The sequence below is a fragment of the Parasteatoda tepidariorum genome, chromosome X1, assembly GCF_043381705.1.
Source record: "Parasteatoda tepidariorum isolate YZ-2023 chromosome X1, CAS_Ptep_4.0, whole genome shotgun sequence".
Taxonomy (NCBI): domain Eukaryota; kingdom Metazoa; phylum Arthropoda; class Arachnida; order Araneae; family Theridiidae; genus Parasteatoda; species Parasteatoda tepidariorum.
In genome coordinates, this window is record NC_092214.1 from 7,971,904 (window position 1) to 8,043,992 (window position 72,089).

A 72,089-nucleotide genomic window follows, 5' to 3' on the forward strand; every position below is an offset into this window, starting at 1 on the left:
TATTTCTAAGTAATTTTTTTTTCTTTTAAAAAGTACTTTTAATAATGAGGAATTTGATACGAATTGGTTTTCATTCACGAATTACAACTCGTTTCATTCTTGATTCTCCGTGTTTTTTAAATAATAAATATTTAAAGTATATTTAAACTTATTATTTATCTTATTAATTTTTATTTCAAAAAATTTCTATTAAGTGTATATCTTTTTTTTATGTATTCTTTTTTTTTTTGTTTCAAATTATGCTTTAAGAAGGTTCAAAACCTGGGCTATTTACATTGTTTAAAAGAAATAATAACATATACAAAAAAAAATAAGATACGTCTTTTTTTTATCTTAATCTTCTAATCTTTTTTGGTCTTAAATAAATTGGGAAAAAAGCTTAATTAGAAAAACAACTGATAATGCTAGTTTCAAGAGAAAAAGAAATCGATCTGAGATTGATTTTGAAAAAAAAAATCCGCAATGATGTGCTCAATTAAGCAGCGTTTTCACAGTGTTACGAAAACAAATTAACCCTTTGCTTACGGCTTTTACAGTAAGTGGACCAGAGTGGCTTCATCATGCTATTTGACGCAAGCAAAAGATTAAAATGTTATTGCAAATAAAACTTAACGTAAATCATAATACATATAATTGTTTAGTTATAGATAACATGATGTAATCGATTTAGATTTGATGGATATCACAGTTTTCCATCAAAAAATGAAGCATAGTTTTTCAAAAACCAATTTCTATAACTAAACTGCCGTAAGTTACCTTTAACGTCAGGAATAAACTGAAATTTAACAACAATTTTTAAAAAAAAAACTAAATAATTTGATTTTTTTTTCTTTATGGCGTTCTAAAATTTTTTAACGAAGCTCCGATTTCAGACATTTTAGGATTTGTTTGTATCAAATCGTTTTAGGACTTTAAATTGTTTTTTCCCCCAAAATGTAATTAGTCGATACTTTTTAAAAAAGGCTTATTTTTAGAGTTGTACTCATTCAAGTTATTCAGATATCGTAGTTAGAGTATATTATGCTCAGTAAGCATAATAAAGGGCCGGGATAGCCTGGCTAGTAGGATGTTAAGCTCGTGTACCCGAGAGCGTGAGCTTGAATCCCATAGACGAAGAGTCCCTGTGTATTAAATGGGGAATGGTGCAAGTTAAATCAGTCTATGTCACAAAGTCCTCCAAGTTCCCATAACAAATCAATACTTCTGAAGGTACTTGATCGGAGATTGATTGCTCTCTGGTGCAGATCCAAATTACGATCTGTGGATAAATGAATAGAGCATGAATGGACATAAATGAATAGAGCATGAATTCCTCTCTGTAAAACGGGTTTCGACGCATGTGTGGCTGAAGTCGTATTCTTGGCTATAGATGGCTCCACGGAAAAACAAGAAACCCATCCTCTGTCTTAAAAATTCGCTTGGGTTCCCATTGCAGGATTGCTGATATTAGCAATTGGCATATAACAACAACAAACGCATAATAAGAAATAGAACACCTTTAAAACATTTGATGTAATGATTAGGATTTCAGAAGTGTGAAATCTTCGTAGTTCATCGGTCCGACTTTAAGTATACTACTTCATTTGAACAGATGATATTTAAAATTACGAAATCAGGCTTACTTTCTTTGAATAAGCATACCTTTTAAAAGATGGTTTTGAATTCTTTATCCTTTAAATATTAGGTTGTTTTCAATCTTGAAATTGTCGTCCCTATAGCTTACTTTGGGGAGAGGTCAAAACTTTAAGCAATTTAATGTTGATTTAACCTTTTAAGTATTTTGCCATACTTTGTAAACTACTTAGTGAAGAAAAAAAATTTTCAAAATTCCACTATTAATTGCTTAAGCGAATCAAAAAATTTTAGTTTACAAATATAAAACACATTGTTCCAAAAAAAATAATTTTTTGGAACAATGAATGTAAAAAATAATTTTTTATAATTATTTTTTTTTATTATTTAATTTAATAATGGTCGAAAATGCTTCAGATTTTTAGGCATAAAAATTAAATCATTTTAAAAATATGCAGTTTTGAATGATAAAATACGAAATTTGTACAAAATCGGTCGAATAATTCTGGAAAAATGAAAATTTAGAAATGAGCCTTATTTAAAATTCTCGATAACCATTTGATCAATTTTATTTACATTTTGGATTTCGCCATTTAAAATTACGCAGTTTAGTATGATACAAAAAAGTTTACAACTTAATCAAAAAAAATTTTTGACTATCTATAGTAGATTTTCGATAATTGAAAAAATAATAATAATTATTTATAAAAATTATCTTTTATGTGAAATTATCTTTGTCAAAAAGATTATAATATTATAAATTACATGAGCAATTATAAATTGCGAGTAGATTTTTTGTGTTCACTTATGCAGATCTAGAATCCTGACAAAATACATAAAAAGTAATATTAACTTTCAGGAGTTTAATTTTCGACTACACACCAGATTAACCGATATATCGGGACAATATTTTCATATTACGTTTACTCCTTACATTTTAAAAATTAAGAATCTAAAGAAAACATATTTTCGTATCTGATTTGTAACTTACGTGTCTGATTCGTCGGTACAAATTATTTAGCCTGTTGAACAAATTATCGCATTTTATTACATGAAACTTCTACCACTAGAATAAAAGTTATTATGGAAATTTCAGTCGATTTTCATCATAGTTTAAAGGGTTGACCTTAAATATGCTAATTAATTAGTATAAAAGAATATACATTTACATATTAACAAAATAAGACAAAAAGACAGAATTTTTAAAAATAATTAAAGTTTTAGAAATCAGATTTTTTGGAACGCAAAATTGAAGTGTTTAAAAATAAGAATGCTTCAAAAGTTTCTTTTTTTACATATCTTTGATCAACTATCGAAAATTATAGCATTTTTTGAGAAAAATTAGATCATTTTATAAAAATAAAAGTCAGCTAATTAAAAAATTACAAACGCGCTTCAGGCGTTGCCTAAAAAAATTGTCGTTTTCCTCTAGTTCCTTTTACGTTAAATATTACGTTAATATTACATTTTAAAAATCTGTATTGTCTGCTATAATTTTTTATAAAATTTAAAATAATTTTATTATTTGCACTGATATATTAAATATGAGTTGATTTTTTTTCAATTGTCACAGCTTGAGAAATGGAAAGTAATTTTTTTAACTACTTTGTAAGTTCAATAGCATGAAGCAGGTTTAACATTATGCAGGGTTTAAAATGTTTCTTATGGTAATTTGGATTTTATGGATACTTTCTCTAAAACAGTTAGGGCTGTCAGAGAAAAGTTTCTTAGCACCCTGAAATTTTATGTAAAATAGATTTTTTTTTTAAAGTTAAGTGGCCAGAAATTCGCAGTACCAAGAAATATGAGTTCTTGCATGGAACTAAAACCACGCGAAACTTTAATAAAGTGTTTGGCTTCAGTGTTACTACGTAGAATATAGTATCAAATTGATTCATCAAATGACGCAAATGACGCATATAATATATATATATATATATATATATATAGTTAAATATGTGCGATTTTTGTACAGTTCTTCAAAAAATTTTAATTTAAACCGTGGTTTCAATATTATAATAAAAAACTACGGATTTATTTTTATTTTCTTTCATTTTATAATTTCGAAACGTAAGAAACCAAAGATTTTTTAACTAAATTTTTTTTTGAAAATAACAAACTTCATGATAAATGCGAATTTACTAAAAATACATCCTATTTTCCAACCACTTTTTACCAATTTCCAAACTCTTTACCCTACGATCCGTGATATATCTATAAGCATAAATAAGAAGCTAATACTTGATTTTATGTGGTCATCTCTCCTAAAGTTGGAGATGAGATGGCCAGCGAATTTATAACGTCATTCCACCACTTATTACTTTGCTTTTCACTCAGAAACAACGATTGGATATATACTCCTTAAAAGTCTAGCTAATTGGAAAAAAACATAACCTACGGATTTAACGACAACAAAATACCTAATTTACAAAATATATTTGATCCCTAAATAAAATTAAAATTTGATATAATTTTTGCTGTAACGAAAAGTAAAGATTTGCCCAAATTGATAAACAAGTTAAGCTGCTTCCTGTAAAACTGCATCTTCCGCAATATGGCCATCTCTTTCCTATGACCATCTAACCTAGAATTACCCTATATAAAACTATAATATATGCTTATTATAATACGTTATTATTTATATGTTTACATAGGGTAATTATATATAAATATATAATTACCCTATGTAAACAGTATAAATCGGAAATGGATCATTGTATAGGATATTACACCAGATTTATTACGTCTTAACTTTTTATTAAAAAATATGATTGTAAAGTACAATTTAAAATAGAATAATATTTTTTGAAAGCCAGAATTTTACAACTTCAAAAATATTAAATGTGCAAGATGTGTAGTACAGAGTTTCCCCACAAATTGAATCTTAGTAATACGTAATCAAATTTAAGAAGGATTAGTTGAGATCATAATGTTTCGCAACCTGGCACCATATTAAAGTTACAACAAATTTGAAAGATATTATGATTTATCTAGATCCGAAATTTCTGATAATGTAGAAACTTCCTATTATAAAAGGAAAAATTCGAAGAAAAAAAAACATACATTGAATTTATATACTCTTCCTTGGAAAAAAAAAACGTATTATTAACTATTTTGTTCCTAAAAATTACTTTAATATACAGAAACTGGTTTATATTCATTACGTACTGGGGAGTATTTTAAGTCATAAAACCTTATTTAATGATGGCTAAATAATTGATTATCATCATAATCATAATCATCATAATTGATTGTATCAATGCGACTATTAATATCCAGGGCTAAAGAGAANAGCTCTAAGAGCGGAGTGAACTAGCCCTTCTATTCTCTTTAGCCCTGATTAATATCAGTCAGTGCATGAGAGACATGAGATAAATTTTTAAACTACAACTTTTAAAAAATATTATAATTTTTGTCTATGATTAGACAAAACAAAAGAAATATAGTATTTTTGATTTTGGTTTAAATAAAACAAATCACTGATCATAATGAAAGCATAGATTTTGGTACTATGTTAACTCGATTGACACAGCTATTTAAAATAAAATTATTTCAGTACACAATATTATCATATTTTTATAATATTTCTATAACATTTGTCTATAACATTTTTATTTCTATAATATTTTTCTATATTATTTTTCCATAATATTTTTATAATAATGTTTCTATAATCATAATATTTTTTAAAGGTTATAATTTAAAAATTATTATAATTTTTATCTATGATTAGACAAAACAAAAGAAATATATGGAATTTTTAGTTTTGGTCTAAATAAAACAAATCATTGATTACAGTGAAAGCATAGCTTTTGATGCTATATAAACCCGATTGACGCTGCAATTTGAAATAAAATTATTTCAGTACACAATATTATAATATTTTAAAAATATTTCTGCAACATTTCTCTATGTTACTTTTCTATGACATTTTTGTAATAATATTTCTATAATTATATTACTTTTAAAGGTTATAGTTTACAGTACTTTTAATTTTGGTCTAAATAAAACAAATCACTGAATCATAGTGAACTGGTCATAGTGAAAATATAGATTATGGTGCTATGTTAACCCAATTGACACTGCTATTTAAATTAAAATTATTTCAATACACGTGTGTAATTTAATATTGGTGTAATTAGAAAGAACAAAACAGTTAAAATGGTGGCATTGCCTTCAAATTAACAGTACTCCTATTTTTGAACTTTAAGATAAAAGCAAATATTTCATGTGAATTTAGTACAAAACTTTTTCCAACAAACTAAGATACAAAAATAAATTGACTTGCAATTTTAGAGGTTTTGTTATATTGTGAAGGAATATATATAAACACAAGTCGCTATTTTGATATTTGTAACCTGATTTTTGCATTAAAATTACTTAAAATACAAGATAAACAAAATTCGGCTCGTATTTAGTTGTATCAAATTTTCACCCACCAAAATTAAAAATACAATGAACTGAAAGTTATCATAAGTCGGCATAAAAAATAATAAGAAATTTTAAATTCTGAATTTTTTTTCTTACACCAGCTAAATTCTAACAATTAGTTACAGAAAAATTCTTTTTCTATGTGTTATTACTCACTGTAAAAAAATTCCAGATCAAATTAGGGTATAAAGTACCGGCATATTGGGTACATCATCCATAAAAAATTATACCGAAATTTTCACTGTAATATTTTTTTAATTAAAGTAATTCAGTGATTTTACGCTAACTATTACGGTATATCAAGATTTTTTATTCCGTAACATGCTCCAGTAAAAACTGATTTTACTGTAAAAAGTACCGGCACCCTGAGTGTGCCCGTACATTTTACAGTAATCAGGAATTTTTAATGGTGCCTTATAAACAGAAATTAGGAAAAATAAATAAATAATTTGATTTTAATGTGCAGAATTTATAAACAACGATTAATGATATGCAGCGTTACAAAAAAGAACATAAAATTTGCAGAGAAAACTCCTGTTGAATAAAATTTTATTGCTCTTATTACATTTTTTTATCTAATTTTATTCAAGAATAGTAGGAGAAAATAAATTGTATAGAGGTATTAAAAGCGTTGATTGATTGAATGGGCTTTCCAAAACGCAAGAACTAAACTGGGTAATATCTCGGAGTAATTAAAATTAAAAAATGCAACGAAATTTATAATATTTAGGCATTTATTTTTTAGTATGTATACGTACATTACGTACATATGCATTGAGAAAAAGAACATTTCCTTTAAAGAATTTTTGTCACTTAATATTTATAATAATGATACAAATGGGTTATAAGACTTATAAAGTACAATGAAATTGTAAATTTGGCAAAAGAATTATTTAATTGCTTATTTTTTATCCACAGATAGTACAAATTTGTTATATCCGCGGACTGTAACTCCTCTCTATTCCCAAATATTTAAGGTTATAGTTAGTGAAACAAATATTGTATAATCTCAATAAAGAAACTTTTGTTATTGAGAATATATTCAAATGCTGTATTTAGAAGCAAAAATTTATTTTATAAATCGCACTGTACTCTTAATTATAAATCCTATACACTGAGTAACTGATCACGTCGATGAACCAGAAAAAAAGGTACCAATTAATTCCGATTACGATTAATGAATGAAAGAACCGTTTTGTTTATAGCTGACGCTAGTATAATTACAGTCATTATTATTTTACTGCGTTGAATTTTCAGCTTTCGGAATTTTTATGTTATTAGAAAAAATCAACACGTGTTGTTGTGAAGCCAAAATAATTCGTATAATTAAATGACGTTATTAAACATATCAATATATTTATAGATTTAAGTATTAAAAATTTATTTAATAATTTTCAGAACCTTATGATAAAGGCATCAGTATCTTAAGTACATAAAACTGTGATTTTATCTCGTCTATGTACACAATCTTCATACATGACACTGTATGCACTTTCCTACCAGCTAGAGCAGTGCTCTTCAACTTTTTTTTATAGCCGCGGACAGTTAAACTTGGTGGTGCGGCTTTAGGTGGTCTCGAAGTTCTAGGTTAACCTCTTGTCCATGGAAAGTCGTACAAAACCGAAGAGAAATACACAGCATTAAATGAAATGGAAATAATATAACGCTCGTTGGGCAGCACGGGGGTTGGAAACCATTGAGCTAGAGAGCTCACATTTTAACTGGAGCTCTATGGTGAATGACGGTACAAATTTTTACGGTTTTTCTTCCTCTCCAACGAAACTTCATTTTATTGCCAAAAATGTGGTCAATCATCAATCAAAATTTTTACTACAATTGTTTTGAGATGCAAGCAGAATTTATCACCAAATAGAATTATTGTCAGTCGAATTACCAAAAATTTCGTCAATCATCAGTCAAAATTTTGACTACAATCATTTTATGACGCAAGCAGAGTTTATCTCCAAATAGGATTATTGTCAGTCGAAATTTCGACCACTTTTCTGACCTGCTAGATTGCTAAAATTTCAACTGGAGCTCTCTACCTGAATTACAATTGATTCTTAAATATTACAAGAAAAATTTCGTGCCATTTTATCACTAATAGAAATTTTGGCAAATTTTCAACAAAAACTAGCAAGTACAAAAATTAAAAAAAATGATGCAATTTCTTAAAATAATGCAAAAATAAAACTTTTATGGCCCTTTTTTTTCATTTTAAGCATATTTGATATTATAATCATCAACTTATGACGTAAATTAAATTTAATTTTGTATAGCTTCATTCGAAATAATAACGGCACTACTGCTATGAATTATTTACTATTTACACTTATTTACATTCATTGATAAAACTAAATGAGAATTGTACATTGAGAATATCTTCACAGAAGTGATTTCTGTTTAAATATGCTAATTTTTCGTTTACTGTAAACTTTTAACTACCACTGATAGACTTATGTCTTTCCGTCATTAACTAAGTCTATATCTGTTTGGGGAAGATATCCTTTCAATATACAGTGATGTGCAAAATTTTCCCGACAGCATATATTTTTTTTTCAACTTTTTTCTGCTTTTTGCTGTTTATGCATATAAAATTAAAAAGTTGCAGATTTTTTTTAAAAAAAATTGCATTAAAACATTGTACTGTGTTGAAAATATAAGATTGTTTTGAATGAAAAGTTATTTTAATTATATTTTTTTATTGTGATCAAAATAGTACACTGGCTAGAAATGCTTGCATGCCATTGTATGTATTGGTAAGAATTTTCGTACTCTATTTTTTTAATGTATAATTTGTACATATTACAATGTTCCCACGATCTGAAAAAACTTTTTAAATGGTAGCAAAAATGAGACAAATCTAGATGGTTTAAGCATTTAATAAGTTTTATATTTAGAGGAAATACATAAGGGTTCAAAAATAACTCGGGAATAATTTCGTAATTCCCAAATGAAAGATAAATTTAAGCATTTTTCAGAAGTCTCGTAAAATTTTATCTACCACCTATATATTTTTTTCCAGGTAGTGGGAATCCTGTATTAAACGTATGACCAATGAGTAAGATTGTTAATTAATAAAAGTTACTTTATTTCCAATCTGCTCCATGCATTAAACATCTTAATGAGTTTTTCTTTCAAAGAAGCGTTCAATAACAACAAAATGCTTCCTTTTTATTAATTTTAATTAAAGTTCAATGTTCTGAAATTGTAATAAAACGGATTTTATACAAACCAAGACAGGTAGATATTATCCTAATTTCTTCTAACCATGCCAATTCATTTAGTTTAAATTAAAATATTTTGAAAAATATTCTTTGTAATTTTAAAAAGAGAAATAAGAAAATAATCTTTGACTTACCCTGATATCCAACTGTAACATAGCCAGCGATGCTAGCCGTTCTCATCTGCTGTTCCATTACGCGAATGACCGCTGTCCACTCATCCACATGATTGGTGGTCAGTTGTTTGTATTATTTGAGTCTTCATTTCAAATATCCCCCTCATACGAGTTTATTGAACGATCGTAGCGCCATCACCTCTAATGAAAATGCTCCTCCCACACCATCAACATCCCTATAATTTCTGTCCCATTCGCATTTTTTTTTTCCATCGTGCAAGACGTAAAAACTTTTTTTCTTCTTTACGAGATTCCAAAAAGAGATTTCAAACCTCGCGCGCCACCCAGATTATGCTTTTGACGAGGAATCTAAAAAAAAAATCTATCTTCAACCAAATGTTAACAAAATATTTTAAGATGAGGAATAATTAGATGAGGAATGATAGGAATAAGCGTTTAGTATAAATCATATAGGAATTTATAATATTGACGAGGTATTTTAAATAAAAAAGCTATCTTCAACCAAATGTTGAGAAAATATTTTAAGATGAGGAATAAATAGATGAGGAATGATAGGAAAAAGCGTTTAGCGTGAATCATATAGGAATTTAAAATATTGACGAAGTATTTTAAATAAAAAAGCTATCTTCAACCAAATGTAGAGAAAATATTTTAATATGAGGAATAATTAGATGATGATTGATAGGAATAAACGTTTCGTGTGAATCATATGGGTGTGAATCTTCGTGTGAATCATCAAAAATATGATTAAAAAAACTAAAAATTTTACATTATTTAAAGTAATAATGGAAAATTTATTTAAACTATACTTTATATCTTTTACAAATCAAATTTTTATTTATTTCAACCTGTTAGCAGTGCACTTTGCGTTGCTATTATATCACAATACAAGCACTTCTAAGCACTGCATACCGCGTGATGTGGATTTCTTTAAAAATACGCAAGAGCTCAACATTTTAATTATGATTTTTATGAAACTTTGAATAATTAAAAATTGCCTTTACTCATATTCTATTAAAAACAATTTCAAAAGAGATTTTGGAAGCTGTGGTGGCTCTGGGATAAAACGTTCGCCTTCCAATGAGGTGAACCGGGTTCGAATCCCAGCGATGTCTGGTCAATACGAATTACGCACCCGGCTCACACCGACCACAGTGCTAACGTTAAATTCCATCAGGCTAACCGTGGGAAGTTTTCGTGGTTTTCCTCTCCAAGTAACGTAAATGGGGGCTAATTCTATCAAAAAGTCCTCCACGAAGGCAAATTTCAACCAATATTTGATCCAGGAGTTCCCGTGTTTTCTGAATTAGGCTCAAAATTACAAGGCTACAAGGTTGAACATTAGCAGTCGTAAACTCGAAAATTAGGTCGGCTGTTCAACGACAGTTATTAAATAAAAAGAGACTTTGAAGAGAGAAAAAACCTTAAGGTCAAATTTAATTTTAAAAAAATTTTTAAAAATTTGAAAAAATAAATTTAGCTGACACCATAATTTACAATTGTTTGTAAAACTACTTTGATGTTTTAAGTATAATTCAGTCGGCATTTGATTTCAAAGAATATGATGGTTTATTTTTTACATGTTCTTGCGTTAATGTTTTCTTTAGTTGTTTTTTTAATTGTTTAGATTTTTAGATTTTTAGATTATTAGATTTTTAATTGTTTTGTTGTGCATCAATATTTTCCAAACATTTGAGTCCTTTTATGCATTACTTTGATGTTCTGATTTAGGCACATTTGTTACTTAATTTCAAATTATATTTCAGTTTACTCTTCATAACTTATTATTTTGAATTATTTTTATTATTTTATCTCAATAGTTTAGAAGCATTTTATAATTAATCTCATTGACTGCATGCGAGGTTGAGCGCGTAGGTGAATTACTTAGATGTAAAGCTACAGCCCAATTTTAATCCAATTTCTAAGAAAATACTTTTTATCTATTTTTTTAATAATATTCATATATTGTTAGCAATTAAGTTTTATTTTTTACTTCTTTTACTTAAAAGTTTTGAGATAATATATATTGAATCATAAAATTATTTACGTATAATTTTCATGCTTTTTAACTGGTTGATAAATTACTTTGATATGGTAGTTATAGTAAAAATTGCAACCTAATTTCAAAGAATGACAGTTCACTCTATATAAGTTTTTTTTTAAAAAAAATAAGTTTTATTTTTACTACATTTTCTTAATGGTCAAAACTCTGAAATCTCCTAAAAATTAATTCGACTGATAAAAATCACATTTGATATTTAAAAAAATACGTAAAGTTTGAAATTGAATATGAATACATAAAGTTCATTTTTTTCACTTTCATAATTTATTTATGGATCTATATAAATCATAAAGCAAAAGAAGAGGAAAGCTAAAGCATATATAATTAATAGCCACTATAACCACACACACAATGTTAAATTGTACTGAAATGTTTTAAGTATGCATTAATCTATAATGTCCGTAGTGTATATACAGGGTAAAATTGCTCAACTAAAGGGAATTTCTATAATCAATCACACATTGTCAACACTGTAACCTTGAAAGTTATTTCAAGCATTATTTTCAAGCTCAACTTAATTGGAATGCATTTATTCCTATACTACTCAAAGGAATCTCTTTGCAACTTTAGTTACCGGCATTCTTTTCAGTTTTTGAGCTTATCTGTAACATAAAGGAATTAGTTTTAATCTCATCAGTTTGACTAATATATTAAGTAAATCTTAAATCTCTCGGTCTATTTAAAAAAATAAGGAATGTAAATACAATTTAAAACCTTACCTAAAAGAATTTTAAGTTGCAAGTTTATAACTTCTCCAGTTGGAATTTAAATTTTTTTTTCAACGCCCACATGGGTTGACATTCGTCAATTCAGGCGTATAAAGGCAGATTTGTTGGACACAGTAAGGACAGATAGTACAGGGAATGGAATGCCAACCGGACTGTGTAGGGGTCAGGAACTGGCCTCAGAAAGGTTCTAGGTTTGAATTTGAAATATTATTTAGGAAACTTTTCCTCGAAAATGTACTAGCATTCAATCGAGGGATAAATAGCTTTGTGAAAACCAAGTTATCGTTCAAGTTTAACTATTGTATAGTCAGCAAAAATAATAGTAAAAAAACAACAAATTTAATAAAATTTTGATAATTAGGGGTCTACAAAGACAAATGAATAGTTGGCTTAAAAAATGGAATGTCGTCTATATTTGGCATAGGTAGAAACAGATTTATATAATGCATCACTTGGGAAACATGCTTCCTTTAAAAATATTCATTACGTAGAATAATTTTTCTGTACAGTGAAGTAAATAAAAACCCAAATTTAAAATAAATAAATAAAAAGTGGTAGAAAGATTTTCAAAGTTATTCATTGCGTTACTTTTCAATCTACACTGATAAGTAAATCTGCCCCCCCCCCTTCGATTAATGAAATAAATAAAAAGTGGTAGGTATAATATAGCCGAGAAGTCTAATCAGTCAATCTCATGACAGACAAAACGGGAGTTTAACTCCCAGCGTTGACAGCATTCCCTTCAACACATGAATTCTCTTCAACACTTGAAGAATTTCCAGTATCCTGCACTCCCCAATTCGTGACCCTGGATTATTAAAATACAATACTCTCATTCATGTATAGATGCCAGCACCAAAACGCTGCCTAACGCAAAAAATTTAAATATTTCCCACCTCTTGCGATAGGTAAGACAATTACATAAACTTATTGAATCACGTTCCACGGTTAATTTGATAAAACACTACTCAACCACAACCTAACTCCAATGCCCGTTACTTAATGAAAAGCCTAGCTCCTATGTCTAGTTAAATTTCTTTTTAACTGTTTTGAAACCATGCTAGTTGTAAATGGTTAACCGAATAGTATGGTTTTTTGACCAAACTGGTTGTGCACGGTTTCAAAGCCGTAAAGATAAGAAATCTTCCATACCGTAAACTTTTCGGTTAATTCGATGGGCAGGCTGCTGCCTGTTATTTTACTGTAATTTTAGAATGAAAATTCTAACAGTTTAAAATTAAACAAACACTTTCTAACCAAACAAAAAATTTATCAGTATGAGAAAATTAACATAGCAACCAAAAAAATTATTTTATTAATCGATTTGGGTATACACTGTTTTAGAAATTTTAGAACGTTTTAAATGATAATATCGTTTAAATTCCCTGCTACCTTAATATGGTGCTAAGTTTAACCTTATTATTATTAAATTTGATACACGATGCTATGGTTCAACTTGAACGTAAACATGGTTCAATTTAACACCATTATAGGATACAGTAAATTTTCACAGTATTATGGTAGGTACGAGGTAGCAATATTATGGTTCAACGTAGAATTAATTTTTATGAGATTGTATACTTTAGACTTTACATTATTTAGCTATGTTATTTTTATACAGAAATTTTAATATATCGCATATAAACTACAAGTTCAGGTGTGTTTCCATCATAGAGCTGTAATACAAATAGAGCAAGCCCGCTAATATACTTCCCCATCGCTCTTCGTCCAAAACATCAGAATTCCCTTGGTCACATGCTCCCTCTTATTCGGCGTCTTTTTTTTTTTTTTTTTTTTTTCCCCAGATAAACCATGAATCACATTTTANTTTTTTTTTTTTTTTTTCCCCAGATAAAGTAGGGTGTCGTGTTGAATTGCGATGAGTTCTCTTTATTTGCCTGATTTATGGGGTATATTTAAAAAAAAGGATAATAATAGGATTTAAGATATAATTTAACCTTAAGTTGAAAAATTAGCCAGTCCGGAGCATAGATATCATTGTGTTCATTAAAAATTTATTTCTAACTATAACACTATTCTTCCAAAACATTAAATGATTTTTCGAAAATACACTTAAACATTTGTAGTTAAATGGATTGTTAATTTTTAAACATGAAAACAAGAATGACGTTTGTAAGAGTTCCGAAAATTAGCTTATTTGCATAAAAAGTTTTAAATATATAAATTTGCTTCAGATGTATACAAAAATTAAAATAATTAAACCATTCATTTAACATAAACAAAACAGTACTTAACTCAATGCTTAACTCAATACCAAACCCATTCATCTAACTTAAAAATTCCTTCAAAAAATTCGATCTCTAACGAGAAAAAAGCTTGTCATTTTCCTAAATATATTCTACCTATGCTAGAGCGCTGTCATCAAGATTATAATATAATTTTTTATTAGCCAAAGGTATTAATTTTTTACTAACCAAAGCTTTAAAATGCGTTCATAAAAAATTAAATGCAATTCAAAATTTAATCAAAATCACAAGAAAGGGGCAGGGATAGCCTAGTTGGTAGGGCACTATGTCCAAGAGTTCGTAGGTTTGATCCCCGCCGGCCGAAGACTCCCCGTGCTGTAAATGGTGACTGATGCACGTTAAATCTGTCGAGTCGCTAAATTCTCCATGTTCCCATAACAAATCAATGCCTCTGGGGGTACTGATCCAGGAGTTTCCTTGTCTTCTGGATTGGTTCAAAATTACAAGGCTACGGAGTTGAACAATAGTAGTTGTAAACCCAATATTGGGTCGGCTGTTCAACGACGGAAATTTTTTAAAAAATTGCAAGAAAGATATAAGTTTTCGTGTAGCAACCATTAAATATATTGTTCCGAACAACTATATTTTTTTCTTAGGTTTTGAGAAGAATTTTTTTTATCTGAAACAAACTCAAAGATAAAGAAATATGTATTCATATTATTTAATAGTGTGCCAGCTACTCTTATAAGTACTTAATTCTTTCTAATTTCAATCACAACGTTTTAATTGTAGTTCTCGAAGCTGGACATACCAGTAGTTCACAAACTGGGGTCATTTTAATGGGGGTGATGAATATTCAAAAGTAAACAGAAAAGAACAACAATAAAGGAATAGTTATGTATAATATACTAACACTGTTCGTGGAAAATTCGTCACAATTGTGGAAATTTTTTTAGTTTTACTAAAATGAAGAAACTATCAAAATTACCTCATCCTAACGCTCCAGTCTCTCTGACAGAGATTGATATGAGAATTCCTTTTACTGCTTCGCACAGCCGCACTTTTTCCCGTGACTTTTCTGCATTTGACTTTCAGGCAAGCTGGCTGAGTGTTTTCTGCTTTTGTTTTCAATTAATTTTTATAAAAAATCCGTCTTTTCGAAGAAAGTTCATCGTTTTCGAATTTCCGAGAAATGACTAGTTTTCATGCTGTATCTTACCCCAACACGGATTTGAAATTATATTCACGTGATTTAAAATCACGCGTGTTTCGTATTTTTGCGATATTATATCATATATCGCTTAAAAAAACCAATATTCGCGTTTAAGTGACTTAAAAATTATACAACTGAATTCATATTCACTCGGTTTTAAAGTCAAATATGGAAATCTGTATTAGCGGGATTTTGAAATGAAACATCGAGAGAGGTATTCATGCGATTTCAAAATCAAACATCGAGATTGGTAATCGCGTGATTTGAAAATCACACATTGATATTCATGTTCACAAATTTTAAATGAAATCTCGCACTAATATTTTTAGAAAAACTTTGATAACATTCTGTGAATAAATGCTTTCTACATACACTTTTTTCTTGCTTGATTTTCAGACATTTTTCTAATTCTTTAAAAAGTGTTTTTTGCACATAGGATTTTTGAATTTCTATTTTTAGCTTTTTTTGGTTTTTTATCTAACTCATTCCTGTGGTAGAAATGAATATAGAGTTTCAAAAAAATTAAATCATTTTTAAAAAAATTTTTAATTTTCAAACAGATTTCGCCAAATAGAGGTGGTGACGAAATGATTGAAACATGTTACGAAAGTTAATTTTTTGCTTGCAGAGAGTTTTTTAGTTGAGATTTTGCTTTCGCAGAAAGTTTTTCATTTCATCTTAGTCTGGCTAGCGAATATCGAAATTGATAATGTATGCAAAACCAATCATTCATAGTTCAGACAAAGAATCACGAGTTAAAAAAAATAAATAAGTAAATAAAAAAAATTAAAGTTTATGGACTTTCTCGTCTTATTTCTGGTTGAACAGAGATCTGTCTTCCAGATCCTCTCAAAACTAAGAAATAGGTTGAACATTTGCTTGAAAGCAACATTTAGTTGAGTACTGAAAGCTAGAGTTTTCAAATTTTAATTATCTGCGTTTTGAATTTTCACAGAATCCAATTAGGCAGTTTAAATTACTAATAAGCAGTTATGACTTATTATTTAAACTACTAATAGGTGGTTATTCTGCTAGATACATTGCTACTTATTAGCTAAATAAATGTTTAATTATGAAATGAAAATTATGAATAAACTTCCCATGTTTCTCCTGCATTTAACTTTATATTTAAACTTTATAGGGTTTTTTCTATAAATCGTATTCTTAAAACTTGGAAAAAGCCTATTTCATGAATATTATCCATTTGACATAAATATTTTATTTCCTTTAAAATCGATTTTTTTTTTCTATCTTAGGTTTGAGAAGTTTCTGAATGTTTCAAATTTGATAAAATGACATTTTTCCAAACTCGTGCCACTTTTATGAATGCAATACTTGTCATTTTTTTAATACAATTTTGAAATATTTAGTAGATAATTTGAAAGCTAATGGTTTTCAGATTTCACAAATATTTCGTGTTATTCATAAAAATTAAAATGCTAGATTCGTGGTCATTTCATCCGTTTTGCACAAGAAGTTTCAAATTTTTGACAGTTGCGGTTTATATTTACGCCAGTGCCGACCGAACTGTGTAGGTGTCAGGGAACGGGCCTTGCATCAAAAAGGTTCTGAGTTCGAATCCTGGACATGGCATGGATGTTCTTTCATGCTCTGTATAATCTGTCCTTACTATGGGAGCAGCGTTGGTCTACCTAATATGGTACCCCTGAAAGAGTGGCCAACAAATCTGCCCTAGCAGAATGTCAACTCAGGTGGGTATTGGAAAAAATATTTACGCAAATTTCACAAATTGTAATTCTTTTAATTTTCATAGGATGAACAATAAACAGCTTTAAAGTATTTTTATATAACATTTATTCTGTTTGTATAAAAAAATATTCTTTTTAAAATAAATAATCTTTACAAGCAATAAAATAAATTAACCCATTTAACGTTTCTATGCGTATGAAATTTTAGATACGCGTTTAAGTGCATTTATTAAATTCCCTTTGATAAAGATGCGTACTGCCCTGATGTCTAAGTAGAACTAATGTAATAAAGGACAAATGTAAACGTAGGAGGGTACTTTGCTACCCGTTAATCATCAAAGAGCCGAAACCGAAAAAAAAAATATATAATTTATCACCATGCTTTAATTAATGAATCAAAATCATCTACGCTCGCTCAGCAATCTTCTTTTCACACATTCTGTAACACATTTACAAAATGAATAATTTATCACCAATTAAGATTCTAATAGATTCCAAGACACTCCCTAAGACCAGAAGGTGAAAAATGTTTGAGAATAGAAGGTTACCGCTTACAAATGTAACATCATTGCTGTTAAAAAGGAACAAATAATAGCTGGCAACTCATATGACTTTACCTGCAAATAAATTGACTGCGCAAAGAAAGTATCCTCTCACACGATTGAGAACGTTACTTGAAGATCTAACTTAATTTGAAATAATATCAGAAAAGCGCTTTCATATGGCATTGTAGCCTCCCATAAATAAAAGTCAGGAAAATAATAACAGTCGTATTAAAACTTTAAGAAAAATTAAAAAATTTTTGTTTAGTGTATAGAATTTCAAAATTAAGATTCCATCACCGAGAAAAAAAAGTATGATCAAATCCACCAAATTATGGTAAAATTTACTTGTTTCTGACTCTATAGGAACATCAAAAAAAAGCTTGGTGATTTTGAAGCGTTTTGGTAACGATTTTGGTAAAATTAGTAATAAAATGTTGTTTTATAATATACGATAAAACTTGATAGGTGTGGTAAAATTCGGTAACTTTATCACGATGCTTTAAAGCATAGCGCAAAAACTAATTAATTCGGTAAAATTTGCATTTCAGTTTCGTATTTTTTTACTAAATGTTTGGTAATAAGAACTATAATTTTGAATACAAGAATTTCCTGTAAACCATTACAATGTGAGCGGAGAAAATAACCAAATAAATAGTTTAGATTTCGTATATTTTGTTGTTCTTTTTTCTTTACCATAATTACGGTTTTTTTACCAGTGAGAAAATGGAGATGGAGAAAATGAAAGCGCAAATGGAGAAAATGAAAGCATATTTTTAAAAAAAAATTTCTTGTAAGCTTTCTGATCATCACTATATAAACAGAAAAGAGCTGGATTCAAAGAAAATAAAATTGAGGTCTAAACACGTTGAACTTTCTGTTTAGTCACTCATTAGTGACTGACAATGTAAAATATGATTTTAAAAAAAATTACATTATTTAAAGTAGTTATTGAAAACTCATTTAAACTGTACTTAATTTTTATTTTTTTAGAAATAAAATGTTTACTTATCTATGCGCTTATCATTGCTATACCACAGTAGGAGTGCATTTAAACAGTGCGCTTGTCCTGACGGAGATAATCTTAAAAATACGCGTGATGCTCAACGTTGTCTGCCTTTAATTAAAAGAAATAACTAGACTAGACAGTAAATAAAAGTTGGTTGAATCAGAAGTCATGTAAAATAATGTGTTGAGCTCAAAAATATTCGATTAATTCTATTTGAATCATAATGCGAAAAATCTTTAATGTATTAATCTTTAATTATATCCCCCCCCAAAAAAGTAATTTTTGAAAGAGTGTATTCTATTATACATCTATGGGTAACTATACTCAAGATAACATTGAAAGACTCTCTAACTCCTTGATGCAGATGAGACACCGATGTACCTTTTATATGTATTTTTTTTCTGACTGTTTAATTACAAGCAAAATTATACTTTTGCATTATAAAGCTTAACAAGTAACATAACTACTGTAGTTGCTACTATTTTTCGTAATTTGTTGTGTAAAGCACTACTTTTCAGAAAAAATTAGTGTAGTGAGTAGTGCAATAGTTAGTAGCGATTAGACAAGAAAACAATAATTTGTAAAGATTTCTGGAAACTACTTTTAACGTTAGTTCAGTAAAAAAATTCAAACGCAACTAAACTTTCGAATCTGACTGCCACAAATGATAAAAATTATGGTAAAAATACTAGAATATGGCAAAATCTACTATTTCTGGCTTTATGGGAACACCGAAAAGCTCGGTAATATTTACCGATGTGCTTGGGTAATGATTTTGGTAAAATTAACAATAATTTTTAATTTCTCATAAAAATTTGATAAAAGTGGTTAAAGTTTGGTGCTTTTAACATGATACCTTAGAGCATGGTATAAAAAACATTTATTCGGTTAGATTTATTATTCAGTTTTGTATTTTTTACTAAACGTGTGGTAATAGAAACTATAATGTTAAAAGCTAGAATTTCCGGTTAACCGTTACCATATGAACGGGAAAAATTACCAAATGAGTGATTTAAATACCGTATATTTTGCTTTTATTCCCAGATTATATTGGTGTTTTTTTTTACCAGAAATGTCATAACCATACAGTATGGTAATTTTGCAAGAATTTTTTTCCCCTCACACTAACTTTAAACACTTTTATAATTGAATTCTGTGAAGATTATAAAATGTTTTCGGTAATACTAATAACTAATCCGATATTAATGTCTTTATATATTTTCTTTTCATACATAAATTTAAGTTTGAAAGTGAACCGTGCTGTATTTCATAACCATAAATTATTAAAATGCTAAATAAATTTTAATAAAATTAAAATAATATTTTTCACTTATTTTGACCGAAGTTAATACAAAATATTGGAAAAAGAGTGCAAAAATAGTTTTAATAAAAATTCTGCGTAGAAGGGCTAAACATTTCTAAGATTATTAATTAGCAAAGTATAAAGTACCATACTTTGGCAATGTGGACAAAACTAACGCACTACAAACAACGTAACACTACTGCAATTCCTATTATTTTTCGTAGTTTGTTGTGTAAAGCACTACTTTTCAAAAAAGAAATTGTATTGTGAGTAGTGCAAAACAAGAAAGCAATAATTTGTAGCGATTTGTGATAACTTCTTTTAACGTTAGATCAATGTTCCGTAAAAAAAAGTTTCAAACGCAACTAATTTTTAAGCGAGTAAGATACGCAATCAGAATATCCCCGTGGCCGAGTGTTTTAGAAAGAAAAAAAATGTCTGCTGTACTCATCATATATGATGAGTCATATGATATGATGATGATATTTCAACCGAGAGAAAAATGCTTCTCTCTGTAACTATTACTTTACTTCTTAGAGAAAACTAAGAAGTTTTAAACACTTAATGAAATCACTAATATTTTAAAATTTTATAGTATTTCCAAAATTTAATATTCGCTATAAAAAAAGGCTCAGGATGCTAAAGGCTGAAAGAAAAATTTCGTAAAAAATTATTTAGAATAATAAAATGTCTTACATAAACATGATTAGATATTTCTTAATAATTTTTCCTGTCAATTTATTATTCTAAACCATTTCTTTTTTTTTTACGTATTCTTTCTTTTAAACTTCAATTATTTTAAATTTTAAATATGAGTGTAAATTGAATTTCCCACTAAAATTTGTCTAAGTTATCAACTACATGCTATAAGTAATTTATAATCACTGCATTTTTTAAGTAATTTGTAATCACTACAATTCGAAAGTAATTTGTAATTACTACATTTCGAAAGTAATTTGTAATCACTACATTTCGATAGTAGTCTGTAATTACTACAATTTGGAAGTATTTTGTAATCACTACGTTTCGAAAGTAGTTTGTAATAACTACATTTCGAAAGTAGTTTGTAATCACAATATTTTGAAAGTAGTTTGTAATCACTACATTTTGAAAGTATTTTGTAATCACTACACTTCGAAATTAGTTTGTAATCACTACATTTCGAAAACAAATTTGTATTAACTACGTTTGTAAAGTTGCTATATATATATATATATATATATATANCTTTTGATGTCGCATGACTTATATATATATATATATATGCCTTATTTTTATTTTTTGAAAGCGTCTACTAAAATTCTAACTGATGGTTGTCCACAAAAGAAAAAATATCACAAACTACAGTAAACAAAATTTGTAAAATAACTAGTATTTATTTATTAAAATCTTATTAATTAAAATCTACTTCAATTTCCTCCCTATCGTGAATGTGATTACCTCAACTAAGAATATCTGGTTTACAGAAAAGACTTGTTACGCAACAATTACCTAAAAAAAGATTTTGAAACAAGCACTACTTACGCCATCTACTTTTCATTTTGTTAATGATATATTTATTGCCTGTGAGTAAAATAACTATTTTTCGAAAACATTATCTCAGGAAGACAGTAAAAACATTCAAAAATTTTTTGAAAATATTATGCTTTTATTGTATTTTTAAACATTTAAATTCACAAATTAATTATTTTTATGTAACTATAAATTTAATTGAATGTATAGATTTTTAAAAATTATATAGATATATAATGATTATTTATAATTAATTTATATGCACTAATAAAATTTACTTATTATTAATAATCATGAAACTAATTAAAATTCTAAAAAGTCCAAGATTTTTTAAAAAATCCAGATGTTAACAAGTTTTACGAAAGATTTACTGTGAGTCCCTCACAGTAGAAAAAGAGTTATTTTCACCTTTTGTAAAACCTTGAAGACCTTTCGTTCGAAATTGTAGTTTTCATGCAGACAATTCTGACAATTCATTTATAAATGGTCGGCAATTTTCTTAGAAAAAGAAAAAAACTGCTGGCCTACAGTTACAGGTCTTTGGATAATTGTCCCTAGCCCTCCTCAAACCTTGAGTAAGTGCTTTTAAAAAGAATAAGCATGATTTGTTTTTCACAATTTCGTTAAACAGTTTCTAAACATAGTCAACAATGTATTAAGTTTAAAAACGTTCAAATGTCTGAATATCCTCAAGCAAATTCAGAATTTTCTTTTTTGCAGTTTAAGTTTTAAAAGATAAACAACATTCCTTTCCTTCACTATAAATATCTTTTATAAAAGAAATTTCCTCTTTCAAATCATAAGGAAATGTAAGAAATATAAATAAAATAAATTGCCAATCTATATTTTAAGGTTTGCGCTCAGACGATTATGCTCTAATAGTAAATTTTTTGTAAGAGTCTCGTTTTCAATTTTTATTTCGTTTTTAAATCATGTTCACGAGGCAACAAAAAATATTAAAATAGTTTTCATTCGAAAGCGTTAAAGTAATTTATCATTTAATAAAGAATTGAGACAGAAGAGTTTTTATAGCATATATATAATATGGATTGTAGTATGCCTACCGTTACAAAAATACAATTCCAATTTACTAGTATATAAGACATGTTAACTCGATTCTATGTTGAGGTACCTTCAGATAGATGAAGGTTGACATTGTCGATAACTACTATACCCACATTGGTGACCCGGACGCGATGTGAACATGCCTACCTTCACAGAAACTCCCACTTCGAATAGAAAACACCTACTAAGATGGATGGTTCACATTGAACAATTGAGTTGCTACTTGTGACAGCGAAATTATCCACCTCCTCTCGCTGTTGCTACTCGGTCTCTATCGCACACTACATTGGCTATCACACACGTAACATGGTTGGCCTGTATACACTCGACTGCTAATGAAACACAGGAATGACCATGTTCGTGAACTTAATACAGTTCTGACGATCAGCACTCAAAAGTACGGCGATCTTAATACAGCTTTCCCGTCTTCTCATAGAACAGCAATGAATCAACTAGCGAATTCTATCACAGATAAAATTCTGGTGGGGGAGTACTGTAGTGTGTCTACCAATACAAAAATACAATTCCAATTCACTAGTATACAGGTTAACTCGATTCTATGTTGAGGTACTTTTAGATAGATGAAGGTTCACATAGTCGATATCCACACATGGATCATTGTCTTTTGATGTCGCATGACTTTAAGTAATTTTAATTACGGAAATAAAATTCCAAACAGCATATTTAAACATTATTTATTTTATGTTTTCAGTAAATGTAGATACACTGAAATTAGTATTTTAAAAATAATGCCCGTATAATACATTTTTAGCACGTCAGCTACAACTAAATTGCCATGTCCCAGTCTTCTTGGCCTTTTATTTAACTGCTAACAAACCAACTATTAATTGAAAATAATTTTAATTTATCTAGTTGTGAAAATCGTTTTGTATGTAATATATAGCACTGCTTATCTATTATACAGTTTTAAAATTACTTTTAAGTGAAAATCAAGCAGCTTAATGCTGTCCCAGGATTTTTTCCAATGTATTTTTGAAATTGTTATTATGTTTGCTGTATTCTAAGAAAAAAGAAGTTTTAACAAGGTGCTAACTTTATTTTTAACTTACTTTTAACTAACTTTACTTTTAACTTAACTTTTCAATGGAATTTGTCCAAGTAACTTGACCTGCAGTTTCGTGGTAGCTTTATTTGTTGACTTTTAATTTAGTATTGTATAACTTTGTAAGCTTATAAAAAGAAATATAATTAAGTATCAATATTTGCATGACTAAAATTCAGTAATTCGCAATGTAAGATTTCAAATTTAGCTCTACTGTCAGTCTCTGTTATCTATCACTTATTACCTATCTCTTTGATTTTTATCTTAATAGATTACAGCTCTTCAATGACAGATATAGTATAAGCACCTATATGAATGTATATAGTATAACCACCTATGTTATACTGTCAACCTTCCTCTCTATTATCTACCACTCATTGCCTATCACTTTGATTTTATCTTAATAGATTACCGCTCTTCACTGACGATATAGTATAAGCATCTACGTGTATAACGTGACGATATAGTATAACCACCTATGGCAGTGAATGTGTTCAGAAATAGCAAACGATAAATAACAACTTTTTTTTCAAAAATCTAAAACCACTAATTTATGAAGTTAGTAACTTTGGATAGATAGTTTAATACTGTAAGTCTGCTTACTTATAAATTTTTAAAATGCAGTACTTTTATCTTTCTATGAATAATTGAATATAGTTTTGGATGTCTAAAAATTATTTTAAAGTGAACTACGCAAAAGCATTTTTTAAAAAACTAAAAATAGGAAGATTTTTAACATTTATGTTATTTTAACACTATTAGTAGATTTTTAACATTTATAAGCATTGAACTAGCAAAAGAATTTTTAAAACATCTAAAAATTAGTAGATTTTTAACATTTATATACCTCTTTGAAAAAATTGGCAATGAGATAATATAATATAAATTTATGCAATGTGGTAAAATAATATAAATTTATACAATGAGATAATGTGATATAAATATATGGTAGTATAAATAATATAACAATTAATTTATAAGAAAACAATCTCAAGAACCGCATTTTGTACCACCGATTTTAATCGGGTGATGACTTTTATATTTCATATGTTTAGAAAGCAATTGCATATTAGAAGAAATAACCAGAGGCTTCTTGTGAAAATTAAATTATTATGATTTAAAACATTTTTTAACTGTTTAATTTTTTGAGCTGTTAAAAATAATTTAAAGAACTAAAGAAAAAACCCGTTTTAATCTTAATCCAGGGTTAGTAGGATTCTTTAAAAAATTGGTATCAATAGTCAAAATTGCATTGTAAAAACTACAAATTTCTTTTCATTAGCTGTCAATTTAAAACTAAAAATGCGAAATCTTTGATTTCACAACAATATATATATATAGCNTAGATATAGATATATAGATAGATATAGATATATAGATAGATATAGATATATAGATAGATATAGATATATAGATAGATATAGATATATAGATAGATATAGATATATAGATAGATATAGATATATAGATAGATATAGATATATAGATAGATACAGATAGATAGACACAGATAGATAGAGAGATAAGTAAACTGGGAAATTATTGGTTTCATGAAAATTGCTCTCATAATAATACTTTTTTTACAAGTAAAATTGCTGTGCTATTTCAATAAAATGTTTAATTTAATTTTTATATACCAAAAATTTTACTTTCACATAAATGTATTGCGTTTGTAATGTATATCTAAAATTAGTATTGTTTATCTTTGATAACAAGAACAAAGTGGAACTGCTAAATTAATTTCCACTACTTTCAAAATGAAACATTAGGTAGTTTGAATAAAAGGAAAATGCTGAGGAATATAAAAATAATAACAATCGTCAAGAATAATTAAATAAATCTCCCTCACAAATTTTGAAAGCTATAATTTCCAATGAACGGTAGATGTACTAAAATTATCTTTTGCAAAAATGTCTCTTATTTGTAAAAAATTTTAATCTCTAAAAAGATAATTGTTATCCTTTGGTGACCAGAACAAAGTGGAACAGCTGAATTAATTTCCACTGCTTGCAATATGAAAGGTAGCCTGAGTAAAAGAAAATATTGAGAAATGTAAAGATTATAGCAACCGTTGTCCATATAATAAAAAAATCTCTCTTATACCTTCTATATATAAAACTTTTGCAAAAATGCATTTAATTTATAAAAATTTTTAACAATTTATATTTCATATTGAAAAAAGAGTATTGTTCTCTTTTGGTGACAAGAACTAAGTCGAACAGCTAAATTAATTTCCACTGCTTGCAATATGAAAGATAGCCTGAGTAAAAGAAAAATATTGATAAACGTAAAGATTATAGCAACCGTTGTCCATATAATAAAAAAATCTCTCTTATACCTTCTGAAAGCTGCATATATAAAACTTTTGCAAAAATACATTTAATTTATAAAAAATTTTAACAATTTTTTTTTCATATTGAAAAAAGAGTATTGTTCTCCTTTGGTGACAAGAACTAAGTCGAATAGCTAAATTAATTTCCACTGCTTGCAATATGAAAGGTAGTCTGAGTAAAAAAAAAAAAAGAATTTGATAAATGTAAAGATAATGACAACCGTTGTCTATATAATAAAAATAATGAAAGAAATGTCCCTCACACCTTTTGAAGGCTATAATTTCTAGTGAACCGTAGATATCCCTCCACTAATCAATGCTTCTGTTTTTTGCCACTCCCTACTAAACGCGTTCATTCCAAATATTATTTCTCACATTCGAAAGAACATTCGAACCACAGAACGTAGTCATCGTTAATTTTCAATTGACGTTCAAATAAATCGATGCTTTAGATTTAGGAGGGATCGGTTAAAAATAACCCATTCACTCTTTATTTAAAGGTCAAAATTCAAAGAAAAATTTTTTTTAAAGAAATATATTAATTTAAGTACATTTGATAAATAAAAATTAATTTAAAAACTTGTAATAAATATATATTTTTCTAAAAACATATTTAAAGTAATATTTTAATGAACTTTTTTATTTCCTATTAAATTCTTAACAATGCAGTTAACTTATAATTTTGTCATATTAATTAACATATTTAGCAACAAAAGGTCAGATTTCGCAAAACACGATTTATATTTTCCGCCTCTGTTTAACTTTGTGACGTCAGCATAGTATGCTCTAAAGATGTATTAATGTAGCCAAAGCAAAAAATATTGATACAAATGTGAAGTGAATACCAAAATAAATATGCTAACAAAACTAATAATATTAAGAAAAAAAACTAATGTGATAAACAAATAATAATATAAAACGATACAGGAAAATCTGATTAATCGAATCACATTTAATGAAAACGATTTTTTAATTTTACTATAATGGGAAAGACTAATTATAAAATTAATGCAATTAAGTGCAGCGTATTTCTGACGGTCTTTTCAATCCACTTATTTTTTCTAAATTGGCCTTTTATAGTAAACAATGTGAGACTATTTTTACTGCGTCTTTTAATATTATTTTTTTATTAAAAAGTTTATTTTTCCTCAAAATTATTAGTTTTATCAAAGCCAAAAAAAATTTTTTTTAATTCCTTTCTCACTTGTATCAATAGTTTTTGCTTTGGCGATTTTAATACATCTTCAAAATGGGTATGCGTATGTAGCACTAAAGGTCAGTGAAAATTTGGCCTTGTAAATTAATTATTAAGTATATATTAGTCCAAAGAGTGAGTTCATCATTTATTTTCTAAACATTTTAAATTCTTTTGTTCTAAAATATTTTTTTATTAGATTTCTTTTCCATATCATCAGTTATTAGCTTTCAGAAAAATTTTTATTATAACAATTTTTTTCCATGTATATTATAACAATTATAAAAAATTTTTAACAAAGCTAATAATGGATGCAAAAAAAAATTTTATTATAACAATTTTTTTTGCATCCATTATTAGCTTTCAGAAATTTTTTTATTACAATTTTTTTCCATGTCATCCATTATTAGCTTTCAGAAAATTTTTTATTATTACAATTTTTTCTTTCTGTCACTAATATTTAATTTTTTCCTATCAAATATTTTTAGTTGTGTATGCAAAGAAGCCTCTGCACAACAGTTAGTAACTTGTCTTAGTTTTTAAGTTTTTAATTGCAATCATTTTCTAACATTATATATTTATATAAACTCAAAATGTAGAGAAAACATGGAAAAATTACAGAATAATGAAAAAGAGAAGAAAACTATTTAAAAAAAATTATTTAAAAAAAACCTTTAATAAAAATCGGAAAAAAGATACAATATTTTTTCTTAAAATTCAATTTTTACTCTTAAAATTAAATTTTTATTCTTAAAATTAAATATAACGAAAAAAAAGCACTTTCTTGTAATGCAAATCTTTTTTTATAATTTTTTAAAAGGTAGTAGTTTTTAATACTAAAATGTTAACAATAACAATATTCTTATTGATAGCGAAGTAGATTGAATGTTGGAAGAAAATAACTAACACAAATTAGTAGTTAAACAGAAGGAACAGAGTTTGCGTTGAATTTTTAAGAGTTATACAAGATGCCCTAAATTAGACTGAATATTTTTTAGAAATGCATAGTAGGAAAACAGTTATAGTTAATAAAACAATTCTTGCAGCAAATTCATGTCACAGGGTATAAATGTTTTTTTCCTAGAATCCCTGTTTTTTACAACACATGGTACACAACTAGTAGAAAACGTGTAAATTAAGAAGAAGTAATTGAAAATCACATCACTAGTTTAAGAAATCGTTTGATGAACGATTTTGACGAAATGCTCAATGTCAGGCACAATGACATGTCGTAATCGAAAACCGAATTTTACTTAAATCATAAAGCAACAGAGAAAAATGATAGAAAAGCATGCAGCGCCATTTATCGGTAAATTCTTGAACTAAAGCAGTAGATGAAAAAATGTATGCCCTATCCCTGTCACATTAGTTTGGTGCAAGAATTGTATTTTTAACCTTAACTGTTTTCTAGTTAGAAATTTTTGAAAACCGTCAATCAAATTTATGGCAAAACATATAACAATTTGACAACTCTCAATTTTATGATTAATTTTTTTGCGATCGAAGAGTAGCCGACAGTAAAAAATGACAAAATCCACTTCAAAAATGTTTAATTTAAGATATCAATTCAAAAAATGAAAATAGTTTAACACGTAAAACCTGTTGTAAAAGGTAATTGTAAAATACAATACGAAAAAATTTCATTAAGTAAAAAAAAAATTGTAAACATTCTAAAAATATTAATTGGATTAAACTAAATATAAGAAGTAAGCAAAAATATAAAATTTCTAAGGCCGAAAGGCAGCCGACGGCAAAAAATTTCATATTCTGCTTGGTAGTAAATCCAAACTAATATACATTTCTTTGAATAATCAATTTTCAGAAAGTATTTAATTTAAGAAAATATTTAAACAAGTAAAACTTGTTGTAAAAAGTAATTGTAAAATACATTGCAACAAAATTTAATTTAGTAAAAAAATTTGTAGACAATCTTAAAAGAATATTAATTTGATTTCGCTAAATATAAAAACTAGGCATTTCGGCTCTTTTTTTTTTTTTAATAATCTAGTTGAAATCAAAATAGTCAGTTCGTTTTCTTTGAATAATTTAGTTGAAATAAAATTAGATATTTCGTTTTCTTTGAATAATCTAGTTGAATTAAAATTAGGTTCGTGTCTTCTAGATAATCTAGTTGAAATAAATCCACGAATCATATCTGGAGAGATCACAAATATAGCACACAAAAAAAATAGATTCTATTCAAGGTACTTTTTTTACAATCCCCAACTATGGATTTTTCTTTCCCCTCCATAATAGTGGAATTCACAGAGACAAAATGATGTTTAAATGAGCGATGGATTTGTACCGCGTTTGGGCTAATCTAATTACGCAATAAATCTAAGAGTCACTCCCATTTCATGCCAATCCTAAAATAAACTCACAAAAAATAAGAAAAATAATAATCACTGTGATCCCCACTTGTGTTTTGAATCATTCGGAAATATATCTTTTTAAGACCGAATTCTTTAATTGTTATTACTTATATAAATTAAGTGTAACATCTTTATTTCATATGAGTACCAAAATTTAAATTTCTAATAAAGTCTTAAACTTGCCAATTTCAATTGATAAAATTTAAAAAATATTTATCTCAAGTAAAGTTGATAGCGGAGAAGGCCGTGGTTGAGATGAGCTGATTCGGTGTAGTCTGATTTTCTTGCGATTATTTTATTTTATTTTATAACCGTCGTTGAATAGCCGACCCAATATTTGGGTTTACGACTACTAATGTTCAACTCCGTAGCCTTGTAATTTTGAATTCAATCTAGAAGACAAGGGAACTCCTGGATCAAGTATAGGGAGAAATTTGCCTTCGTGGAGGACTTTTGGTGGAACTAACCCGCATTTGCGTTACATGGAGAGGAAGACCACGAGAACCTTCTAAGGTTAGCCTGACGGCAAGGGGACTCTGATCCATGATCCGTCTTCCACTGAAGATATTTCACGTGAGCACTGTGGTCGGTGGAAGCCGGATGCGGATTCGTGTCGATCATTCATCGCCGGGATTCGAACACGGTTCACCTCATTGGAAGGGAAACGCTCTATCCCCTGAACCATCACGGCTCTCTTGCAATTATTGAAAAGAATTGGAGATCAAAGATAAATCGGAAGTCGTTATGGAGCAATCTTTAGAGCAGTGTTTCTTAACCTTTTTGATACAATGGACCCCTTTTAAATTTTTTTAAGAAGTCACGGACTACCCCCCTGAGAAAAAAAATTGCAGAAAACATCAATTTTTAGTATTTAATTTATTTTAGCATTTAATTTTATGATTTCCAAAATATTCAAAATTAAATTTTTTAGTCTGAAGGTTGTTGCTGCTTTTCCTTAATAAATTGAATAGAGGGATGGTTTTCGACAAAGCTATACGCATAACATGTTGTGTCATTGTCACAACTGTGGAAAGTCCGGCTTCGTTAAGGTACACTGTAGCTAACGGAATTATAGCTGAAATAGCTCGCTTTACAAGCAATGGGCAGGCTTCTTTCACAGAAGACCAGAACTCTCCGAGTGTTTTTGAATCGAAATCCATTTTTAGCAAGGACTTTGTTCTAAGATCAATAAGCTCATCTTTGGCAAGGTTCATATCATCGATACAGTCAATATCACAAAGAAAAGGATGACAAATCCACAACTAATCTTTTATCTTTATCTCATCCAAATTAAAATATTTTTTCAATGTAACTTGAAGTACTTCCAGGTGTTCACAGATTCTATTTTTAAGTTATTCAGTAACAAATTATCTTGCCAAGATCCAGTTTGAGAAAGCACTTCGTCCAGCATTTAAAAGTTTGCATATATCTCATTTTGAATTCTATTTTTTTCAAAGTGGCATCTTCAATTAGAATGCTTGTAATTTCTCAGTTGCATCCATAATGGTGATATCGGGTCATTGAATTAAAAGACTTATATTGTTCATGTGGTTAAAATTATCTGCCAGGTAAGCCAATTTATAGGTAAAATCTTTTTTGTTTAAATATTCGAAGAATGAGTTATCTTTCTCTTCTAGAGCAAGTGATAATTCGATCTTCAACATGAAAAATTGTTTCAAAACCTGCCCTCGTGACAGCCAGCGCAATTCCGTGTATTACAGAAGTACCTCATGTTCTGCGTCCATTTCTTGACACATCGTTTTAAAGAGACGATGATTAAGAGCTCTACGTCTAATAAAATTTACAGTTTTAATAACTTTTGATAATGCTTCTTTTAAGCTGGTTGGAAGAGTTTTTGTAGCCAGCGCATGTTTATGTAAAAACCAATGAGTAACAAGAACATTAGGAGACTTTTTTTTACAAACAGGGCAAAACCAGATTTATTGCCAAGCATCACATGTGCTCCATCTGTACGAAGTGAATGAAGTTTTTCTTTCCAGCCGAAGTCTTGTTTGGTAAAGAAAACATTTAACATTGCTAAAACATCAACTGCCTTTGTAGTTTGCAAAAGAGACTCACAAAATAAGAATTCTTCTTTGATAGTATCAAGAGACACGTAACGAACAAAAACAAGAAGTTGACTATAATTCGAGATATCTGTAGTTTCATCCAGTTGCATACTAAAGGGAAATGGCGATACTTTCAATTCATCGATGATCTTTTTCAAGATATTGCAAGAAATTTCAACTATTCTTGAATGTGTCACATCATTTGAAAATGGAATTGCCTCAAGTTTTTTTTCTCTGTTCCAATCTACAAACTAATTCAACCATCTCCAGCGCACATGGCTTAATTAACGTCTCTCCAATAGTATGCGGTTTCTTGCTTTTAGCAATATGATATGCAACTTTGAGAGATGCCTCAACCAGAGGTTTTTGTGGAATACCAAATCCAAGTTTGTCTAATGTTCCAGATTTCAAAAACTGGGCTTTCTTCTTAGTAAAAAATTCTAGATCTAGTAACCTGAACAAGGTGTCAAATGTACGTAGCTTGATAGGGGATAATAAAAATAGTACAGCGGACGTCATCAGGGGGTTGCCCCTGATGGTGCAAACTGAAAGCCGGTTAGTGGAGGATGTTAAAAATATGACAGGGATATTAGAGGGCTGTGTGCAGTCCGTACTGAATTTGGGGTATCTCGATCACCTAGTTTCAAATATGTATGTATTTTCACCTTTTAGAAAGAAAAAAAGATCAATGTTATTTAAATATTATTGATCCAAACGTTTTAAAAATTAGGAGTAGTCGGTGGACCCCTAAAATATGACCCATGGACCCCTAAGGGGTCCATGAACCACAGGTTAAGAAACCCTGCTTTAGAGGAAGGCATTGGCCCACATTGGGCTGTCTGGCCAATTATGAGGATGATAGTTGAATTAACTAGTAAAAGCAAAATTATTTTTAAAAAAACAACACTAGGTCTTATTCGAGTTACTCTTTAAAAGGGAACTTTAAATACTGCATTTGAAATAATATTAAGTAGAGAGATGTCAAACATAAGTATCCTTCTTCCTGCAAAAAGAAAAATTTAAAAGGTATTTCAGCATAATTCCTAAAAATTCACTGAAAAAACTTCAATCCGGAGACTGCTAACTTTTATGACATACTATTCGAGTTACTCTTTAAAAGAGAACCATAAATATTTCATTTGAAGCATTTTTTTATGGAGAGGAGAGGTAAAATATATCAAACAAATCAAGTGATTTATAATTCTACTATATATATATATATATATTGGGACCTCTATTTAACGAAATCGCTAAAACCCGAAAATAAGTTCGTTGTATGGAAACTTTGTTAAATAGAAAATCACATTTTGAAATACTTTAACTGCACAAAACAGATTTTAAAATCATAAATACTGCGCATAATTAAAATAGCAATTAATACCCTTTTACCTTGTTAGCTAGTATCCACTTTTTATTTCATAAATCTTAACCATAAAAGAAATCTGCATGGAAAGCAAGAATAGAGCAAAACATTATCCAGTGTTACACTATCATGCTACATACATTTTCAACTAAAGCTAAATTTATGTATAAAATTTAGCATTTATTATAAAAGTAATTCCAAGCATACATTTCCACATGCGTTCTTAAGTTTAATTGCTACTGACAAAATCCCTTAATTTTGTCAAAGTTTTTCGTTTGAAATGCAAATAAAGAGGGAAAGGGATTTCTCTGATTTCATTAAAAGTTAAGTGGGTTCGAAAATCAATTCAATGTCATTTCCCCCATAAAAGGCGTTAACAAGTTTGAAATGTTTAAAATATTTTGGGAAATAGGGAAAGTGGATCTCAAAGATCTTCACTTCGTTATTTGGAAGTTATTTTAAGAAGAAATTTCCAAAATGTTCTTGATTCCGCAAAAAAAATCGTAAAATAGAGAAATTCGCAAAATAGAAGTCCGACTGTATATATATAAACTTTATCTAGAAAATAAGTAGGACTAACACTGAGGTGAAACAATAAAATTAAATAAATCACTGAAAAAATAAAATGTTCAAGAGTTACAAGAGAAAAAAGAAAGATAGTTGTAAAACCTAACCTTATTCAAAATTTTTTTTACAACTAGATGAAAAGAACCCCATTTAATATTTTAATAAATATAATTTCTGTTTACACTTATCTAAAAAAAATCAAAACAAACGGAAAAATAAAGCAGTTTTTATAATATTATAAAATATTCTCAATAAGTCCATATATATTAAAATCATCCTAAAATAAATAGTATTGACTGAAAAATAGTGCCTAAAAACGAGAATTTAACATTCATTTTTCCTGTTTCATTAAATCCACAGTAATGAATTAGTTCCATTACAACTTTGAAAATTCTCATAAAAAATCAATACCTATGGGGATACTTGATCGGAGATTGATCGTGCTCTGGTTCAGGTCAAAAGTGCGATCTGCGGATGAATGTCGTGTGGATATGTCCTCTCCGTAGAACGGGGGATGTGACACATGTATGTTGTATCCAGATCATCCTCAGGGATGTAACCCAGGCCGACACCAATAACCCATTGTGCAGATCTAGTGCTACGTAAATAAAAGTACCAAGTACAACTTAGAAAAATAAAATGCTTTTAAGTTTTTAATCCAAGCTAAGTCCCCATCCCAATTAAGAAAAAAAAAGTGTTCTTCAGTTAATAGTTTTCCTAAAAAGAATCGTCTGCTTTTATTCATCCATTTAACTTCAACTTTTTACAAGACACAAATAACAAACGCAATCCCTCCCAATTTCTAATCGAACCAAATGGAAATAATTTTGGAAATGTAGTCAAATGTTGCATCAATTAATTTCCTTATCATGTGCAGTAACTGCACAAAATTTCGTAAACCTTGCTTAAATATTCTTGGAGGTGTGGACACGTTTATAGAAAAAAAATTCGAAATTTTTTGCCTTACGTTTTCTTACTTAACTGTAGAAATATTTAAAAAATAAAACAAAATTTTTGAAGTAATTTTTATCGACAAAATCATTTAAAAAAAAAAAAAGAAATCATTAAAATTCGGAGAGCCCAGTCATCGACTGTTGAAATTGCTTCGAAACAAAAAAACTTTTTTTTCTTTTTGTTGTTGTTAATTTACGTCGCACTAGAGCTGCACAATGGGCTATTGGCGACGGTCTGGGAAACATCCCGGAGGATGATCCGAAGACACGCCATCACAATTTTGATCCTCTGCGGAGGGGATGGCACCCCTGCTTCGGTAGCCCGACGACCTGCGCGCGATTTTTTCTTTTTGAAAAATAAAAAAATTTTGAAAATGTTGAATTGCATTTTTCTTTTTAACGCACTTTATTTATACTGATTTCATCCTAAATCAAAGTTATTTTTCAACCATTTTATTTTTTCGGTAGTTATTGCTGTGCATTCCCACTTGATTTTAAAAATTCTGATATTTTTATTACGACATGCGAATTTTAAATCGCGCATTTAAATAACTACTTATTGATATGCTGATTTCCTCGTAAATTTAAATTATTTTTTTATCTTCTTTTTTTTTTCTTTTATTTTTTATATGCTTTTCCACATGATATTGATGACGCCGTTATTTTAACTATGATGTTAGTACGACAAGCGAGTTTCTAGTCGCGAATTAAAATAATCACTTTTTGATACAATTTATATTGGCACATTTTTCTTGTATATCTCAGTAATTTTTCCAGTTTTTTTTTTTTCTTTTTTGCAGTTAGCGACATGCACTTCCATAAGTTATTTAAAATCACGATATTTTAATACAATGTTATTGAAACATGAGAAATTTGTAAATTGGAGAAAAATAATACGAATTTTCAAAATGCTCACTGTTCGTAATTTTGTTTTCAATTTTTTGTTGCTTAAAATATTGTTTTAGGAAAAAATAGAAAACATGTACTATTTAACATTCATAAAACCTCTATTAATTCAATAATTTAAATTTATATTACTCATCAAAATATGTATTTATTTTTTTTATACTTGCATTCTGTGAGCATCGCAATTTTTTTGTTAGATTTTATTTTGAAATGAACTTTTGTATTCTGTAATATGATTTTAGAAAGAAAAAAAAAATTTCTTTTTTCCTCGTTTATTTATTTTTTGATAAATATTTTTGATGAAAAGGGAATTTTTTTTCAAAAAAAAAGGTATCAGCCTTTTTATTTATGAATAAATTCTAATTGTTAAAAGTATTTAATTTTCTACAAATATATTAAGTTTACTGATCTAAAATTTAGCTAGCACTAATGTTTGTATAAAAATTACCATATGTTGTACAAAAATATATCTAAATGAGCGTGTGACACTTCGTTATTCAACCTGCTGTGCAAGTGGCCTTTCACTCAAAAAGATTGTGCTTTCGTAATTTAAAGTAATCCTTTTATTCAACATATGCATTGGGTTAGAACCCCATGCCGCCAGGATAACCATGGGAGAACTTCGTGGTTTTCCTCTCCATATAACGGAAATGCGGGTTAGTCCTACATGAAGGCAAATTTCTCCCAATACTTGATCCTGGAATTTCCTTGTCTTCTGGATCGGGAAAAAGTCCTATTTAAATATCTTGAAAATTTAAAAAGGTTCTAACAAGTAATTTTTGTAAATTTTGAAAGAAAGCTTTGAATTTTCACAAATTTATTTTGTACTATTAAACAAGATTTATTAAAAATGACACTAAAGAGGAACATTGTAGAAACCATACTATTTCAAGTATGTTTCATTTCACTGATACCAACATATTTTGTCTACAGGCAATTATCGGAAGGTATACTATCATTGTGAGAATCATTTATTAAATTTTGTTTTATGATACAAAATTAAGTTTGTGGGAAACTCTTTATCATTTAGAGCAGTGGTTCCAAATCTTTTTCGGCCTATCGCTTGACTATAGATGCTGACTGCCATCTAATGCCATTCACATTTTTTTCTTTCTTAAAAGACTGAGTTGTCACAAATCAGCATCGATAATAATGAATTTTTCAGTTTATTTTTTCAAAAAGACCAGATATTTGAAAGAAAATAATTAAAACAGGAGTACAGATTTATCTTTTTTAATTGGAATCTGTTATTGTTGTCGTCGGCCATTAAGGCAGAGGGGGTGCGATTGTTCTTGTTTTACCAGTGACGCCATGTTGGGCAAGAATTCTAGTTTTGCCACACCCGTTTTATAGGGTGAACCCAGTCATTCGTCTACAAATCTTAATTCTGACTTGATCCAAAGAACGATCAATCTGCAATTCAGTACCCCCAGAGGTATTGATTTGTTATGGGAACATGGAGGACTTTGCGATTAGACAGATTTAGCATGCATCAGTCACCATTAACAACACGGGGAGTCTTCGGCAGGCTGGATTCGAACTCCCATTCTCACAAACGTGAGTCCAGCGCCCTACCATAAGGCTATCCCTACCATAACTTTTCTTAATCTCGAAAAATAAATAGCTTTTACATGCTTTAAAATTGTTTCCATGTTTCAATCATATAATCCAAGCTTGGATCCTTATAGATCAGCAAGTGCAATTCCTGAGACCAGAACAATGGATTCCAAACAGTCCTGATGCTGCACCATGCGACTATTTCCTATGGGGACATCTGAAAACCAAACTGAATAAGCGTTCTACATTGAGAGGCCTTCAAAGAGTTATTAGAGAGGAGGTGAAGAAAATCTCCCAGGAAATCATTTTGTGGACTTTAAAATCATGGCCGAAGCGTTGTAGACAAATCTATTATGCCGGAGGTCGACATATTGAGAAGCATCGCTGAATTTGTGTAATAAATTTTGGAAATAAAAACATTAAAAAATTATCCCTATATTTTTTTATTACCCTGTATAATACATTTATAACTAGTATTTTTAAAAGCGAATATTTTTGCACACATCATCATATGGAAAATGTACTATATCTACTTTTTCATCAACTATTCTTATTAGGTTTCTCAAATGCTTATCAGTCAATCTATTACAATATTTTATCCATTGTGCATGCATTCGGGTATGTATGATCTTAAAAATATTTCAGCCATCTTTGCAGTTAATGTCTTGATAATGATTCAACCGTTTACTTTGCTTCTGAAAAGTTGAATTACAGTTATGCATGAGAATAGTTTTCTTAACTGTGTGTCATGTTCAATTAAGTCCTATTTCGAGTAAAAACAGGCCATACTAATATCTAAGCACATTAAATCATTCCACTTTTTATTTTCATTAGGCTTTATTTTTTTTTTTTTTATTTATAGCAATAAATATTTTTATGAAAATTTTCATGGAATAAAAATACAATTATGTTTGAGAAGATTTATAATTTTCAAAGCAATATGTTTTTTATTAGTTCCTGGTGAAACATATTAACAAAAGGGTCTAAAACGATTTTACAAAGTTATCAACACATTCCTATGGCCAGAAAATACTGATAAGTTATTTATTACAAGTTATATTAACAAATACTGATAAGTTATTTATTGTTTAATCATTTATAGATATTTACTAGTAATATTTGTTTAACATCCTCTATCATTCTTAATATTATTCTCTAGCATTTTTATGATTTGATATTTTATTTTTATTACAACCGAACCGAAACGTAAAACCGAAAGTGGTATTTCTTATTACAAAATAATCCAGTAATATCACCTTATCAAGTAACGTTTTGTAAAAAAAATATTGGAAAATTTTGTGAAAAACATATTGAAAACAGTTTGTAAGTTAACTATTTTAAAATTATTACTGTAAAGCAAATTTGTTATATTTACTTTTATGAACTTTACACAAAATTATTTCCAGCCAAACCTGTTATTAGGAATTAACTTTACATAATCTTACCAAACAATCTGGCAAAAAACATTAATTTTAAAACAACCAAAACTTAAATATAATTAAAAAAAAAACAGTATAGTAAATTAAGTTGCAATGTTAACTGAATAAAATGATTATTAAAATCTAAGGATCTTTTAATTGAGTAGATTTAAATTTTTACGTAGCAATCTGCTTATCCTTAAGAAAGAAAAATAATAGCGTAACAATCTAAAACTTTAAAAAAAAAACTTACATTGCAACAAAACAAATGATAAATAGTTACCAAATATTTAACTTTCTTGTTAGAAGCAGGTCATGCATTCTTATTTAATACTCAGGAAAAAAAAAATTAAAGAATTTCAGAAAATTGCTGAATTAGATAAAACGCAATTTTATATATTTTTATTTACAATTATTTAACATTCATAAATTATGATTTTCTGAATCAAAATTTTTGACAGTAATTGTAAAATCATGGGGGGGGGGGAAAAGGTTTAACGTCAAAAGGATTAAAGAACACACTAGATTGATCACTCGAAATTTTATATGTACTTTTATTTATAATTACTTCATGTTTATAAGTTATGTAAGCTAATAATTATTTTCGAAGCTAAAAGTTGGGGTTTTGACAATTATTAAAGGCCATATCAAAAAGAGTGACTTGACAGTTATAAATTTCAGATATCAAACTTTCCAGCCCTGAGTAGAACCCACTTCTAATAAATCAGATGGGTTTTATCCAAAATTCTGACAAAAATATAAGAAAAGGAAGGTTTAAAAAAATTTAAGTTATAAGAATCTCTAGAAACCTTTAACAAAATATAGAAACAAGAAATTTTTAAACAAAATTATTTTTGAGGATGAGAATAATTAAACCAAAATTGGTGAGCTGCAATGGCAGAAGTTAAGGAAGATTTTCCTTGGTGTCAGTCTAAATGGGGCAAATTTTAAATCTACAAAATTGAATCAATGTTTCTATTTTGTAGAAAAAGAGCTATTTAACACTTGTCTAAAGGGGGAAAGGAAAAATCAAATATATGTGTGTGTGTGTGTATAAAATGAAGGTATTTTGGCTTGAATAATTGGATTTTTGCTTAACTATTAACATTTTACGTATAATTCCAAGTGAATACAAAGGTTAAATAAAGTGAGAGTAAATAAAGAGACCTATAAAAACAATTAGCACATTTTAATTTTCTTTTAATATCTGAGTACAATGATTTACGAGTAATCTTTAAAAAATGATATATGGAAAGCAAATAAATATTATGCACTGATTACTGACCAAAAGACAAAGGAAACGCCATGCTATTTCAAACCAAAACATATTTCTTATAAAAAAAAATTAAGTATTTTACAAGAATGCATTTATAAATGAAAAAAATATATATACTGATGATTGTAACATAAAATTAAAAAATTTCAAAATTTTTATGTCTATTAAAAACTTTCAAATTAATAGAAAATGTAAAAGCAAACTACTTTAAATACAATTATTTTTCTTAGCAAATTTCATCATATAGCAATCCTGTAAACTATTTATATAAAAAATTATGGCAAACAAAATATAAAATCAAAAAGAAAAATAATTATTTCAGAATCATTTCATATTGACCTACTAATGTACTATAAAATTTGCATGGTTTTATATACTTTTATGTACATGAATTTTTACACACAACACATTTTTAAAACCATAAAAACAATGTCATAAATTAATATTTAATAAGAGACAAAATATACAAATGCAAATAACCTTGCTAAAGGATGAAATTACTTAAATTTACATCTTTTGTTTATGCCGTACATCATGTTCATATTTTTCATGCAGAATAAGTTTATATGTTGTTTGGTCTTTCCACATTTGTGCAGCTTGCGAGTTTAAGGGACTGTCAACATTAGGTTCTGAAATACATAAAACATTTAGATACACAACATAAGTTTTTAAGTATGTAAAATATAACACATAATAAGCAATAGCATTATACAACTTCAAGAGTGAAATGTACAATTAATAAAAAGCTTAAGTATAGTTTTATGACATAAGAGTAGTTAATGATGAGAGTAAGAAAGGAAAGTGGGGAAGGAAAAAGTACCCATTTAAAAAAAAAATCCTCATCACCAACATTTTTACGACAAAAAATAAACAAATAAAAATAAATAAAATGTTGTGAAAAGGTTAGTGTTTTAATTATTTATGTTAAATATCACATCTTTAGGGGAGATTCTGCAACAGAAATTTAAAATTATTAAATTGTACAGATATGTAAGATATAAAAATAGTACTGATATTTTTAAAAAATGCAATGATTTCTTTAAAAGGATAAAATGGATTTCATTGATATCTCCATCAGGATTTAATGAAGTGTCAGCTCAAAGCAGCGAGAAAGGATTTAAAACTTCTTTTTAAGAAAAAAATTTGCAGATCCTTTTGTCCACGGATTGGCAAAAACTTTGTTTTATTCTGGATTGCAGGACAGTCAGCGAGAAGATTACTACTGCATCCTTGTTAGCTACAGCTGTTTATGCAATCTTATTCTTTCATCAGTTTGGCATAATTTCTTGCTGTTTTTGCAACAATTTGAAAAATTTTTGTTTATGTACTAAAATGTTTGCTTTTTTAGAAAAAAAATTGTCGCAAAAATATTTTTGATAGCTAATTTTTTCTAAAGCATAATTTATTAAAATTATTTTGCAAGAGAAAAAAAAAATTTTAAACTTGTATTCATAATCGAAGGAATTCTGCCAGCAGAATTTGTTTTTTTTTTCGAAATTGATTTCTGTCTTCAGAATGGAAGACTGGTACCCATGGTCCTGTTTTCTATTTTAAGTGAAATACTAATCATGTTAATACTTTACAGCTTATTGTTCAAAAGTTTATAAGTAAATTTATGCCATAAAATTTTAATTAAATATTTATGAAAATCAAGGCATCTTGTGATTTATTAGCATAAACATCGTAAAGAGCAATATAAAACAGCATAAAAGTTTTCAAAACTTAATTTTTTTTCTAAATAAAATGGTTAATTTGAGCATCATGACGCAAACTAATAAATATAATTCTTAATATTAATTTTAGGAAAAAAGAGGCAAAGAAAGTTTTTATAATGCTTTAGATTTATATTTGAGCTTATTTAGTTCAAAATACAAAGTCTTCATAAAGCAAATGAAATTTTATTCAGATTATTTATTCAGTTCATACTTTTGTTAACAGTATTATCTTATTCAGATTCCAATTTATAGTATCTGTGAAACATTTTTAAATAAATTATTAATAATTATGTATATTTAATTTGTTTTTAATACTCAGGCTTTGAAATGGATCAAAGAAAATATCAGAACAATTTAAGAAAAATCAAGTCATTTTTGAGAACAGTGTATGTATACAGAGTTAGAAATTAAGAAAATTTTGTGGATTAGTTATTTCATTTAGTCAGTAAATTAAAAATTTTAATCACTTAAAGGTAAAAAGATCTTATTAGCAAAATCTAGAAATTAAATTATTTACCATGCATGTTTAATATAATTTTTCACCAGTGAAGAATACAATTAAACCTTTAAAGCAAAAATTAAGATATTGGATTTTAAAATTGCGCGAATATGATTCGTGACATTTGATTTCAAAAACATGAATACAGAAATTGTGGTATTGGATTTTCAAATAGCATGAATACGAATTAATGGTCACAGACCAACACACTTATTATGTATGAATATGAAATGCGATATTGGATTTCAGAAACAGGAATACACAAATTGTGTATTGGATTATCAAATCACATGAATACAAATAAGTGGTGACAAACCAACAGACTAGTTCTAGTGGTTATAAACCAACAGACTATCATAAATTTTGAATTCCAATATACTGAGAAACTTTTAAAAAAGGCAAAAGTATGATTTGCTATACTTAGGTGTATTAAAAGCAACTTTTACCATACAAATGATAAATATAGTATTAATTTCTGAATCAATTTTGCTTATTATAAAAAGTTTTAACAGTTTTCAGAATAATTTTATAAATCAGGGATGAGATTAGCCAAAAAGCTGAATTTGCATGATAGTAAATTTTACGCAAGCGCAACCCTTTAATAACAAATTCCAGACAGTTTAAGGTAATAAATAACGTGTTGACATACAAATGTGTACTAATCTATTATTATATAAATGATTACATTGATACTTAGCATTTAGTGAAAATAAAAATTACCAATTGAAAAAATAAAGCTGGAAATTATATTTTTCCTCAGTTCACATAAGAGACAATTATTACTTGAAAAACTACCTGGTTTAGCAAATTAAAACTACTGAGAATATACATTAATATTTCATTTCTTTTAATAAATACTGTTATGTAATTAATAGCAAATATATCAGTAATATTACTTTTTAAATTATATTGGGAAAAAAAAACTTTAACAATGGACCGAATCATTATGTTCATATTATAGTCTAATCTAACTAGAGCCCTCTGAAACAAATCAATAATAGTGAAGTAGAAATATGTAGTAACTCCTTAATATAAAAAAATTGCTATTTCAGTTTGAAAAATTGCATGACAATCAGCAACTGTTTAGTTAATTGTTTCTTATTTGATAAGAATTTTGCATTTTATAGCATAAATAAAATTTTGATGATGAGTTAATTAACTCTTTTTCCAAAAAAAAATTTATTAAATCCCCTTTTAAGTGATTGCTTTTGTTTGCTATATCTTTTATGTTTGCTATATTTAGTCGTTAGTCCACCTTCAAACATCTTGAGACAAATCATATTTTTTTCTTCTTTGCAAGCACAGAATGTAAGTTTTGAATATATTCCCTNTTAAAAAAAAAAATTTATTAAATCCCCTTTTAAGTGATTGCTTTTGTTTGCTATATCTTTTATATTTGCTATATTTAGTCGTTAGTCCACCTTCAAACATCTTGTGACAAATCATATTTTTTTCTTCTTTGCAAGCACAGAATGTAAGTTTTGAATATATTCCCTTCCAGTTTCTCTGATGTTGTAACACTTACATATACTAATAGTCGTTGTTAGAAAAACAGTCACCTTTATAGTAACTAATTTTTAAAAAAATTTCTTACAAGAATCGCGATAGTTGATCTTAAAATTTTGTGAATATGAATAACAATTATGGATTTTGAAATCGAATGAATATGAAACTAGATATACAATTTTGAAAATGAGGAAATACAAACTGGGATATAGAATTTTCAAAACGTGTAAATACAAATCATGATTCATAATTTTTTAGATCGCGTAAATACGAATCATGATGCGTAATTTTTAGATTGCATAAATAATTTTGCATAATTTTGCAAATACAATGCATAATTTTTAGAATGCGTGAATGCGAATCTCAATGCCTTATTTTAAAATCGCATATAAATACGAAAATCAATGTTTGATATTATAAACCGCATGAGCAAATCAAGACATTGAATTTTAAACTTGCGTGAATACGAATCGCTACATAGGCTTTTGAAAAGGTGTAAATATGAATCACAATATCTGATTTTCAAATCTCGTAAATAAGAATCACAACGTACAATATTCAAATCGCGCGAGTAAGAATCGCAACACGCAAGTATGAAAAGTTATGTTTGATATTTAAATCGCGTGAATATGAATCGAGATATTAGGAGATTCCAGGCTTGGGGCCTCTAAAAGGATTGTCAGAAGCAGCGTCGTTTGAGCTACGAAAATCGGATCTATTTGGAGGGCGGGTAAAAAATTCAGAAAATCTTATCTGCTGCGTGTAACAGAGGAGGAAATAGCTCAAATAAGTAAAAATGAGAAAGGATTGGTAGCTATGTAGTTTGGATTTTCTGTTTCTCTTTGAAAATTGGTGAATTTTCTGAAAAAGTGGAATACTTATAAAAAAAGGTGAAATTTTTAGAAAATCTGAAGTTTTGATAAAAATGCGGAAATCCGCTAAAAAGCGGAAAAATCTCATCCCTGATAAATACTAAACACAGAATAGTTTCAAATCAATACATGAAAACTTTTTATATTACTGTTGCGTAAAATAAATAACCAGTATCAATTAGTAATTACACCTTATACTATTGTATTTAATTATAATTTTAGCAAATTTTATTTGTAATTTAAATTTGTAAAGGAGTCCTAGATTCCCTTAATACAATAATTGTAAATAATCTTGAAATGAAAACACAGTAAATATGAACACTTTTGTACAAAAGTATTTTTAATGATTGTCTGGTTGGTTGAAATTATCAACTTTAAACTCACATGAAAGAGAAATTAAAAATCCTCCATTTAGTGAATCATTGTTATAAAACAAAAATTACATTAAATGTTATTATAACCACTAATTAAAACAATGAAGAATAAATTATCAATTAAAAAATAAGAACAAAAACAAGTCCTTCTATAGGTCATTGAAAATTTATTATTTTAAATTATTTACTAATTTATTTGCAAAACTGAAATAGTAATGAAATAGCATAAATTTAGGATGAACTACTATGTAGATGAAAAAAAGTTCAACATTTAATAACTAACTCATAATTTGAACAATAACTATTTATGATACACATAAACACATTGTAGTGAAATGTACACATAACAAGTAACAGCAAAATAGAAAGTAAGTAGCAATAAAAGGTAAGTAACAATTAAATGTAAATGCAATAAATGTTATATTACTGACCAATTCATATAATTTTGATGCCTACCCAAAGTATTTCCTTGTTTATCAAAAAACATTTTAGAAATAGAAGAAAAATCAATCCCAATAAAAATGAAAAAATTAAAGATATCAATTTTAGTTAACATTCAAATAACAGTGTTCCATTGTCCATCAAAAAACAATTTTAGAAGTAAAAAAAGAAACTAACAGAAGAAATTCTGAATCAACCTTAGTTAACTTAGTTTTATGAAAAAGGTGGCTCAAGATTGACACTCTACTGCAGAGGTCGCCAAAGTGGTCTGTATAGACCCCCAGGGGTCTATTCAGCAAAAGCGGGGGTCGATTCGAATCGGAAGTGTCGATTGGGGGTTGGGGAAAAAACAACTCTTAATATGCAAATCACACATACGTAATTTGTGTGATTTGCGTATTAAGAACTGTTGTATGTAAAATTTGTGAATTTTTTTGTAATTGACTTAATATCAGTTTCTTTATAAAACAAAAATTACTAAACATATATTTATTCGAGTGAAGCAAGCTGGTTTATAAGTCATATGCCTATGTGCGCTTGTCCAAATGTCACATGTGACTAGTATTGATGTTAAAAACGCAAATATCATATGCAGTTTCAGCTATCTTTGTAAACTGTGAACAGTGTTGAATATTTGCAGTGTCATTATTGAAACTTTTACAGTTTTTGATAATTAGTCATTGTTTTGATAAAACCATTCGTTTAGTTTAGATATCAATTTTAATTATCAATACATGTAAAAAAGAAGGTAAGCATTAATAATATGGATTAGTACAGCCCGAGACAAAACTGCAAGATGAGCTTGCTGAATTATTACCGGATCTTCAAGCAAAGACGCTTTTTAAAAATTTAACAATAAGCAAATTTTGGACAAATATAAATACAGTAGAGAACCATTTATCCGGTATCCAGGGAAACCAGAAAACCGGGGAAAATTTTGCTCGAATTTCCTGCCATTTTAAACTAGAATGAAAAAAGCGGAAATTGGACTCATCCTTGAAGTTGAGTAGAGGAAAATGTAAGGAAGGGGAAGATTTTTTTCCCCGTTTACACAGAGAAACGTCATTTCCTCCGTGACCTTGAAGGCAGGCAAGGGACGAATGTTTTATTTTTTCCTTTAGGCCGTCAATCAAACTCAAGGGTGTGGCATGCTGATTTCGTTTTCGCATGCATATCAGTGAACAGAAAAAGAAAAGAGAAAAATATATTTATTTGACATCGTCTAATAAAAATAAAATCTTTTTCTTTTGAATAAATTCTTATTCTTTGGAAGTGCGGTATCAATTACAAGTTTTACTTGGTGTGGAATCACATCTGCTGTAATTAAAAATCTTGTTTTTATCAACAAAAAAATAAAATAAAAGGAGAATTGTTTATTATTTTAATCATAGGATTATTTTATGAAGCAGATTGCAGTTTTGTTTTTCTGATTCCACTACGTTNAAGCCGGTTTCAGCCACGTAAATTCAATCTTAACTAAGTACGGAAATAAATTAAATGTGGAGATTTTGAACCCAATATAGTGAACCTTGCAAAAATATACCAGACACACCCATCTCATTGATTAAGAAGCAATAAATCTGCAGTGGCTTTACTTATTATTTCTACTTACTTATAATTACTCATTATTTAATTAATATTAAGGTATTCAAATTTCAACATTAATATATTTTTCATAAAACTATTGTTACAATGTACTATTACTTTAATAAATGTTTAAAATCATAAAATAAATGTACAAACACAGCATCTAATAGTTTTATTTTAATTAACAGAAAATTACTTTTATGGAGGTCGATGGAGATTTCAAAAAATTATATAGGGATCGATTAAAAAAGTTTGGCGACCCATGCTCTACTGCATACTTTATATAATTAATATTATATTAGAGGTTTAAATTTTACAATAACGTAAGTTAGAAATAAGATTTTACATTCCGAAATATATTTCAAATAACTTACTAAACATTTATAATTTTATTTAAAAAATCAGGCAAAATATCTTTCAATTTTCAATCAAAATCAAATATACCCGGATATTTAACTTACTCAATAATATTATGATATGCTTAATTTTTTTAGTAATAAGATACTATTTTATAAAGATAAAGAAACATTTTTCCGATTAACTTTAATGAGAAAGCAATTAAAAAAATGAATATAGAAATAAACATGGATACATACCACCCAATAGAGACTGAAGAGACAGCAAAATTGTCCTTACATCATACAATGCGGTCCACTTTTCTTTTAATATGTCAAGACAAATATTTCCTTGCTCATCAACATTTGGATGAAAACAAGGTGTTGTGAAGCGAACACTAGGTGCACTAAATGGATAGTTATTTGGAAATTCTAGCTTCAATTTATAAGTCAAACTCTCATAAACCTAAAAAAAAATTCACTTCATAATTTGCTCAGATTCAAACATGACAAAACACATTTTCAATAGCTAAAGCATTAAACAGACATAGCACTAATGACTAACAGGCACAAATGCAGTAGCCAATTCATCAGCATTTTCAGACACTAATCAATTAGCACACAAAAAATTTTAATAAAAAAGATTTTAAAAAAATACTGAACTCAGAAAAACTACTGAAAAATTGTAGGTCTGATTAAAGGAAAAAATTAAAATGACCAGTTTTTTTTTTTTGTGAGGGTTTTTCTTATTTTATAATCAATGACAAGTTTAACAAAAGACCACTTTGGTAAAAAACTTAAGAGCTAATTTATGAGGCGAATTTGATGCTGATATGAGTGATTTTTTTTTCTCCAAAACTTTAGGAAAGCTACGAACGTGCTAATGTGAGAGGAAACTGACAAGACAGATTTACAATAAAATTATAGACATCAAAAGTCAATATTAGTTATAGATGTTGATCTGAAATACAGTGCAGGATTTTTATAATGGAAACCTTGAAATGTGAGGCTTTGCATGTAATTGAATTTTATGTTAAAGAATATTTGACATATCTTTTAACTCACCTACAAACATGACAATATTAGTTGAAAAAAATCAACCTAAAAAATTCTTTAAAATAATTTTTGGAAAAAAACAGGGTTGCTTTGTTACTCAAGCAGAAGATAAAATTCCTTGACTTTTCCAGACATATTTTTAAAAAATACCAGTCTAATATTGCAGTATGTACTGACAGTACAGTGGTCAAAATATACAGTGAACCACACAAAAAAATTAGTATATTGTATATATTCAATTTTAATTAAAAAATATATATATAGCACCACAATACAGCGGGAAAAAAACGGTAGTAAAGAAATATAGATAATTTAAATCAATTGAGCAGATATACTAAATTATTCAATTCTTAATAAGAGTAGAAAAATAACAAAAATGCCAAATAAACTTAGAATTAAAAATTTAAAGAGGAAATTAAAAAAATGCTTACAATTAAAAAAAAATATATGTATTCTGCTGAGGTCGGTGTTGGTTGAAGGTGGTGTTTGGAGCAGACCATTTTAAGGAGGGTTGAAAAGTGTTACACCCAGGTAAAATGAAAAATCATTGGTCATTGTGAGTTAATTCAAATCTCCAAAATGAAAAGACACATTTCATTCAGACAGCATTCTTTATTTTGGCAAGACAAATTTTATCCAGGCATCATTTTATAATTTTGCACATTGGCAATGCCAATTGTTACGTTGCAGAAGATATATAAGCTGGCAGGAGGACATATCTACCACGTGGGTCCACGTCCTACCTGTGTGCTCCAAGGAGAAGATATCGAATTTGAGTAAGCATCATAAAGTTGCCAAAAAAATGTAGGAAAATTCAAGATGAATGATAATTAAAAGATATTTGAGAATTAATCAAAATGATAAGAATGAATACGAGATCTGCAATCTGGGAGCACACAGGGGGAGAGAAAAAAACGCAAAAAGGAAAAGTATCAACCTTCGCAGAGAGTTCTACGGGGAATACTGGTCTATCTCCAAAAGATACCGTTCCCCTCTTCAGCAGTGAGAATCTCCAAAAGTCAACACGCTAAGCCTTAGAAATCTTGCAAAGGCCAAAGACAACCAAGAGGGCACTTCAGTTGGAGACAGTCCAGTAGGCGATTGGAACAACAAACATTGTGATGATCACATCACATTATGTATTTATAATTGTCTAAATTCTTGTAGGTAGATCATTTTAATTTTATCTTAACATTAATAACAGTCATAAAAGTCACTCAAAGTCAGTCATAGCTCCACGTTGTAAAATTATGTATTCTTATGCTTACTAACAATGTTCTCAATGTCAAATGTTATTTTTATTGTTTGAAATCTGACAAAAAAGAAACTAAGTATATAATATAACAAAATGTGTCAAATGCAATAAAAAAATTTTCAAATAATCAAGTAATTATAGACCCTTAGTGCATTTCAGAAAGACTAATTACAGGAATGGTAATTATAAAAACAATTTTGGCCGGATAGATGAAAAACTAATCTCTTTAAGCTATCCATATTTTATAAAAGTTATCACATTTTGAACAAATTAAAAATTTTATTTGCTTGAAATTTCTTAGAAAAAAATCAGTGAATAGTAATTACATTCTATAAAGTTACCCACAGGTTTAAGGTGAAATTATACTTATCGACCCAAAAGAAGTAGTACTGAAATGTATAGAAAAGTCCTTCACAACATGGAAATATTTTATCCAATTGAAGTCTAGTGTATTTTATTGGCACTTTTTGTGCTTCGGACAATAATTACACAAAAGTTACAGACACATACAAAATGGTATGTAGAAGAAATATGCAAATTATTCTACTAACACTGATTATACAGAATCAGATTAAGTGATTATCAGAAATTGTATGGATTTATCTCTAACACCTCATAATATAGTACATTACTTAAGAAGTTCAAAAATATGTATTAGGGACACAGGCAGTAATAACATTTTACCTATATTTTTATTTAAAAAAATATATAATTTTAATATACAAAATGTGTCTGGTGTATATATATATTTACTCCTTGTGAAATTAAATAAACTAATTAATATTAAATAACGGAAATTAAGGTTACTCCCATCAAATAATGGAAATGAAAAAAATAATGATTACTCTCATTAAATAATGGAAATAAATATTTTAATGAGAAATCTTGCTTAAGGTAATAAGAGTTAACGAATGGACAAAATAAACCATATCTGTTGTATTATTATTGGGATTTAAAAAAAATCTTGTGGTAACCTGTAGTAAAAATATCATCGACAACCAAGTGTGAATTTACAAAGAAATCCTCGCAAATAGAGTTAATCAAAAAGCTATTAAAAAAAGATTAGATCATAATGTTGTATAATCCAGATTTTAAAAACCCATGTGGAAATCCATAGAAGGAATGATTAAAAAAAATCAAAATATTGCATTGTCTTACAATGGAACTGGCACTAAACACATTTCCATTGTAGTGCTCACTTGTTGAAGACCACAAATCTAGACCTGCCCCTGAATCTATTTTTGGTAAAAATAGTAAAATCATTAGTTAACAAGCTGTCAAGACCAATTTTGATAACAGAGGTGAAACTATTTTCAGAAAAGATGAGAGAATTAGAACAGGTTTTGACTTGGATCAACTAGAAGTATCAAAACGTTGACTCAAATTTGAAATGCACTTTTTCTTGTTTCCATAGCAGCAGACAACCCCAAACTCTAATACAAAAATTTCTATCATTAGATAGTTTTCTTCAATTATTCATTACCTTACAACAAAAACATACCTTTTTCTTCTTACTCACAAAAGAAAGAAGATGCATTTCTGTTCTAAACATGATTATCAAAGAATGTAACAACGCCCCATAAGGTTTTCTAACAGAATAATGTGCGAAAGTAAAAATAAAATGTTCAAAAGAAAATTATAGAGATACTTAAAATTAGAAATAAAAGAATGTTGAAATCTTACTGTTCCTTGAGGTCCATTGATAGTTCCAATCCAATTGAATAGATTTTCATCTGAAGGAAAAGCTGAAATACCTTTATCTCCACACATCTGTAAACATAAGATATTTAAGCAAATGGCTTGATTGTGATATTGACATTGTGGTTAAAATCAGTATGAATACAAACAAAAAATGTCCATTTTACATTAGCATACTTACAACTTTAAAAAACTGGAATTAATTGAATATCAGCAAAATCTTTACATGAAAAATTTAATGAAGCATATTAGAGTAAACTGAAAATATTTAGCATTTCTATTTCAATTTTAAAAACAATATCTTTTTATTACTTCAGAATGTCAGTAATGTTTTTGGACATAAAATCTTTTATAGTACAATATTTTAAGTTTTAACAGACGGCAAAGTAAGATTTACCAAATTTTCTTTAAAATAGATAATAAATCGCAAAGCGTGATATTTTAAATATGATTCACTATGCCAAATTTTTAAATAGTGTGTATACAAATAGCGATGTTACACATAAATCAAATTACATGAAATGTGAAGCAAGCCTAGAAGATCAAGTAAACTTAATGTCACAAAGTATGACTTGCAAATTGAAATGCAACGTATGTTTCATAAATCAAAAGATGAATAGCAATGATACAGTTCGAAAAATGAGCAAAGTAACAAGTCGTAAATTGTGACGAGAGCCACATAAACTACTTTAATGCAAATCGTGTTACATAATTCTTTGATTACTGTAATGCAAAACACAATTCACAATTTGGTAATCATTTTTACGCAAAAATCAATGCATAATCCGGTCAGTAATCGTTGCAATGCAAAATGTGATTCAAAAAGTAACTTAAATTAGAATTGCTTTGTGTGATTGAAAAATCACTTTGATGAAAATCGCAAGCAATTCTAAAATCCCTTTTAAGCTAGTTGTGATGCGTAATTATTAAATCTTTCTAACATAAATCCCTAAGTGTGATTCCTGAATCACTTGAATGAGAAATGTGATGCACGATTTAGAAAACACTTAAATGCATACCACTTCGAATGATTCAGGAATCATTTTAATGCAAACCCCAATCAGTGATTTACAAAAAACTTTGTGATTCGTAACGCTGTTTCATGCGAATCATGATATTTGAGTCATAATACACAAGAACTTAATCTTACCTATTAGCAGTGAAAATTAAATGTAAAAATCTGAACATAAACTATAGAAAAATCAAATGAAGTTAAATTATACTTAAAATTTGAAGAAACGTTGCATATTGAGAGGTAACTAAAACAGGTACAAAAACTAAAGTTATTTGCTAGAGATTCCGATTTTCTAAGCATGGAGGTGAACGATAATCAGGCAAAGAAAAACGTAGGAAGGAAAAATTATGTATTCCCCTTTAAGAATTTACTTTAGAATTAATTACTTTAGATTTAATTAAGAATCTTTTTGAAAATTGAGTTAGTGCAAATTACTTAATTATTTCATATTTGACAGCTTATTAAATTGCATATATATCAGAAATTATCAGATTTTACAGTTTTGGAAAAATATGGGAATTTTGGCAAGCCCCTTCTCTCTCTGCGAATTGGAATAAAATTGTCACACATTAGCAAATAAAATGAAAAGTTTCAAAAACTGCATGCTTCAAAATTAGTTTACATTACATGTGGTTAAAACAAGCCCAATACTAGACATGGTTTTGTTCAATATTTTCTTTTCACTATTGGTTTCCCTACTTTTTTGCAATCCAATCACAGGAAAGAGGTAAGTAAGGTTTTTTTTTTTTTTTTTTTCTAAATTTAAATCAGACTTCGAAACTCCCATTTGCTTACCTTGAATTATTCTTCAGTAAATAAAATGGCGAAAGGAGGAGTGATCTATCAATTTGCTTGAAGTTTCCTTTTGTTTCATGCTCTCTTTGAAGGAAAGTTTATTATTACTATTTTGAAAATCAGCCCAAGAAAAACAAATTTTTCAAGGACTTTCCGAGACCCTGATTTTTTCAAACAAAATTCAAGGCCATTCAAATATCGTGTGAACCCTCAATTACCAATTAATTTCATTTCTTAGGATTTTGATGACTATTCTGGTAACATTTCAAGAATTTGCCAATTTTAAACAAAATATCAATTAATAGGTATTTAGCATATTCTAAATACACATTTAAATAAAACAATTTAATTACAATAAAAAACAGGATTTAAATTTTAAAACTAATTAGATTTAAATTTAAAATTTCCAAATTCTTTTTGAAACAAAATATTGATTACAACAACCCTAATCCCTAAATCACTTACAATATCCTCATTTGTTCAATTATTTTTCAGTAAAGCTCTAGAATATTTCACTATAAGCATGTGCTTAATCAAAAGAAATGTTTGGTTATTAAAATGCTCACTTTCATTTTGCAGGATTTCATTTCGATTTAATAGATAAGTAAAATTATAAATGAGATCTACAAGTAATAAGTTTTTACTTTCACAATACTCTATCATTTAAATAAATTAAAAACTAATCAATGGGGTAATACATCTAAAATATAAAAATAGCTTACCATCAGAGTCATCAATTCTTTCTGCAACCTATTAAACAAATAAATTTTATTAAAAGCAGAATAGAAATGAATGTATCAATAATTACATAAAAATACTACACTAAAGCTAACTAACTAAAATTTTACCTTAAAAAACTTGATTGAATGTAATTACTGTCCGCCTAATTTTCATCTAATAAATTCAGAGTAAAACATTCTTGATTTGTACAAAATGTAATTTTTATTTGACAATGGATGGTTGACTGAATGTAAACTAAAATCTGAAGAAATTTGGAAAACTTCCGGTGTATCCCACCATTTATGTTATGCTTATGAGGCGATGCGTGAACAAGCTTAATATTCTCAGAAGTTTTATTATTGTGATTTGAGTTTGAATTTTGACGTAGTTTTACTATTCATAAGAGCTTTCTATAATTTATAAATTCTAACAGGTTGTGAGCCTAAAACAAATCTAAGAAAATTAATAAATTATTCACATCATAAATTAAGTGTAAGTTTTGCCATGTTTTAAGTGTCATCCCTTATTTGGCTAAACTTGTGCAAAATTGAGCTGTTTGTTCTTTATTGGATAGCATCGTAGTAAGCCAGTGGAGTCTTCCTAGAACATCTGTTGTTTGCGTTGTGAAAGTTAAATTGAAAGAATGTGTTATATTCAGGGTATCTGCTACATTTTAGATTTTCAAATCCCTGACTTTTCATGGCTTTCTTTTCCATGACTAATTCCAAGAATTTTTCATGACTTAACAAAGTTACTATTTTCTCTGACAAAAAAACAATAAATTTAAAAAAGCATTATAATAACATTAATTGAATGATAGGTAACCAAAACTGTCAGTCTGCATCTTCTTATTTATACTTCTGATTTTTCTGTTCTCATTTCGGAATTAAAAAAATTTGCCGATGACTGGCTTGCTTCAGTTTGAATTTAACATTGATAAAATAAAAATAAATATTAATAAAAATTCTGAAATCACAGAAGTTTAAAAGATAATTCACNTTATACTTCTGATTTTTCTGTTCTCATTTCGGAATTAAAAAAATTTGCCAATGACTGGCTTGCTTCAGTTTGAATTTTAAATTGATAAAATAAAAATAATAAATATTAATAAAAATTCTGAAATCACAGAAGTTTAAAAGATAATTCACTCTGGAAATGTTTTTTCTTTCATTTTTAAAAAGAACACATTAATATTTAAAGAACATGATAAAAACATTTTATTTTTTAATAAAATATGACCGAGTGGGGATTTTGTAATAAATTTAGAACACCATAAAATTGGAGGGGGTTGAATTCCATTTTAAAAATTAGATTTTACGGCGACCTACATCCATGACTTTCCATGATTTTTTTAAAATATAGTTAAAATCATGACAAATTTTGTTCAATACCGAAATTCATGACTTTCCAGGTGCGCAGATACCCTGTAAATTAATAACACTACAAGTGTTATATTGGTTGGTGCTTTTTTTTCAAACTTAGGCCTAAAAAACAGCCAGAAGTAGAATAACCCGGTGAGATAATTAAGAATATTCCTATGAATATATTTAACTTTGTGAAGTAAAACTGAATAGCTAAAAAATAAATTTCAAAACATAAATTGACAATTTTTTTTTTTTTTAAATTTTGAATTGGGAGTTTACTTGGCACTTTTGTGTTTTCTTTTTACTCTTATTAAGCTCTGCATAATTTAGAATATTTGTACTATTTTAACCTTTTACACTCCACTGACACCTATGCAGTGACATCAGGTCACCACTTTGAAAATTTTGTATCTAATTATTTTGTTACATTTAATGATTATAAAAAATTATATAGTAATATTCTGGGGTAATTGTGAGTCCAACTTAAAAATCTTGAAAATTTCTTGAGAAAAATCATTAATGACCCATTTCAAAAAATTTATATCTTTATAAATTTAAATCATGGCTATTTTCAAAACATGAGATTCTAAATAAATAATATGCAGCATTATTTGAATGAATTTTTTTTTAAGCTTAAATTTATCTCAAATCACATTTATTATTCTACCAAAAAAATATTTACAAATGAAAGTTTCCTAGCATAAATTTCAGTTCTAATATTTTTAACTAAAATATACAAGAATTTTTATATGTAAATGTGATTGATGATTTCTTGATCTTGAATTCCCGGAAACTTGCAAATCACGGTCAGCGAAAAATCCGGACTTTTTCCGGAGTACAATCACCCCTGATGTTGTTGTTGTTCATTTACGTCGTACTAGAGCTGCACAATGGACTATTGGCGACGGTCTGGGAAACATCCCTGAGGATAAAAAGATATGCCATCGCAATTTTGATCCTCCGCAGAAGGGATGGTACCCCCGCTTCGGTAGCCCGACGACCTGCACGAGAAGTCGAGCACTTTACGGTAGAACAGTTTACAATCACCCCTGAATATTAACTTTAAATCTACATTTTAAATAAATTAGTGCATACAATATTTTAAATATTTTGAAGTACTCAGAATTCATAAAGTTAAATTATAATTTTCACAACATTAATACCTAAATTTTGAAATTTTTTGTTAATTTATAATTTAAAAAATTATAAGCAAAATTATTTGGTTACATTCATTAAAAAAATATCCTTTTGTATTACAGAAATTTTCAATTTCAGTTTTAATTACATTTAATTTTAGAATAATTACATATATATATATATAGGTGATAAAAAGATGATAAAGAAAAATCTTTTACCCAAGTAAAAAGTTAGCTAACATTTTACTGAGCTGTTTCATTAAAAGGTTTTTTGATTGCATTTTGGTTAGTTAAAAGATGGCAGATTTCTGCTCATTTCTAAACCATCAACAATTTAGATGATATAGAAATTATATTTTAAAATGTAAAACAAACTTTCTCTATAATGTTTTCAAATTATTAACACGGAAATGGATAATATATCATGAAATATATTTAAAAATTGATATTCTTCCAGTTTAGTGTCCAGGATACAAAAATTCATTTTAAAAAAACAAACACAAGTTATGGTTTTAAATTGTGTTCACTTACAAAATATGGTCTTTCCTAAGGTAAAAAATATAAGAGATAAAAAGATGTTTTTACAATGATAAAATAAAAATTCTTATAAAATTCTCAATATTTCTTCAAAATTCTAGATATTTTTTTAAAAAATATTAAATTTTCCAATAGAATATTAATCAATATTGTTTTATTTACTTATTAATTACTGATTCAAATTTTAAAAAAAATCTTGTGTACTTTTAAACATTTTCAGAGAAGGGACAGTAATTACATTTTTTCCATGCTACCACAATTTTTAAACTACATTAATTTCTTTTCAAATGAGTTTTTATTTTTAAAATTTTTTCATTGTTGGTCATTGATTTGTAGATTTAAATGTATGGTCTTAATGTAAAAATTATCAACATTAATTATGAGATGAATTTTTCTTACTTGGATTAGGAAAAAGTTAACGTTATGAGAAAAAGAGAGTAATCCCTTAGAATAAAAAAGAGCAGGGTGCTTCTTCACGGAAGAGGGCACCTCACAGAGTTTTGAAAAAGCCCTCACTTACCATCATTAAAATGTATCAAATTGTGTAATATTAAGTTGTGTAATACTAACTGAATTTAACCAGCAATTTTTAAATAACTCTTATATTATTTTATGAGCATATTTCACAAACTAATTCTCACTCAGTACCAGAATAACAGAAAAATTCGAAGTTTTGGAAAATTAAAGACAAGCTCTGTATATAATTTTCTCAAAAAAAGTAAACTAAAAGGAAAAAGGATGAATTGATAAACAGCGCTTTTATGTATACATACAGTGGATCATCGTTTATACGACGATCACTTATACGGCGTTTACATTTATACGACGTTTTAGTGTGGTCCCAAATCATTCCTATTCATTTTAATGTAAAAATATATCGTTTATACGACGCACAGAATCGGTTATACGTCGATTTTTAGATTTTGTTCTTTATTTAATTTTTTATTTTTTCTTGTGTATTTTAAAAAAAGGCGGAATTTGCCAACATGAATGATGCAGAAAAGGGTGTCAACAAGAATGCTTGGATGACGACCGTAATTTTTACTAGATGACTGAAAAAACTAGACAATNATATATATATATATATATATATATATATATATATATATATATATATATATATATATATATATATATATATATATATATATATATATATATATATATATATATATATATATATATATATATATATATATATATATATATATATATATATATATATATATATATATATATATATATATATATATATATATATATATATATATATATATATATATATATATATATATATATATATATATATATATATATATATATATATATATATATATATATAAAGGGTGTTCTATAATGTATGTTCTTATTACATATTTTTATTCATCAAAAAATAAAAGGAAAAAAAAAACATTTGATTTTCTTTAAGTTGGTATCTGTTCTTCATTTAAAGATTGTATCCTTTAATGTGCATAGATTTTATACTTCATTCTTAGCAAGGATTCTAAAAGCATACATTACGGATCATCACAAACATTTGATTATATGAAAATCTCAAAGTTAAATTTATAATTCTAGGAAAATTCTTTGCAGAAAAATATCCAAAATCGGTTGGAGAGCAAATGGGCAAACAATAACTTAATTTAAATATATTTTTCATCTAGCTTTCCACTTACTCTAAGAGACTTGCGTTTCAAGGGAGAAAAAAAAATTAGCTCTATAAACCAGCAAAAAAATTATACACTTGCTAACTAGAAATTAATTTTATTTTCAACTACAGGTGTTAGCTTCAAAAATAAATTAGCATTCAGCAAATAAACATTAACCACATCCATCAAAAATGCAAACGTTTGAATTAATATATTATCTTACCTCTTTTTAACAGAATGACAGCTGGAATCTGATTTATTGTTTTCAGAAGATTTCTTAGACATTTCAACTAAGGAATTAGTAATGCGGGGGTCAACGTTTTGTGAAGCCATAATTTTTTAAAAACACTTGTAACTAACAAAATTTTTTTTAAATTTAAAAAACCGCATGCAATACTTCGCAGCCACAGGTTTCTTAATAGTACAGCTTACTCGTCATTGGACAAGCCCTCTTCTAAAATTTTTCAAATTATGATGCCAAAACTCATTACAAAATACCAGCGAAAATATAAATAGTAGTACAAGGGTTACAAGGGGCTTAAGATGACACAGCGCAAGTTAGTTGAGGCAATCGAGTTATTTCCGCTTCACGTCACAATCACGAATCAGCTTTGGATATTCAATTAAATTTTGGTTGATAGTACAAGAAGTTGGTAAATGTGAAAAAAGGGCCATGTGATTTACGTGAGTCCGATCACCGTTGAGAGAAAAAGACTGCATGCGATTCTTTGCCTTTCACTGGCAAGTTGTGGCATATCTACCACTACCATTACAAAACATCAATTCACTGGTATATAAGACAAGCTAATTTGATTCAATCATGAGGTACCTTTTGATAGATGAAGTTTGGCATTGTCGTTAACTCTACCCCCACATTGGTGACCCGGACGTGATATGATCACGCCTATCTTGACAGTAGCGCCCACTTCGATCTAGTAATGCCTACTTCGATGGATGGTCCACATTGAACAGTTGACTTGCTACTTGTGACTGCAACATTATCCTCCTCCTCAAGCTATTGCTACTCAGTCTCGTTTCGATCATACACAACCTCAGCCTGCATACACTCGACTGCTAAAGGTAGCACAGGAGCGACTACGAACGTAAAGTTAATTCACCTCTCACATTCAACACTCAAAAAAAATAACCGGTCACCTTAATCCAACTCTCCCGGTCTTTCACAAATACAGCAACTAGTGGTATCCGTTCATCGAATTCTATCCCTGATAAAATTCTGGTTAGGGAGTATTGTGGCGTAACTACCACTACGATTATAAAACATCAATTCACTGGTATATAAGATTGAAGCTAACTTGATTCAATCATGAGGTACCTTTTGATAGATAAAGGTTGGCTTTTCTTATATACCAGTGAATTGATGTTTTATAATCGTAGTGGTAGTTACGCCACAATACTCCCCCACTCCGCCCCCCCACAAAGTGAATGATTAATTTCAATTCCACCTTCGATTGTCTACGAGAACATTCATGCACCATGCGTATCTTGCACCTACGATCATCGTCAAGAGAAAATGAGAACCTAATTGGTAAGTATTTTTTACGGGAAATAATATGATATAAATATCACACATCAATCAGGTTCTTATTTTCCATCAACGGTGATTAGAATGCATGGCATGCAGTGAAAGTTGCCCTCTACACTTACATACGAATGTTTAAAATCTACCTGCAAGATAAACGTCTCGTGCATTCTGGAATCGTATTTACATGTTGTTGCATATGCGGCTCATGGAAGGTTGACCGTGTACAGGCTAAGCACAGATGGCTCTACGGGTTATTACTTTAGATTGATTTTTACGCCTAAACTTGAAAAATTGTGCCATCAAATATATTTACACTTGTAGTGTTTACAATGTAACGCGTTTTTTAAATTTAAACGAAACGAACACCATAAGAATTTGGAAGATTCCTCAAGCATGCTATGCCCTGCAATATGCTACCCAAAAAATAACTAACTGTGATATCTTAAAAAATATTGCCCAATAAAGGATAACACTCAAACCATGGCAAACCTTACACTTTATTTATGTCACGGTGTTAATTTTCTGAAATTTATTTTAGGCTCACTTCCAGTTAGAATTTATAAATTACAGTAATCTGTTATAAATGCTAAAATTACGCACAAATTTAAACATAAATCACATTACTAAGACTTCCTAGAATATTAGAATATTAAGCCTGTTAAGCCTAGAATATTAAGCCTGTTCACAAATCACTTTGTAAGCGTAACATTAGCTGAGGGATACGCCGGAAGTTTTCTAAATATTTAGGAAACTTGTTATTGTTTACATTCAGACAACCAACCATAGGCAGTGAGAGCTATGAAGCATTCTCCACTGTGTGTGATTGAATCTTTGCATGTGTTTGAATCATTACATGTGTGATTTAAATATCTCCAAGCGCAGTCTAAGGAGAATGAGAACCTGATTGGTGAAATATGAATGGTGCTTCCTACACTGGGGACGCTGCTGGCTCTTTACTGCTTATACTTACGGCTTGCTGTTTCTGGTGTATTTTGAGGCCTTTTGACTCACAACGTGTCCATTGTACTTCGAAACACTCTTATATAGTATTTGCTACCTGATTTATTATTTGTATTTATAATGAGTTCTATATCTAAATGGCTCTTGTTGTGTAGCTCGTTTGAAAAAAAGAATAGTTATATAACACTTTTTACCTTGTCAACAATATACCAAGTTTGAGATTTAAACCTAAATGATAATTCGCAAAATAAACTTAGTCTCACAGCTCGAACTATATGCTAACACTAAAGTATGATGGTGCACAACTTGCAACAAGAACAAACAGTAATAAACAAGTAAAAGAAGGCCAGACTGACAAAAAAAAAAGTGAATTCTTTTTAAATCCAGCAACCATGTCATCTTTTCTTAACAATATATCTATAAATAACTAAAATAAATTTTAATTTGAAGCTCAGCAGAATTACTTAATATCATACATATCTTATGAAACACAGCAGATTTGAACTCAGAAAGTACATAATCTATTTATTTGATTAAAAGCAAAATTATCTGCTTGAAAATATCGCTTGCTTGAAAATTATCTGTTTGAAATGAGCTGTAGTAAGCAGCTGAAAACTTTCCAGCCGGAAGTCAAGCAGGTCAAGAGCTCAAGATATTGAATGGTGTTTACATTCATATTGAAAACACCATCCATTTCTTAAGGCCTGTTTAGACGATCCAGTTTCATGGACAGAGATTGATTGATATTGATGGAAACTTGTTTTGCTTTGAGCTTGGATCGTGTAAACAACCATCCAAGAACTTGGTCCAACTTCTTGGACGATAGTAGAGCATGTTCTACTTTCCCTCCAAGTTTTTTCTCCCTTAACCAATCAGCGTCTTAGGTTTTGTGACGTCAACAAGCAGGCAGCAAATTATGTCATTTTGTTGTCTGTTTTCATATATTTTAGTTCAAATAAATTGATCTGTTACGGTTTATTTGTGTTATTATGATTTTATTTGAATTTATTTAGTAATTTTAAACTTATGTAAGTATTACATTATTTTATAATATTGAATATCAACATTGCGCACGCGCAAGTTTTTCTTTTAATGAATCAGCGACATTCAAGAACTTGGATAGTGTCAACGAATCATCCAATTTCTTGGACAGAGAAATTCGTCCAATTTCTCGGATTCAAGAAATTGGACCGTGTGAACATGCCTTTACAGCGGAAAACTAACCGATATAGTTTTTTTTTCTGGACAATGATCAGAGGTGTGTTAATCATATGCAGTTGGAACGGTCCAATGAATATACAAAAAGAACTGCTTGCACATGCAGGAATCGCATTAATGAGCGACCCTAAAGACATATCTTTATTCAACCTTATTGTACTTGTAGTTTATTTCAGTCGCACAAGAGCTGCACCATGGGCTATTGACGACGGTTTGGGAAGCATCCCTCAGGATAATCCGAAGACATGCTATCACAATTTTGATCCGCTGCAGAAGGGATGGCACCCCTGCTTCGGTAACCCGACTACCTGCGTGAGAAGTCGAACACTTTATGATAGAACTGTTTAACGGGGACCAATACCGCACACCCTCGGTCTAATCGCAGGTTGATCAAAGTGGTCACCCATCCTCACAGTCAATTATACTTAGCTTCAGTGATCTGCTGGGAACCGTGTTTTAACGATTAGTCCACTGGGGGACTTCAACATTATGGATTATTAACGGTAACGCAAGTGGAACAAAAAATCAGACAAAACTCTAAAAATTAATTCAGAGCATTTGTCCTTTCAAATCTATCTAAACATTATGATGCATTAAATTGAAAACAAGTTAAATTTAATTTTGAAAAATACGTAAGAAGTATTTATGTACAAAATTTTAAAAAATCAACTTCACCAAAAATCAATTTGCTTAAAATTTTACAAAAATATTATAAAATTAAATGCAAAATACTGAGTGAGCCAATATAACCTAGTTTAACTAGTCTGGTTGGACCATAGAAGTCCAGATATTAGAGAATCGGACTCTGGTTCGAAGGAGCTAGGGTCCGATCCGTGACTCCACTAAGACCCGCCAAGTACAGGCGTCTATAAGTTCTTGTAACATCTGTGGAATCGAAAATCTTGTGGTCGGTCTCTGAGTAACACTATGGGTGCTGGGATCTAGAGAAAATTTCTTTCCCCTTCAGATCTATGTCTAAATTGTGTAAGTAGCTAAAGCGTAAATAGCTCAACTATGTCCTGCCATCTATCCGGGGGGTCTAAGCTAAACCGTACTTTCACATCTGCGGTACTCTCTTCTCAAACGAAAGGAGCGCCTTCCTAAGACCAATTCGCTGAGACCAATGGCTGGGAGAGCTTGACTTGTCCAAGAGTCAATAAAACTAACAACAGTTTGGATAATTCACTGAAGTCTGAAAGTATTCATATTTACAAATGCATGAAAATAAATAAAAATAAAAGTATGTACTTTGTATTTCATTTTAAATTTTTTATTTAGTCACGAAGAACACTTGTTGCAATTGCGCTTTGAATACATATGTTATTAAAAATTTTAATTTTGATAATTGTCTTATGATAATTTTTACTTGTCTTGCAAAGTTTGATTTAGATGATCAACGACGTATGCTTATTTATTATCACCGGCCAAACATTTAGCACATTTTTTAAATGGTTTTGCTTATTTTTCTAAATTTAAAACATGCTTTACATAACTTAATAAACGTCATAATTAAAAAAAAAAAGCTCCTTGACATACTTAAAAAGCAACGTATTACAATTAAATCAAATTATAATGTCCGTTGTAGACACTATTACCAACGTTTAACTCTCTCTTCCCCTTATTATATTATATTATATTATATTATATTATATTATATTATATTATTTCCTTATAATCAACCAGTTTAGAAGCTATAATCAAATAGCTCAAAAACAAAATACTATCTGGAGCAAATAATGCTAATTTTAAAATACGTTTTAATGGTTTAAAGAGGTGTAAATGGCTAATTTTTTTCATTATGATATGGAATCAGTAATTTTCATTTCTCAAGTTCTCCTGTCTTCTGGACTTGATTAAAAATTACATGGTTACGGAGTTAAGCTTTGATATTCGTAAATTTAAATTCGTAATTAGTAAGAATTCTAAAATGAAATAAAAATTTAACTGTAAATGAAGGAACCAACATCGCCAATTATAAAAAAGAGATTTGGAAGGAATGAAAAAATATGCACTACCTTAGGAATTTCATTAACATAAACATATTTCAGGATCTTATTAGATATTCCAAATATTTTATAATTTTTTCGCATCTTGGGATATTTCTGAAAATGGTTTCAAAAGAGAATGAATGTCATATTTTTTTAGAATATGTTTTGAAAAACATATTCTAAAACTCTATATATAAAACCTATTATAAAACTCTTCCCTCATGTTATGTCTCCAAGACGATGTGTGAATAGGCATATTGAGATTTGTTTTCAAATCTGCTTATAACTTAGTGCCCCGCAGTGGACTGATCGTTAAGACACGGTTCTCAGCAGATCACCGAAGTCAAGCATCACTGACTACGGTCGACTACGGTCAGTGTGCGGGTGGGTGACCACTTGGATCAGTCTGCGTAGGGACCGAGGGTGTGCGGTATTGGTCCTCGTTAAACTGTGCTACCGTAAAGTGCTCGACTTCGCGCGCAGGTCGTCGGGCTACCGAAGCGGGGGTGCCATCCCCTCCGCAGAGGATCAAAATTGTGATGGCATGTCTTCGGATCATCCTGCGGGATGTTTCCCAGACCGTCGCCAATAGCCCATTGTGCAGCTCTAGTGCGACGTAAATTAACAACAACAACAACAGCTTATAACTTAGCCTTTCATAAGATTATTCTGTACTTATAAATTCTGAAAGGTCATGAGCCATAAGCCGTTTTAAGGAAATTAATATCATGACATTAATAAAATGTTACGGTTGCTGCTTTTTGCGTGTTATCATCAATAATATTTTAAGCATTCAGTGAAAGTTAAATGGAACTACAAATTGAATAGTAAATAACATAAGTCATATTTTAAGCAGTGCTAGTGTAATAACAATATATGGTCCAATGTTTTTGTAAGGTTAGTTTTTTTTAAAATAAATTGGAAGTAATAACCTGGTATTCTTATAACAAATTTCAACCGTTAGCGACAGCATCCATTTTATTTTATTCTATAACCGTCGTTGAACAGCCGACCCAATTTCATGGGTTTACGACTACTTACGTTCAACTCCGTAGCCTTGTAATTTTGAACCAATCCAGAAGACAAGGAAACTCCTGGATCAGCACCCCCAGAGGTATTGATTTGTTGTGGGAACATGGAGGACTTGAGACTCGACAGATTTAACGTGCATTAGTCACCATTTACTACACGGGGAGTCTTCGGCCGGCGAGGATCGAACCCACGACCTCTTGGATATTTGGGTCCACAACATGGGTGAGCAACATGGGAAACATACGTGACTTTGTAGTTGTAGTTTATTTGCGTCGCACTAGAGCTGCACAATGAGCGATGGTCTGGGAAACATCCCTGAGAAAGATCCGAAGACATGCCATCACAATTCTGATCCTCTGCAGAGGGGATGGCACTCCCGCTTCGGTAGCCCGACGACCTGCAAACGAAGTCGAGCACTTTACGGTAGAACAGTTTAACGATGACCAATACCGCACACCCTCGGCCCCTACTCAGACTGATCCAAGTGGTCATCCACCCGCACACTGACCGCAGCCAGTGAATTGACTTCAGTGATCTTCTGGGAATCGTGTCTTAATGATCAGTCCACTGCGGGACGAAACATATGTGGCGTTAACGTATCTAAGATAAAAATATCGTTTTAATTGGGTTCTTTAGGACTGTGCGATAATATGGCCTAGTATATGCGATCGCAACGCTCGAATACGCCATCTAGGGAGAAGACCGGTTCCATGCCTTTGTCCCTTCCTCCCTGCCTCTCCTCTTTTCAGTTGCATGGAAATGTACTACGATATTTTTCCTTTTTTTAAAATATTTTTCGTATTTAATTGTTAGAAATATTTTTCAAAATTTCTATGACGCTTTCTTTTAGAACTATGTTTAATGTAGTTCTCATTTCCAAATAGTTTCCTAACTTAAAAGTGCTTAATCTATTTGAAAATTAAGACAGCAACTAACGTACTTCTTTTCTCTATGACTCTCCACACGCTGATGATGAAAACAAGTGTTGTCATAGGTAGAAAATTCAACTCTACGCCACCTGCAGCCTATTTCGATCGCCAATATAGCTCAAAATCGTCCAGTGAATGTATACTAGACGTTATTCATGATCATCATGATCAATGTAGTTGCTTCATCAACATCCATTACGCAGCTATACTAAATCTAAGGAAGATCCGGGGGAAATCCCACAACAGTCTGATAGTCATCCACCAAAGTCTAACCATGGTAGGTTTATGGGCGTGATGATGCATGCGCATTTTGAATTGTCTAGTATAGACTATGTTTGATTTAACGTAATTACAATATTTAAAAATAAAAATTAGTTTTTCATTCAGATAATACGAATGAAAGTATTTATGGAGAACGTTTTATTTCTGTTTTTATTTTAGGAAACATGATTTTTAATAGATTTATTAAGGCTTGATTGCAGTAATTATATCTTGTACATTGCATGTGAAGGAGTAATAGTCCACAGATATATCAAACAATAATTATTTTTATTTAAAGAATATAGGCCATTATAAATTTAAATAAAAGAAATAGTAAGTATCAGATGCTTATCCATATTTAAAGATGCAGGAGATGCATCTTTAAACATAATAAATGTTTCTATTAAATTAATATCGAGACACATTTCCCCCCATTTCCAGTTAATTAAAAATACTGAATAACCTCGGTCATCCAAAAACCCTTCAGTCCTAACGCCAAGAATTTTAAATTAAAAATGACTGAATTGTTCCCAACAGACACTTAGAAGCATGGGAAGAGATGCATGGTTGGTGATTTATAGAAAAATGAAATAACCAAAAACAAAGCCAACCCTGCGTTAATAATTTTAAACTTTAAATAATTTGGCTATAGCTTATAATCACCAAAACGACCGTGATAATTAATATAACCCGGTAACTGAAACATTTTACTTTTAGCAGAAATAAAGTAACTTAAGGAATAAAGATTTAAAAATAAATTTTGATGCTCGATTCAATCACGATAATTAATTAGTGAATTATACATTTATATTGTATTTAAAAGTTAGCCATTACATTGATTGCTAAGAAGAGAAAAAAATATTTATATTTGCTTTTTATACAGTGTAATAAAAATTAAATAATTGGTTTAATTTAATTAAAATTAGATAAAGAATGATTAAATTTATAAAATGAAAGAAATTTTAAAAGCTAGGAACTATGTATATGTAAGGCCGATAAAGGCATCACAATATCTAAGTCGATGCTAAGATCTAGCGAAATGGAATGTTAAAAGAGGTGTCCAAGCTAGAGGCTGAACTATATCACTTTATTAGTATAATTCAAACAATTGCCATAATTTTGTTGTTGTGAATGGCAACTAGTTTTTTACACTATTCCTATTGGACTAATCTTATTCCTATTTCAATAGAAACGAATTCCTATGGGGCATGGGAATTGATTGTAAACAAACAATCAATTGCTGGAGCCTGGATGGCACAAGGGAGTCGTAGCAAACATAGCGAAGTTTAAAAATAAAGTGTTTTTAATTTATATTCTGAATTTATTTAGAATATTATATATATTTTTCGAAAGAAAGTGTACTAAACTTTAAATTGTGATGCAGTTTAAATTGAAAATTTCTTTTTAAATGCTGCAATTTAAGGATTTATATTTGATCACTCTGTTTACATATTTTGTGTGATTTATAATGTAATGGCACAAATTGATAAGAAATAAATATATGGAATACCTGCATTAAAATGAATAATATTATTAAAGATTTGGTGTTTTATTTATGTGTGTATGTTTTTATTTATTTTAAAGCTGATATATATTAGACACAGTATTGGGTATATTATAGTCAGTCAACCTTTTTAATTCATGTTACTTTTCTTAATGGCATTTTTATTTTGAATGATACTTTTGACTTTCATTTTTTTTTTAGAAAACTTGTCTTCTGAACTTTGAACTGGGATAGATTCATGATTCATTAATTCCATTTTTATACTGTAAATTGTGGATTCCGCTAGGATCACCATGTTATTTATGTTGTTGCGTGTTGTTTACTTCTTACATGTTATTTATGTTGTTTTTGCTACTTTATTATACACTGATTGATCATATGATCATTGATACATTTTTAGTAGGCAAATTAGATAAATGGCATCAGCTTAGACATCTCTATATCTTAGAATACGACAAAAAAAGTTGAACTTTTTCTGGACCATAAACCGAGCACAAACTTAAAAAGAATGAAAAACATTTCCTTCTACACTTTAAAATAACAAACTATAAGATAATTAACACAATTTGACTAATAAAATACATATAAGAGTGTGAAAAAATAGCTGTTATCGAAATAGTTTGAAACATTATTAAAAACCCTTCTCTTTACATCGGCATTGTTTACTTCACAATATTGCCCAAATAAGACAGTAGAATAGTTTTATAAAGAATATTTTATTATTTTATATATTTTAACACAAGAAACAAAGTTGTAAATAGATTAATTAGTTGTTTTCGTTTTCACAGCCTATAAATAAGTCTCGGCTTCCTATCTGACTGCTTCTATGGCTGCTTCCAATCTCAACTGAGAATAACAAAGTGCGTATCATAGATAGACTTGTTTTGGTTTTTGCCCCCTGCAAGTCCTGTTGAAAGCCACTGTGTCATTTATTTAGACGACTCTCACTATTCGCGACACGCATTCTAAATTACAGAAGATCGATTTTAAACTTATGTTTATAATTTATTATGAGCGTTCTTTTCAGTTTAGTACTTAAATGGGAAAATAATCTCCAATAAATTAATATTTTATATTTATTTCATTTTTTAATATAATTTTCTAATAACTCGTTCGCGTTTAATTTTCCCTTAAAAGTTTGTTCATCAATAATTTCTGAATAAGTTTTTTGTTTGTTTGTTTGTTTGTTCATTTGTAATTTTTGCGTATGTTATAAATAATTTTTAAATACAAAATAGAAATTTTTTTAATAAATATTTTAATACTACAGTCTACAAAAAATGTGTAGATAGTTATTTCATATATTTTAAATCAAAAACTTTAAATAACTAACTGAATCTTAGTTATTTTAAAATCAGCAAATTTTTTTTACGATGATTTTAATACTCAACCATAAAGAGACATTTGTTTAGATGTGGTCCATTTGTAGACGTCCTGCAGCCTCCACAAAAACGTGTCTTAACGATTAGTTCACTACGGGACCAAAAAAATATATAGAATCATTAAAGTGTCCGCCAAATGACTCCCTCAAATGCAGTACATAATAATAATTTGACAGCAGAGGATCACAATGCCCATAGCCGAAATAGACAATGGTTCACATTAAGTGTAGGCCAAAAATAATGTTCTTAACCCGACTCATGTCTTATTTGCATCATTACCGATTATAGCGACACCTATGCTAAAAATCTAAGATGACATGGACAAAATAAAAAAAAATTAAAAATGTTTAATAAATATTTTTTAGCAAATGTATATGTTTTTTGAAATTTTGACACCCATCTAATGACTTGATATTAATGTCAAAGTTCTCTAGAGAACCGAAAAAATATAAAAAATCATTAAAGTGTCCGCTAAATGACCCCCTCAAATGCAGTACATAATAATAATTAGACAGCAGAGGATCACAATGCCAATAGCCGAAATAGACAATAATTCATATTAAGTGTAGGCCAAAAAGAATGTTCTTAACCAGACTCATGTCTTATTTGCATCATTATCTATTACAGCGACACCTGTCTGTGCTAAAAATCTAGGATGACATGGACAAAATAAAAAAAAATTTTAAAATGTTTAATAAATATTTTTTAGCATATGCATATGTTTTTTGAAATTTTGACACCCATCTAATGACTTGATATTAATGTCAAAGTTCTCTAGAGAACCGAAAAAATATAAAAAATCATTAAAGTGTCCGCTAAATGACCCCCTCAAATGCAGTACATAATAATAATTAGACAGCAGAGGATCACAATGCCAATAGCCGAAATAGACAATAATTCATATTAAGTGTAGGCCAAAAAGAATGTTCTTAACCAGACTCATGTCTTATTTGCATCATTATCTATTACAGCGACACCTGTCTGTGCTAAAAATCTAGGATGACATGGACAAAATAAAAAAAAATTTTAAAATGTTTAATAAATATTTTTTAGCATATGCATATGTTTTTTGAAATTTTGACACCCATCTAATGACTTGATATTAATGTCAAAGTTCTCTAGAGAACCGAAAAAATATAAAAAATCATTAAAGTGTCCGCTAAATGACCCCCTCAAATGCAGTACATAATAATAATTAGACAGCAGAGGATCACAATGCCAATAGCCGAAATAGACAATAATTCATATTAAGTGTAGGCCAAAAAGAATGTTCTTAACCAGACTCATGTCTTATTTGCATCATTATCTATTACAGCGACACCTGTCTGTGCTAAAAATCTAGGATGACATGGACAAAATAAAAAAAAATTTTAAAATGTTTAATAAATATTTTTTAGCATATGCATATGTTTTTTGAAATTTTGACACCCATCTAATGACTTGATATTAATGTCAAAGTTCTCTAGAGAACCGAAAAAATTTAAAGAATCATTAAAGTGTCCGCTAAATGACCCCCTCAAATGCAGTACATAATAATAATTAGACATCAGAGAATCACAATGCCCATAGCCGAAATAGACAATGGTTCACATTAGGTGTAGGCCAAAAATAATGTTCTTAACCCGACTCATGTCTTATTTGCATCATTATCGATTATAGCGACACCTATGCTAAAAATCTAGGGTGACATGGTCAAAATAACAAATTTTTTAAAGATGTTTAATAAATATTTTTTCGCAAATGTATATGTTTTTAGAAATTTTGACAGACATCCAATGATTTGACATTAATATCAAAGTTCTCTAGTGAACCGAAAAAATTTAAAAAATCTTTAAAGTGTCCGCCAAATGACCCCCTCAAATGCTGTGCATAATAATAATTAGAAAGCAGATGAGAAGAATGCCTGTAACCGAAACAGACAATGGTTCACATAAAGTGTAGGCTAAAAAGAATGTTGTTAACCCGACTCATGTCATGTTTGCATCATTATCGATTATAGCGATACCTGTGCTAACAATCTAGGGTGACATGGACAAAATAACATTTTTTTTTTTAGTTTTTTGTAAAGTGTGAATAACTTTTTTAACAAAAGGATTCATTTGCAACTGGTTTCAAAATAAAGATTAGGTGTTCATACATTGTAAAACCACAATAAATTAGATGATTTCGACCAACCTAATAACACAGAACCCACATTGAAAGTATTAAGGCAACAACACCACCAATTTCAAATTTGTCTTAGATCAGGTAGAATCTAGTCTTCTTTTTTAGCATCACAATATGAAATAATAAGTTTGCATTTTCCTGGCAATTTTGCTTAGTGTTTTTTTTAATAATATTTAATTATAATAGGTATCATCTGGTGGGACACCAAGAGAATTCTTTAAATTTTTTTTTGCATCAGGGAATTTATTGAAAATAGAATATGAAAAAGAATAGGCATTCTGAAAATTGTCAATCATGAACTATGCAAAACATGTAAAGAACCTCATGTCATAAAAATAGTTTAAATCAAATCGCATATGCATGGTTGGTCACATTGATTGTTATGAAGACTATATTCTAAAAGAATAAATAAATACTACTAAATAAATGGGAAATCTTCTACCAAGTGTTAAAAAAAGTGCTGAAAAAGAAAACTTCTCATTAGATCGCTAGATAGTATTGAGTAGGACTTAAAACTTATTGAATCTAAAGCCTAGAATTAAGAACGAAATTGATATTTTATATTTTAAATGGTGGAAGTTTAATTGCGATTTTATATATGTATATATTTTACACAGCGTGATTTATTTTAAAACGAGTTTTTAAGAAAAAATTAGTGTCAGAATGTTTAAAAATAGTCATAGGCGCCTAGAAATAATTACATATCGAAACAAATTTTCAATTCGATAAGTGGCACCATCATGCTTAATAATGAAAACATGTTTCAA

General features: G+C 28.8%; 3 protein-coding genes and 1 long non-coding RNA gene across 4 annotated transcripts in view; 1 reads left to right on the forward strand and 3 right to left on the reverse strand.

The window, feature by feature from the left end:
- LOC107448374 (homeobox protein aristaless) overlaps nt 1-9,515 on the reverse strand; it is a 182,600-nt gene extending 173,085 nt beyond the window's left edge. The window contains exon 1 of the mRNA XM_043045785.2: nt 9,365-9,515. Coding sequence (XP_042901719.1) covers nt 9,365-9,422 — 58 coding nt within the window. The 5' untranslated portion in view covers nt 9,423-9,515. The remainder of the gene's footprint in view (nt 1-9,364) is intronic.
- A 21,995-nt stretch (nt 9,516-31,510) lies between these two features.
- Nucleotides 31,511-32,264, reverse strand: LOC122270025 (protein FAM200C-like). The gene is made up of 2 exons (XM_043045788.1): nt 31,998-32,264; nt 31,511-31,894 (listed from the first exon to the last, which is right to left on the reverse strand). Exons 1-2 carry the CDS (start codon nt 32,262-32,264, stop codon nt 31,511-31,513), a joined length of 651 nt encoding a protein of 216 aa, XP_042901722.1.
- A 1,727-nt stretch (nt 32,265-33,991) lies between these two features.
- On the forward strand, nt 33,992-37,519 carry LOC139427034 (uncharacterized). Its single transcript, XR_011638178.1, has 2 exons — nt 33,992-34,277; nt 37,223-37,519. It is a non-coding gene; the product is annotated as an uncharacterized lncRNA (long non-coding RNA).
- Nucleotides 37,520-39,681: 2,162 nt separating this feature from the next.
- On the reverse strand, nt 39,682-59,057 carry LOC107448376 (ubiquitin conjugating enzyme vih). The gene is made up of 5 exons (XM_016063544.4): nt 58,563-59,057; nt 53,656-53,683; nt 51,109-51,195; nt 47,376-47,580; nt 39,682-40,414 (listed from the first exon to the last, which is right to left on the reverse strand). The coding sequence occupies exons 1-5, from the start codon at nt 58,670-58,672 to the stop codon at nt 40,293-40,295; spliced, it is 552 nt and encodes a 183-aa protein (XP_015919030.1). The 5' UTR covers nt 58,673-59,057; the 3' UTR covers nt 39,682-40,292.
- Between the last annotated feature and the right edge of the window lie 13,032 nt (nt 59,058-72,089).

Bases quoted from the DNA above. Each gene is read 5' to 3' on its own strand.
- LOC107448376 (XM_016063544.4), bottom strand. From the start codon at position 58,672: ATGGCTTCACAAAACGTTGACCCCCGCATTACTAATTCCTTAGTTGAA. The intron at 53,684-58,562 runs GTAAGATAATAT...TTTGTTTAATAG, and splicing joins TGTCATTCTGTTAAAAAGAG to GTTGCAGAAAGAATTGATGA. The intron at 47,581-51,108 runs GTAAGATTTCAA...ATTTTTTTTTAG, and splicing joins TCAATGGACCTCAAGGAACA to GTTTATGAGAGTTTGACTTA.
- LOC122270025 (XM_043045788.1), bottom strand. From the start codon at position 32,264: ATGACGTCCGCTGTACTATTTTTATTATCCCCTATCAAGCTACGTACA. The intron at 31,895-31,997 runs GTTTGTAGATTG...ATCTTGAAAAAG, and splicing joins CGCTGGAGATGGTTGAATTA to ATCATCGATGAATTGAAAGT.